This window comes from Sorex fumeus, unplaced genomic scaffold (assembly GCF_029834395.1).
Source record: "Sorex fumeus unplaced genomic scaffold, SorFum_2.1 ptg000063l, whole genome shotgun sequence".
NCBI classification, from domain to species: Eukaryota; Metazoa; Chordata; class Mammalia; order Eulipotyphla; family Soricidae; genus Sorex; species Sorex fumeus.
In genome coordinates, this window is record NW_026606120.1 from 36,779,131 (window position 1) to 36,851,219 (window position 72,089).

General features: G+C 43.5%; 1 protein-coding gene and 1 non-coding gene across 2 annotated transcripts; one reads left to right on the top strand and one right to left on the bottom strand.

Moving 5' to 3' along the window:
- Positions 1–2,249: 2,249 nt before the first annotated feature.
- Positions 2,250–34,407, top strand: MUC13 (mucin 13, cell surface associated). The gene is made up of 10 exons (XM_056126486.1): positions 2,250–2,295; positions 10,392–10,514; positions 14,522–14,644; positions 15,890–15,996; positions 17,698–17,753; positions 21,951–22,065; positions 27,507–27,626; positions 30,396–30,486; positions 31,239–31,326; positions 34,242–34,407. Exons 1-10 carry the CDS (start codon positions 2,250–2,252, stop codon positions 34,405–34,407), a joined length of 1,035 nt encoding a protein of 344 aa, XP_055982461.1.
- Positions 34,408–47,339: 12,932 nt separating this feature from the next.
- Positions 47,340–47,446, bottom strand: LOC130036233 (U6 spliceosomal RNA). The gene has a single exon (XR_008794286.1). It is a non-coding gene; the product is annotated as a U6 spliceosomal RNA (small nuclear RNA).
- Positions 47,447–72,089: the final 24,643 nt, after the last annotated feature.

The window sequence follows — 72,089 nt, forward strand, 5'->3', positions numbered from 1 at the left end:
GCAACTTCCCACAGCCACCGTCGTTTACATTCACTCGTGGCTCTGCTCTCCAGACTCACCACTAAATCTGCTACAAAGTGTGAGCCAAGACACTACAATTAATGAATGTTTTCAAAGCAAACTTTTTTGAATGACATGAAGCACTGTTTCACTTTTCAAATTAATTTATTTTTGGCAACTCTCATGACCTTTTCCTCTCACCTTTTTTTCCTCTATAGATGCAGTTGTTGTGACGACCAAAGTACACACCTTTGGTTGTGGTACTCATTGGGGGCCATCCAGTAGGTCGTGGTGCTTAAATTCTTGGCCACGATGCTTGACAGGGGTCACAATCGTTACTTGTGTTTCTTGAGCACATTCTAGCTGTGTTGGTCACACATGTGCTGGTCGGGGTCAAACTATGACCTTGGTTCTCAAACATCTATTCTGCACTGTGGTTGGCACTCCAAGTGTTGTGCTCACGGAAACCGGGCTGTGGTTTGGTCAGAAATGATGTGCAGTACCAGGATTTTAAACAGAAGAATCGACTGTGTTTCTCTCTCCAGAAATTACTGTGGTGTGCTTTACTCACAGTGTTACTTGATCGATCATCGCGAAGGAACTCTAGAGCACAGCTGCTGGTGTGAAGTCGCTGATGGGCAGTGTTTCCCATAGGCGTTGGCTCCATGGGAAAGGGTCTGCACTGATGTGCAGGGCCTAATAATTGATGAGGGAATGATGTGAAAATAATCATACTGAGAGGCAGATTCACTACTCTGACTCTGAAAGCTTACCCAGAGCAAATTGCATGAAGAAATTGAACTCTAGATGGTCCAGGTGGGGATTGGGGAGTTTTCTAAGGACCATGGCTGTGGGGATGCCTGCAGATCAAAGGAGTTCCACAAAAAGTATGAAACTGATGGATAAGTGTGTCAATAGCAATAGAAGGACTGGGTGATGGGAGATTTGGAAGAACAAACTTAAGCTGGTAATGCTGTGCCAGAGTTTCAGATCTCCAATTGCGAAGAGACCAAGACCACACATGATAATGTAAAAGCAAAGGAACTTTATTACTAGCTCAAGCTAGGGTCCAAGTCTCATCCAACGCAGTGGAGTCTTGACAAGAACCCCGGCTACAAATCACAAGCAGTTTATATAGGGTTCAGAGTTAAGAAGCAATTTGTATGGTGATTTATTTTTAGTATTGTCCCTATTACAATGGTGGCCAGCAATTAGACAATGGTCAGCAACAGTTTCAAAGGAGGGTACAGTGACCCCTCATGACCAGCCAGACCCAAATGCCCAATTCCTTATCTCGGCAAATTACTCAACTGGGAATTTACCAGAAACTGCAAGTCCCACTTTAGGGAAACAGAAACTGAGGCCTATCTGAGAATTAATGAAGCTTGTCATGGCATCAGTTTCGCTCTCACAGTAGGAGGAAAAGTGATGAGAAGGGAAGGAGAAAACTAACATATACAAATGTGTATTGACTTTTTAAACAACGTGTTTAGTTTTTTTTTTCCATTTTTTTATTAGTGAAACACCATGAGGTACAGTTGTAGATTTACAAATTTTTGTGCTTGGGTTTCGGTTATACAATGATCAAATGCCCATCCCTCCACCAGCGCCCATTTTCCACCCCCATGGATAACATCCCTCCCGCACCATCCCCCCCATCCCACCCTGCCTCTGTGGCAGGGCATTCCCTTTTGTTCTCTCTCTCTCTCCTATTGGGTGTTGTGGTCTGCAAAAGAGGCGAGGCATTGAGTGGCAAACATGTTCAGTCCATAGTCTACATTCAACATGCATCTCCCCTCCTGGGAGGATCATCCAGAGACCCTTTATTTGGTGCTCCCTTTTCTATCTGAATTACCCTTTCCCCTAGAATACCCGGCTGGCTTCTAAGCTATGGAGTAATCCTCCTCGTGTTGATCTCAGCTATTCTTGGGTATTAATATCATATTTTGTTACTTTATATCCCCCAGATGAATGCAATCTTTCTATGTCTATCCCTCTCTTTCTGACTCATTTCGTTTACCATGATACTTTCCATGTTGTACCACTTGTATGTAAATTTCATGACTTCATCTCTTCTAAGAACTACATAGTACTCCATTGTGTAGATGTACCAAAGTTTCTTTAATCAGTCATCTTAAACAACGTGTTTTAACATGAATTAAAACCCTGGCTAATATCTGAAAGGTGGTATTGGTTTAATTTTTCAGTCTGGGATGAGATACGGGGTGATAAAACTCATTCCAGGTAAGATGTTGGGTGAGGAGCAAGAGGTGACCAGAGGAGCTGAGGGTAGAGGTGAGGGGTCGAAATGGCCAAAGAACAACCAGGAAGGTGGAGATCAGAGATGTCTTTCAAGTTATTCCCTTTCCTGTACTCTTGGACCACAGGCCTTCTGGAAAGTCAGATTTTCTACCTCTCTCTGCTCTGATGTTTGCTGTGTGGGGTCAGCAGTGTGGGACAGACCCAGACCTGCAGGGCTCCCTCCCATGCAGAGAGCCACGAAAGCTTCCAGACATGATTTCAGAGTTTCTGGAGTGTCTGTCAGAGAGGCCCAGGTTGGCACTGAAGGGGTCTCAGAGCTAGAGCATGGGCTCTCGTGTGCAAGACCCTGGGTTTGACCCTGGCACCAGGTAGGGACATGGGTGGGGATGGAGGGAAGAGAATGCTGCAGTGGGGTCGTCAGCTTGTGGTAACAAAGTGGTGAAACAGGGAAGTTCCACTCAGGCCTCTCAGCACTGTAATGGAGCATGGGAAACTTGAACCCCACGGAGTGAGTGTGGAACGGCTCAGAACACTGGGGCCAAGAGGATCAGTGTCCCCTCAAGCAGCTGCATGTTTGAGACATAAGGACATTACCTCTGTCCACCCTCACCACACATACACCCCCTCCCTTCCTCTGCATATATGGATTGTCCTAAGTCCTCTTAGACTATGAAATAGGAGCATTGTAAAACTGGGCTCCCCTGTCTTATCACTGAGATCTGTGGTATATGACCAGCCATAACTGGTGATTGCCTTGTTTGGTGCAATATCAGTTAATGGCTGGACTTTGTACCAGAGAGAGAGTTAAAACTAAGGAGAGTCGGCAGGGAGAGTCGTTTGCTCCTGGACTGCCAGCAAGAACATCCAGAATGCAGGGCTTCACTCACCTGGTTCTTCTTGCTCTCCTTTTCACAATCTCAGGTAAGGGCCATTTTTCTTTTTGAATCTGTTTCATTTTCCACATTCCTTCCCTTTGTGGCAGTTGCTGTTGTGAAGACCAGGGGTTACATACTTGGCTGTGATGCTCCCGTGGCTTGCTTTTGGGTGCAGTCCTCACAAGGGCTTGCACACTTCGGTTTAGGTGCTCACACACACACTTGGTGGCAGACACCAGCGATCCCACACTTTGCTTTGGTGTTGGGGATCCCCAAAAGCAGAGCGGGGATGGCATTCAGGTATGTGGAGTGATTCTGGGGATCAGTCTTCTCTTGCAGGCAGGTGCTTCACCACTGAGAGATAGCCAGCACCCAAAGGAACACTAAAAAAATACTATAACTTTAGTGTGTTACCTTTGAAATGTGACCTGCTGTTTAATTCCCAATCCTCACTGAACAGAAACAGAAACAGGCATTGGGGCACAAGATAGAAAGGAGGGAAGAAAGGAAGAAAGGTTGGAAGAAAGGAAGAAAAAAGTTGGAAAGAAGGAAGGATGGAGGAAGGAAGGAAGGAAGGAAGGAAGGAAGGGAGGGAGGGAGGGAGGGAGGGAGGGAGGAAGGAAGGAAGGGAGGAAGGAAGGAAGATAGGACGACAGGAAGCAGAAGAAAGAACAGTATTTTGCAGGTGAAACTTCCACTCCAACTCAGCTCAGGTCGCAAGGCATTTCGGTCTCTGATGAAGGAAAATAGAGCCATAGAAAAGGTTCTCTGGAGTCTGAGTTGAGGTTGAGCCAATAGGGGTTCATCTGAGAGTTCCTAAGTCAAACAAGGATTCCCCAGTGTCCAGCGTCCTCCTGGCAGGTACTGGCTGTCTAACCCAACGATGCACAGAAAAGTTCTCCTCTCCCAGTTGGACTTGGACTTAAGAATTCGAGATCCAATAAATCTAGTAGGCATGAAGGGCTTCAGCAATGCACTTTCTCATCTGAGTTAAGAATGGCTTTCTCTGCGTTAAGAGGAAGTTTATAGCTCTACAAGCATTCCTCAGGAAGGAGGAGCGAGCACACATAAGTAACCTAACCTCACAGCTTAAGAGCTTGGAGAAGGACCAAAAAAAGGAGCACAACCCGAACAGGAGAAAGGAAATAATAAAACTCAGAGCAGAGATTAACGAGATGAAAACCCAAAAAACAATCCGAAAGATCAATGAAACCAAGAGCTGGTTCTTCGAGAAAATTAACAAGATTGATAAGCCTCTAGCAAAACTCACAAAGAAAGGGAGAGAGAAAACCCTAATAAACCGAATCAGAAATGAAAAGGGGGTCATTACAACAGAAACTACAGAAATTCAAAGGATCCTCAGGGAGTACTTTGATAAACTGTATGCCACGAAACATCAAAACCTCGAGGAAATGGATAAATTCCTAGACTCCTACAGACTCCCAAGGCTGAACCAAGAAGACCTGGAATACCTGAACAGACCTATCACCATCAAGGAAATTGAAATGGTAATAAAAAGTCTCCCCAAGCACAAAAGTCCTGGTCCGGATGGATTCACTAGTGAATTCTTCCAAATCTTTAAAGAGGACTTACTCCCAATCCTCTTTAAGCTTTTCCACGAAATTGAAATATCAAAAACACTTCCAAACAGTTTCTACGAAGCAAATATCACACTGATACCAAACGCAGACAGAGATACCACAAAGAAAGAGAATTACAGACCGATATCCCTGATGAACACAGATGCAAAGATCCTCAACAAACTTCTAGGAAATAGAATCCAACTACTCATCAAAAAGATCATACACCATGACCAAGTAGGATTCATCCCAGGGATGCAAGGATGGTTCAACATTCGGAAATCAATCAACATAATCCATCATATCAACAAAAGAAAAGATAAAAAGCATATGATCATATCAATAGATGCAGAGAAAGCATTTGACAAGATCCAGCACCCCTTTATGATGAAAACCCTAGCCAAAATGGGTATAGAGGGGACCTTCCTCAACATAATTAAAGCCATCTACCACAAGCCTACAGCAAGCATCATCCTCAACGGGGAAAAAGTGAGAGCCTTCCCCCTAAGGTCAGGGACGAGACAAGGATGCCCACTCTCTCCACTGCTGTTCAGTATAGTACTGGAAGTACTTGCAATAGCGATTAGGCAAGAAAAAGATATTAAGGGCATCCAGATAGGGAAAGAAGAAATTAAGCTCTCACTATTCGCAGATGACATGATACTATACTTAGAGAACCCAATAACCTCCACCAAAAAACTCCTAGAAACAATAGACTCATATAGTAAAGTTGCAGGCTATAAAATCAATACCCAAAAGTCCATGGCATTCCTATATGCAAACAGTGAGAGAGAAGAAAGCAACATGAAAAAAACAATCCCATTCACAATTGTGCCCCAGAAAATCAAGTACCTAGGAATCAGCTTAACTAAGGAAGTAAAGGACCTGTACAAAGAAAACTACAAAACGCTACTTTAGGAAATAAAAGAGGACATGAGGAAATGGAAAGAAATCCCCTGCACATGGGTCGGGAGACTTAACATTGTCAAAATGGCAATACTACCGAAAGCATTGTATAAATTCAATGCAATCCCTATAAGGATACCCACGACATTCTTCAAAGAAATGGAGCAAACACTCCTGAAATTTATATGGAACAATAAGCCCCCACGAATAGCTAAAGCAATTCTTGGGATAAAGAAAATGGGAGGAATCAACCCCCCGAACTTCAAACTGTACTACAAAGCAGTAATAATTAAAACAGCATGGTACTGGAACAAAGGCAGAACTGCAGAACAATGGAACAGGGTTGAATACACTGACATCTCCCCTCAATCATATGATCATCTAATCTTTGATAAAGGTGCAAGTAATGTGAAGTGGAGTAAGGAAAACCTCTTTAACAAATTGTGCTGGCATCACTGGACTGCTACATGCAAAAAAATGGGCTCAGAACTCTGCCTAACACCGTGTACAAAAGTAAGATCAAAATGGATTAAAGACCTCAACATCAGACCAGAAACCATAAGGTACATTGAAGACAAAGTTGGCAAAACCCTCCATGACATTGAAGTTAATGGTATCTTCAAAGATGCCACGCCACTGGCCGAGCAAGTGAAAACTGAGATAGATAAATGGGACTATCTTAAACTAAGAAGCTTCTGCACCTCCAAAGAAACAGTGACCAAAATACAAAGACAGTCTACAGAATGGGAAAGGATATTCGCCGAATACACATCTGACAAGGGATTGATATCCAGGATATACAAAATACTGGTTAAACTCCACAAGAAGAAAACATCCAACCCCATCCAAAAATGGGGCAATGAAATGAACAGAAACTTTCTCAAAGAAGAAATCCGAATGGCAAAAAAGCACATGAGAAAATGCTCTACATCATTAATCATCAGGGAGATGCAGATCAAAACCACAATGAGATACCATCTCACACCTCAGAGACTGGCCCACATTCAAAAGAACAAAAGCAACCCATGCTGGCGCGGATGTGGCGAGAAAGGGACACTCCTTCACTGTTGGTGGGAATGTCGACTGGTTCAGCCCTTCTGGAAAACAGTATGGACGATTCTCAAAAAATTAGAAATTGAGCTCCCATTTGACCCAGCAATACCACTCCTGGGAATATATCCCAGAGAGGCAAAAATGTATAGTCGAAGTGACATCTGCACTTGTTTGTTCATTGCAATAGCCAGAAACTGGAAGAAACCTGAATGCCCAAGAAAGAAACTTTGGTACATCTACACAATGGAGTACTATGTAGCTCTTAGAAACGATGAAGTCATGAAATTTACATACAAGTGGTACAACATGGAAAGTATCATGTTAAGCGAAATGAGTCAGAAAGAGAGGGATAGACATAGAAAGATTGCATTCATCTGGGGGATATAAAGTAACAAAATATGAGATTAATACCCAAGTATAGCTGAGATCAGCACCAGGAGGATTACTCCATAGCTTAGTGGCCAGTTGGGCATTCTAGAGGAAAGGGCAGCTCAGATAGAGAAGGGAACACCAAATAAAGGGTGTTTGGAAGACCCTCCCAGGAGGGAGGGGAGATGCATGTCGAAAGTGGACTATGGACTGAACATGTTTGCCACTCAATGCCTCTTTTGCAGACCACAACACCCAAAAGGAGAGAGAGAACACAGGGGATTGCCCTGCCACAGAGGCAGAGGGGGGGTGGGGGGATAGGGGTGGGGGGGATATTATCCATGGTGGTGGAAAATGGGCACTGGTGGAGGGATGGGTATCTGATCATTGTATAATCAAACCCAAGCACAAAAAATTGTAAATCTACAACTGTACCTCATGGTGTTTCACAAAAAAAAAAAAAAGAATGGCTTTCTGGGGACTGAACAGATAGTATAGTGAGTAAAGCATTTGCCTTACTTGTGAAAAACCTTGGTATCAAATATGCCTCCTGAGCAGGGCTTAGGAATCAGGTGTGGCCCAAAAGTAAACATCTCAAAACAAGAAAGGTTCTCTGGGATGACTGTGGTGGAAAATGTTGTCTCTTAGAGGTGAGAAATAAAGGAAATCCAGACCTAGTTAATGAAAAGAATAAAGTATTGACTGGAGAGATATTAGAGGAGAGAAGCCTGACATGTGGCTGGTCTCCATTTGGTTCAATCCCTGGCATCATATATGGTCTTCTGAGCACCAGTAATGAACACCCTTGATCACAGAGTCCTTGTACTCTGCCAGGTGTGGCCTAAATCACTTCCAACTCTGTGGGTGAAAATAAAGCAAGTAATAAAGAATTTGATGTGAAATAAGAAGACATGAAATTGAATTAATTTTAGAGAAATTGGGATGGTCAGTTGTGGGCATTTGGTTGTCAGAGAAGTGGTTGGAAGTTCCTAGCTGAGGAAGTGGGAAGATTCCCTCCCAGGAGGGCCAATGCTGTGGGCAGCTACCATAAGAAAGAGTCATGGCCGCCACCAAAGGGAGGCTATTCAGGCTAGGGAGAAGGTGGGGCTGGAAAGAGGTGAGGGGAACAGGTATCATGGTCTCAGCCTTTCTCGTTGTGTCTCTGCTAGTGTGGGGAGGGTGTTTTCTGATGCAGAGAGGTCAGGTGAGCAGCAGGGCGAGTCCCCAGCGAGCCAGACAGGGGTTCACATGCGCTGTCACAACTGTGGGGAGTCTCAAAACCTCTGTGTCACTCTGCAGTGAGACCGTCCCTGTGCTGAGTGACAAAGGAGTAAATGGACCAGAGTGTGTGCCTTGAGCAAGGGACATGCCTACCACCCAGCAAGACTGATGTGGGAGACCAGTTTCCCTCTTACCCAGGGTGCTGGAGAGAGGCATCAGGCTCAGTGAGGGGAGGAACAAAAGGAATGAGGTGCTGCATGCATGCCTCTCTTTCCCTGAGGAGCTGTTCTATAAGCAGAGGGAGGAGGAGGAGACTCTTCCACTGTTGGGATCTGGGCTCTGTGTGTTGCCCAGCTCCCGCCAGCAGCCAGGAATCTCCTTCCTGAAGGGCATGAGCAGCCAGCTGTGAAGGGCGTGTTTTGAGTAAGACCCAGTGTGCTGAGTCTTTCTCTGATTCAGCAGAGGTGCTCAGGACAGAGCTGTCGCTCTTCCTAGGGGCAAGAACAGAGCCAGTTTGCCACCACACCATCTGCAGGGGTTCCTGTCCCTGCTCTGTCCCTTATAGCTGCGGGCTACCCTCTGTCCATGGCACCTGCCAATAGGGACGTGCATCCATGTTTGGTGGAAGAGCACACCCACAGGGTCAGCACTATGGTCAGAGGTCTCAAAGTCCAGAATTGGGGATTAGACCAGGTTCTGAAGTGCAGAGGGCCCAGGTGGTACCTGGGCATGAGCAGACACCAGCTGGCCCCATAGTGGGTGAGCACAGGATAGTTACTGTGAAGAGGGGAGGCCAGAAGGCAGTGGACCCTGAGCTGGGACCAGGAAGGTCACTCCAACTACAAAGGGCAAAGTGGTCATTTTTTTAATCTACGCCAGCCCTTTAGCCACTGTCCTGACAGCAAACAGGGAGCAGAAAACAGAAAAGATTTTTTTGTGGAAACCTCCATGATTCTCAAGTGACTTTGTGTTGGAGGACATTTTGGATATGTGTAGACACAAAAGAGGTGGCCACTGTTTTTCCCTTCTCTGTATTTTTATTTTATTATTAAGCTTTTTTTAATAATAGAAATTATTAAATTGTTTTATGTGGGCACTGAGTTGTTACGCAAATAATGAAAATTCCTCATAACAAATTCCAACTATGCAGGTATGTACATACTGAAAACTGGAGAAACAGTAGGTAGGTAGGGCACTCACCTTGCACGCAGCCTCCTGGCTTCTATTTTTTTCTTTTTTAAAAATTTTTATTAGTGAAACACCATGCGGTACAGTTGTATACTTACAAATTTTTGTGCTTGGGTTTCACGCTAGGGGAAAAGGCAGATCAGGTATAGAAGGGAACACCAAATAAAGGGTGTTGGGAGGATCCTCCCATGATGGGAGAAGTATCCTGGCTTCTATTCCCAACACACCTCTTGGTCCCCTGAGCCCCACCAGTATGATCCCTGAATACAAACCCAATTGTAAACCCGAACACCACTGGGTGGGACCCAACCCCCTAGAGGCCCCCAAGCCCCAATATCTAAAATTTAGTGGGTACTTATTACAAAGAGAACAGGAAGTTTAATGTCCACTTAATGAGATATTTTCACTTTAAAAGATTTAAATACGTCTTCATGCCCCCCTTCTCATATCCCTCAATGCTAAAATACTGAAATGGAAATTGGGAAAATTATCCTAAGAAATTAAGATAGTGACAGCGCCCCCTGCTGGCATTCTGTGTCTAGCTGAGGACAGCTCAGAGTAGGGAGCCGACAGTCCTGCAACTGAAGGCCTGTCCTGGGACTCCTGGTGGCACCGCGATACAAATTAACAATTCGGAATACTGTCTGATAACATTTTTCCAGTTTCTGTTCTGTTTTAACCTTTATTATAATTTTGGAGTGTTTTTGGAAGTAGTCATGCATCTTCCTTTTAAATGTAGTCAGAGGTTTTATTCAGAAAGAATGATTGGGTACCAGTTACTATAATAACAATGGCTGCCATTGTGTAGTGACCCTACTGTCTCCTGACACTCAGTACATTTGTCTTCGAGTCTTGGTTCAAAGGTCTTCTGAAAATAGCACTACAATTACAACTACAAAAACTATCATCTCTTCCATAACTACCGCCACAATTACAGGAACTATCAACTCGACTTCCCCAACTACCGCCACAACTATTACCTCCAATACTACCGGAGATTCTACCACCACGAGTGCTGAAGTGTCAAATACTACGGTTTCTGCAAAGCCCACTACCACTGGTAAGAGCTACTTCCACTAGACTATTTTGTGAAAGATGGTATATAAATAAGAATTTTCCTGGGTTAGGGAGGTGGTACTATGAAATCGAGGTTCCCTTGGGTATGTAATGCTCAGATTAAAAAGCCCGAGTCCCAGCAGCAGTAGTGATATCAGAGCCAAGATTCCCTGCAGTTCCATCCTGCTCACCCCTCCCTCCCACTCACCCTTCCACGGTTATTTGTACACCCTGTTTATGAACTCAGGCGTGTGAAAGCTACTTCTATAGCTGTCCTCTCCCTAAGGAAATGTTTTGGGGAGAGGTGGGTTCCGCAGGATTCTCAGAGGCTCAGGGCCCCCTCGCCATTCTCAGACACGGGTCAGTGCAAGGATTGAGGATGGGCTGCTGCCCCTAGGCCCCTCCAGAGGTGCTGTGGCCTCCAAGGCTGCAGCCAACCATCAGTGTCGGGCCTTAGTACCAGGACTCGAACCCACATCAGGCACACACCAGGCACACACCTAACCTGATGTGCCATCTCCTGTTTGTCTTGAAGAGAGTTCGGGAATCAGTTTCTGTGTCTCAGAGCAGGCTGGGTCAAACAGACCTCAGGCCTTCATCCCCACAGGCCTAGCATCTTGCCCTATGGAAATAGCGGGTTCGACGCTGAATTTTTGTCAAACACTTATGAAAAATTGAGATCACAAAGGTGACTGATGACAGTGGGAATTTGTAAAAATTCATGGAACTTTGGCCAGGGGAATAAAAAGTATATCAATGGCAGTTCTCAAATAATCATGGCTTAAAAAGGACCATTACCTAAAGAAAAAGTTATGTTTTTTATGAAACTGAAGATTTTTATTCTTAAAAATGCATATATCTGTAATGCCTTTTTCTTTACTCACTTTCTTTCCCCCCCCCCCACAATACTAGCATATAACAGACCAACAAGGAAAATCCCCTTTAAATATCTGTGAAGAATATAAACAAAATATTTGGGAAGAAGCTGCAAAATTGTTGAAGGAAGCCATCAATAGTTATTTTAAGCAGAAGCTGCTTCCTTCTTTTCCCAAAACTTGGACTAGAACAAATGTCATCTAACTTTATTAGTAAAGGCAAAGCAGTAAATTCTTCAGGTTTGGGACACAAAAAGGTCTCAGTTGCCACAAGTCCATGCTGTCTTAATAACTAGAGAAAGTTATAGTGCACCTGGCTTCATACCAATAAAACGTTATCCACTAAAGCAAAAGATCTGGATAGGGCTCGTGAAACATTTTGCCAATCTCTTACCTAGAATAATCTGTAAACCTAGACTATTAGGGTATAAAAAATCAGTGTCATTTCTAGAAAGGGCGATGGAACTCCAAAGGCAGTAACTTGCCAAGGGCTGGAGAGTGAGAGTGAGTGAAGTGTTTTCCTACACATCTTTTTCCATGCTTGCTTCTTTGAACGGCCTTTATGTTTTTTGAAAGCTCTAAACAATGAGTCATTAAGCACACATAGCCAGAGTCTGTCTGAGACCTGGTCCCCAGCTCTTCCTGTTGGATGGGCTGCTCTGAAGGCCAGACTCAGTCAGCTCTCCTGACTTGAGTTTTTCTAAACCAGAAATTGTCTGAAGTCAGGCAGCCTCTGTGTCGTGTTCTGGCCCAGCAACTAACGACCATGGGGCACAGCCAAAGCACTTGCATCTTGACTTTGGCTTATTCACTTGTCATCAGGTGTGACAGAGCATCATAGGTCCTCAGATCCCTTTCAGGCAAAACACACTGTGCCTTTGTGCCTGGCACCACACAGAACGACATGGTCTTTATTTATTTATTTCTAATTTTTTATTGTTTGGGGGCCACACCCAGTGATACTCAGGGGTTTCTCCTGGCTCTGCACTCAGGAATTAATCCTGGCAGTGCTCAGGCAATCATATGGGATGCCACGGGATCAAATTCGGGTTTGCCTATACTACATATTATCTTTTCAGCCCCAACAAGGCCTTGACTGCCAGCAGGCAGGCATACTTGGAGTTACTTGACTTCTGCAGCCAGAATGGGGCTGGACAAGGTGTATTCCTTGCGATTTTCTTGATCATCTCTCTAGTATAGCCAAGGGATTTTTCAGAAGTCATTTACTTGGACCCTGATTCATACTTGTTAGAGGACAGACACTAATGTATTTTGAAATACCAGCCTGTACCTCCTATGTCCCTTGTAGCTTAGATTTGGGGGGGTAGGTTAAGAGACCCTCCAAGTGGTAATTAGGAGGCTTGTGAGCCCTCCTAGACAATATCAAGTCATCCAGTTCAACAGTCAATGCGAGGGCTCTGGTGCTGCAAAGGCCCTGCAGTACCAGGGATCAAACTAGGGCCAGCTACATGCAAGGCAGGTGCTGTACCCTTTGTACTATCTCTCCAGAACCCATGGCATTTCATGGTTTGATTGGTAATTTCCTTTGAATACTGATTAATATCCCATTGTCTGGAAACATCAGAGTGTGTTGATCTATTCACCTACCGGAGGACATTTAGGTTGCTTCAAGTCTTGGCATTTATGAGTAAAGTTGCTACATATGTTTGCATGCCTTTTTGTATGATAAAACATTTGAGTTTCTTTGGGTAATCATCAAGGAATGCTCTTAATGGACCCAGTGATAAAGCTATGTTTAGTTTTGCAAGAAACACTGAGGTGTTTTCCAGTGTTAGTGCATCATTTTGCAACCCCCAACCCAACACAACAGAGTTCTGCTGTTCTTGCCAGTAGCATTTTATTTTTTTAATTAAAATAGACAAGGCCCAGAATTATGCAGAGAAATGCTCATGCATAGCAAAAGTATGGCAGCTAAAATGTGACCATCCTCAACTTTTGGAAATCAAGCTCCGAAGTTTCCTCCCTGAAAAGCAGTGATCATTCATTCTGGGACACATAACACAGGTTCTTGTGCCTCATGTGGGACATGCCTTCCGCATGTGTCAGAACACATGTCTGTGTCTGGGTGCATTTTCACTCATGAAGTGACCATGTCATGGACATAGTACTGACAAATGGATAGTTTTAAATGATTTCTACTTGTATTTTGATAAGAATGCTAAGATAGCCTTGAAGCTTATCAGACACTTGATCTTAGATCAAAGCTCAAAGTTATTTCACTTGGCAGAAATGAAGAAATGACCATCCTCCATCACCACCCACAGGATTTCTGATTTCATTTCCATTCTCACTTCCTTCAGAGCTTCGGAGACAAGAGGGGTGCTAGGCCACACCTGGTTGGGCAGTTCTGGCCAGAGGTGAGCCAAGCATGGCTCCATGACTGTCCCCAGGAGTCACAGTGTCCACTCAGAAGGCCAGAGAGTCAAGTGCCCTTATTAATCCTCTGAGAATTTCCATGGGTATCACATACACTCACTCCTTCCTGTTCAACTCCTTTCTCCATGGGTATATACAGTATGTCTGCAAAACAGAATGCAACTTCTAGCTCCTTTCAGGAGCATCTTCCCTGTACCTTCCTACAAAACAGCTCATACATCTTGCTCAAAAGGTGGTTCTTCATGTTTTGGTCTCTAAGTGTTTTGGGGGAACCAGCTGAAGTTTAAGAAGACTGCAGCATGCAGGAGGGTCATTGAGGTATAAGAATTCCTGTTAATTTTTTGCAGTCAGAATCTCTCTCTCTCTCGACGTCTTTTCCACTCTCACCCTGAATCTCAGACCCCCTTATGATTATTTCCAGCTCTTCCATGGGCATGCATGCACTGGGGTAGAAGCCAGGAAAGGGCCACAGATTTTGTAAAGAGCTAAAGCACTTGCCTTGGAGGCAGCCACCCCCACTTCAATCCTAGGCACAGCTTAAGGTCCCTTGGGCTCAAGAGTGATCCCTGGGCATCGGGTTTAGCCCACAGTGCCCACTCCACCTCCACAGACACAGAAGGGACATAATGCAGCTAAGAAATATAAAGAGCCCAGTGAGAGTTAGGAAAAGTTGAAACCATATTTCTGGGTATTATTTGTTTTCGATTTGTGGATTTGAGGTCTTTCTACTGTATTTCAGGTCCATATAATATTTGTCTAAAAAGTAACTGTACCGGTGGTTCTTCATGTGTTGGTCTGAATACCACATTCTTCTGCATTTGTCAAGAGGGCTATTACTACAAACAAAGCAAGTGTCTGGAAGGTGAGTATCCATGGTGAGCCTCGCTGGACAGACAGTTCAGGGGTAATGCACTTGCTTTGCACAAGGCCATTTCCCATTCCAGACCTTGCACTGTGTGGGTCCCTGAAAAAGGTTTTCATAGGAAAACCTATGAGCACTGAGCTTGGAGTAGCCCGTGAGCACCACCCATTGCAGGCCCACAAATGGAGGGGCAATCTCTGCAAAGCTGCATCTCATAACGAAGAAGGACTAGAAAACTCCAATAATGACATAACATGTGCCCCAAGGTTTTAGTCAGTTCCGGAGTTGATTCCTTGACACAAAAACAAAAACTAGAGCCAAACACTATTTTTAGCAAAGAGCTCCCAGAGGGTAAAGAGATAGCACACAGCTTAAGGTAATTTCATCTCATGCAGCTGACCCGGGTTCCATCTCGAGCTCCTCGTATGGTTCTCCAAGCACAGCCAGGAGTGATCCCTGAGCATAGAGCCAGGTGTAAGCCCTGACACTACTGGATATAACCAAAAACAAGAACAAAGAACAAAGGTCTGGGGGCCTGTGTTCCTTGCTTTCCCTGTTCCAGACAACATTTCCACGGGGACCAAATGAGAATGACAGATGTCCAAGCCCTGACAAAGTGCAAGGATAACACAAGTACACAGTGTGAGAAACATCCTCCTGTACCACAGCGGGCAATTTTTAGGAATCAAGTAGAGTATTGGTCAGGCATTGGAGCTCTGGCAAAGGCCCCAGCGTGGTCATACCTTTACACTCTGAGTAGATGACCCCAAAGGACTTAACTGGGAGGATATTCACAGTAAACTTTAAAATTTTTTTCCTTTAAAACAATTAAAATTTCAAAGTTCAATGGCACAAAGTGACTACATCAGTGAAAAATACATGCTTCACATAATGTTTGTCTTTCAAATAGATATTTATAAAGAGTGTATAATGATCTGAAAAACTGCATAGTAATTAACTTGAAGACTCATGATATTCGTAATTATGTAAATTATTAATAATTTATATTAAAAGTTTACAATGTTAATAATGTAAACCATGCAAGAAAATCTAGAGATGGAAGAAAAGACCAAAAATTAAAATGTGTATATTTGATTATGGTACTGCGGTAATAGTTTTAGTATTTCCAAACTTCCTATAGTTTCTTCATATCAAGTTTAGAATTTTGAAAAATGATCTATGTTTCAACAAAACAGAAATGATTCTCAACATTAAATAAAAAAAAATATTTTGTTTATATTCCAGGGAGAGTGTTCCCTGGAACACTTACAATTGAACAATTATATACATCTGACTTGGAAGATAAAGGATCCATGACTTATGAAGAGTATCATTATAATATTACTAAATTTGTAAGTATTTTTCAAGCTTCTTCTTCTCGTCTTCTTCCTTCTATCACTGAGATGCAGAGTGTAGAGCTGACATCCCAAGGGCACACCCCCAAACAGTGGTGCCATTGTGCAACATAAGGAAATTCACCCTCACTGGTGGTGGCAAGGCCCTGAGCTCAGTGCTTCCGAGCCCCTCCCAGGGAATACTGGGCCTCCCCATGTTCCTGCACTTTGGAGAGTATCACCCAGCATGGCAAAAGGCCTTCAGGAGTTTGAGCCACCCGTGACTGAGTGGTGTTTCTACATGTTTAGCTTACAGTTAGGCAGGCAGATAAATATAATGATGTTTTAAAATTTCCACTGTTGAAGAGGAAAAAGAATATAAAGTTGTTTCCCTTTTACATTTAAAGTTGACTAAATTTCTACACAAGTCTGGTTTAAAATGAAGTATAGATGAGACTGGAGAGAGGCTGTCACTGTCACTGTCCTCCCATTGCTCATCGATTTGCACAAGCGGGCCCAGTAACATTGTGAGCCTTGTTGTTACTGTGTTTGGCATATCGAATACATCATGGGTAGCTTGCCAGGCTTTGCCGTGCGGGCGAGATATTCTCGGTAGCTTGCCGGGGTCTCTTAGAGGGGCGGAGGAATCGAACTCAGGTTGATCAGGTCGGCCGCGTGCAAGGAAAACGCCCTACCCGCTGTGCTATCGAGCCAGACCAGAGAGATGCTATAGGAGATAAACACTTGCCTTGTATGCAGCTGCTTTCTCCTTGGCCCTGCTTCAATCCCAGTACCACTTCTGACCCCTGAGTTCCACCTGGAGCGACCTCTGTGCACAGAAGCAGAAATGAGCCCTGAGCATCCTTTAGGCCCCAAACCAACAATGTGAACAAATTAAACAAGTGTCTGAATGGGGCACTCCATCTAATTTAACATCGTTTTAAATATAAGTAAGATATTTTTTCTATCACAATCAAAAATGTCAAAATGTACAAAGTTTCATTTAATTTCAATTTATTTTCATATTGTGAAGGTTAAAATGTCTTTGCTTTAATCAGATCCACTCACCATTTGGGGTACTCTTACAGCATTGTGATACTTTTGGGGATGGGTCACAGCTCACCGGACTGGACTGCAGGAGATCTAGATTAGATCCCCAGCATTGCTTATATCCTGAGCACTGTGGAAGCTGTGATCCCAAGACTGAGCTGAGAGTAGCCCCTGTCACTCCACTCCTGCACCACTCAGAACAGACATAGGAAAGAAATAAATTGGTTCTTGAGAAGCAATGAACCTGTCACTGCTGTCTTCTGTCTGTCCTTCCTAGGAACTTCTTAGAAGTCCTATTTCATTGTTCAGAGCAGAGACTCACTGGGCTTGAGAGCACTGTGTATCCTGCAGACCCACTCAGGCAGAGGCAGTGCTGACCCTGCTGGGGACTAGCACTGTGTCCCCTCTTGGGGAAAGAGGAGCACCCGGAAGAAATCATTCTGGGATATGCTGACCCTGAACTTTCTGAACCAGAGGCTCAAAAAGGACATTACCTAGATCCAGCTTAAAAGCAGGAGGCTAGAGCTGAGTCTTCTAGCAGTGGTTGATCAACAGTAACTTGTTGTGACAAATCATTAAGTTTATATACCTAAGCTTTAATGTTAAAACCTACCACAGTATAGGTTTCCACCCCCTTGTAGTTGTTATTAAACCTGTGCTTCTCTACAGTTTAAAGGAGCATTTAATGAATCTGTATATGGACAGACCGTCATTCATAAAGTCAGGTAAGCTGCTGTGGGCTGATGGGTTCTTAGGAGGCTGGGTCACTCCCTTCTTCCCCTGAGCTCCCTGGCAACATCAGGAGGGTCAGCTCCATGGCCTGCCCTAACCAAGGGAGTGGTGGTCAGCCTCACCCACCCCCGCAGTGTTGTTAGACACACTGGCCCAGACTGGAAGTTGGGACAGAAGCTGCGGTCTGTGGTTGGCTGTTCGGCCACAGGCACACACACTGAAGGCATCGCTGGGCCACTTTGGTTTGCCCCTGAAACTGCAAGTCCCACCTGCCAACTCCTGTATTGTGCTTTCATGGGGGACAGGAGGAGAATGAACAGCTCCATTCATCTCTTTGCCCATATTAGAGCTGGAGAGGAGTAGTTAAGAAACAAGAAACCCAATAGCTCACCTGATTTTCACAGGGCCAACTAGGAGCACTTTGTCGAATGCAAACAAGCATGATGCAGTGTAGAAAAAACACATATATCTATATGGAACTATAGATAGAGATATAGAGATTTAGATATTTGTCATGTTGTGGCCACACGTGGTAGTGCAGGGCTTCTCCCAGCTCAATTTCCACAGGTCATTCCCAGTGTTGCTCCAGTAACCAAACCCAGACCTCCTGTATGGAAAGTATATGCTTAGCCTCTTGAGTTACCTTTCAGTCCTGTACTAATATTTAATGATGTCACAGATGCATCAATATTCATAAGAATTGTCAAATCCTTGTGGATAAAATGTATGCCCATATGTTTTTATATATATGTATATATGTATATGTGTGTCTGTATATATCTGTGATATAAATTCAGAGAAGGCTTCATAACAGTGGTGAGTTTTGTGCTAGGTAGTGAGAGACACTTGTTATTGTTAGCCAGGAGAATAACAAGGGACTCAGTATTCACCTGCCAAAGGACCAGCAGGGAGACTGGGAGCCAAATATCAGGGATAGAAGTCCAAGTGAGCAGTAGACAGTGACTTGAGGGCCTGCATTGTTTCTGGTATGAAAGCATAAGTTAGTTGACTACACGGAATTCCCATGGCAGGGTTACTTAGACAATCAAATAGAAACAACGAGCTCTAGTGCCGTCAGCCACATCTGTGCATACATCCTGGGTTTGGGACTACCTTGCTGCTAGACGGGGCAGACTTTTACCCTCTCTGAACCTTTACTACCTCGCCTATGTGACTGGGATGGTGTCATTCACTTTCCTGGCACCCTGGGAGGGTACAGGGGCTGCTATTGAAAGAGGGTTCTGGCACTTAGTTTCAACAGCCCTTAGCTGTGTTTCTCGTGCAGACTGGAGTGTTCTCCAAGTTTAATGGTCAGCACATCTGTGGGTCCCTGGGAAGTGGCCTAAATCTATGGCGTGATTTTTTTTTGTTTTTAACGGAGCCACTAAATGTGAGCAGAGGGTGTTCAAATACGCAAACGTCCTCCTGCAAATTGCTGGGGAGGCTGTTTTCCCCAGCTCAGGGCCCTGGAATAGTCCTTCTGAAGCCTGAGCCAACTGCTCTCTGCTCTCTGAATCCCCAGTTCTTTATAGAACTTATTCACTAGAGCGATAGTACAGGGGGTTGGGCACTTGTATGAAATGAACCCACTCAGGTTCAATCCCAGGCACCACATATGGTTCCCAAAGTGGGGAGAAGATGGGGGAGTGAGGAGGGATTGGGGAGAAAGAGGGAGGGGGAGGGAGAGGGAGAAGAATGGGAGAGGGCGAGGGAGAATGGGTAGAGAGAGGATTTTCTCAACTATTTTTTTTGTACAGAAAAAGAAACTCAGGCTTAGGGATGCTGTGACTTGGAGTTCGATGAAAGCAGATGGTGGCACTCTTGGGGCTAGATTTTAGGTCTCTTCACCCCAAGTGGAGTGCCCTAGTCATTCATGCTCCCCTTTTCTCTGTAGCACCTACATACACAGTTCCTCCATTTTTCCTTCAGCATTTTCTGAATGCATAGCTTTGCTGCCTAAATTAGAACATAGCTACTAGGATCTTTGAATGAGTGACAGAATTTGTTCTTTTTTTTAAATTTTATTGGTGTTTTCAAAAAGCTACCTTTCAACTCAACTGAATTTCTTTATTCCCCCCCCCCCCACCCTTGGTTTTTTGGGTCTTATACAATGATGCTTGAGGATTACTACTGGCTCTGCACTCAGAAATTACTCAGTGCACAGAGGACCATATGGGACCATATGGGGATACAGGGATTGAATATGGGTTGTCTGCATGTCAGGAAAATGTCCTAACCACTGTACTGTCACTGTGACCCCTAGCATTTGTTTCTTAACTTCACTGCAGAATTATTCCATGAATTTTTGGTCGTTTTTCTGTTGATAAAGAAAACCTTGTGCCAAGTGCCCCTTTCTTAATGTTCTGTGGGCGCCACTGCCACCTCCAACCCCTTGCACAAATGACCCGTGCCACGGAATTTTAATTAAAATTTCAAGTTCAGAAGAAGTAGCGCAAGGGTTAAGGTGGTTGTCTAGCCCATGGTCAAGCCAGGTCAAATCCCTGATATTACATATGTTCTCACAAACGCAGCCAGGAGTGAATCTGAGCACAAATGCAGGAGAAAGTCCTGAGCATAGTTGCGTGTGACACACAAGAAAACTGCACTGCACTGTAGCACTGTCCTCCTGTTGTTCATAGATTTGGTCGAGCGGGTACCAGTAACATTTCACAACAAATTGTGATTTTTTTGTTGCTGTTTTTGGCATATTGAAAACGTCACGGGGAGCTTGTCAGGCTTTGCCTTGCAGGCGAGGTACTCTCAGTAGCTTGCTGGGCTCTCTGAGAGGGGCGGAGGAATCAAACCCGGGTCAGCTATGTTGGCCACTTGCAAGGCAAACGCCCGACCCGTTGTGCTATTGCTCCAGCCCCCACAAGAAAACAAACAAAACCCACTAATTTTTTACAAAAAGAATATTTTGTTGAGATGACTGGCCCGAAAAACAAAATTTGATTTAAGTTTTGAATGTCTGGGCTCTTCTGGGTTTTTACAGCTCAGAATCAACATGGCTATAAGTATTCCCTAAGTACTTTGACTGCCTTTTCAGTAATTACTGCAAAGTTAAAATGGAATATAGAAAAGGCAGTTGATCAGGACAAATGTAATGCTAAAAGTTTCAGCCAATCAGCCTTTGTCTTTTTTTAAATCCTTTTAAAAAATTGTCTCACTTTGGTACATCTACACCAGGAATACTATGCAGCTTTTAGGAAAAATGGTAAGGTAAAGGTAAAGGCCCTCCCGTTGTTCGTCGATTTGCTCAAGCGGGCCCAGTAACGTCTCCATTGGAGACTTTTGTTGTTACTGTGTTTGGCATATCGAATACATCACGGGGAGCTTGCCAGGCTCTGCCATGCGGGCGAGATACTCTCGGTAGCTTGCCGGGCTCTCCGAGAGGGGCGGAGGAATCGAACTCGGGTCGGCCATGTTGGCTGCGTGCAAGGCAAACACCCTACCGCTAAGTACAAAGATTCAACAGTTCACAAGAACCCTAATCTTGGTTCCTATAGAACATGATAGCTTACTATGGCAAATGTTACATGTCCTATTTATTTTGTTTTGTTTTGGTTTTGGGGGGGGGGGGTGTTGTTCATTTGATTTTATTGTTTTGTTTTTGAGCCATACCAACGTACTTAGGGCTTACTCTTGATTCTGCTCACAGGAATCACTCCTGGCAGAGCTTAAAGCAGCATATGGGATGGCAGGACTCAATCCTGGGTCAGCCCCATGCAAGGCAAGCCCCTACCCACTGTTATCACTCCAACTTTCATTTGATATGGAGCCACAACCCTGACAGTGCTCAGGGAATCATACCTAGTGCTGGAGATCAAATCCAGGTTGGCCACATGCAGTCATATGCCCTCCCCACTCTACTATCCTCCTACACCACATGCCCTACTTATAGACATTTTAGAGATTATAGCTCCCAGAAAATGACTATTCACAATTTTCATATGTGTTTTCCAACCGGATACTATTTTTGATCATCTTGAATATCAGGTATCTTGCAAATAAAATAGAGATCTTCAGTGTCGTCAAGGGTCATATTATTGTAACTACATAACTGGCCTCAATGATGAAAGGAGGAGAGTACGTCAAGACTAGAGCTGGGAGATTTGGGAGTCTGGGTCAATTTGTAGACCTGTTAGTCTCTCCATTAAGTTAACCAAACGATGACTTTGCTTCACTTTTAGCCTGTCTACTTCAGAAAAATCTAACTCACGTGTTAAAGTAACAGTAGTGAATATTTTAAACAAAGACTTCAATCTAACTGAAGAAGAAGTGACTAAAGCAATTCGGATACAAGCTGTGAGTGCGTACCCAAACACTTTATCATACACTAGTAAGTATGAAGTAATTTTTCTAAGCCTGGCTGTCGTTCTGTAAATTCTCCATCCCATTTGATCAAGAGATAATAAGGAATGCAATTTCCTCCTCCCTTTCCTCTTCCACTGGACTTTCCCCCTTTCCAACCATCCCTCAAGGCATCAAACTGACCAGTTTGTTCCACTGTCTAGGATGATAGTCATGGAAAACAGAGTTTGTACAGGGAATGGTGAAGAAATACAGGCCTGACACCAACCTATAGTTTTCCAGATGAGTTTAGAAAGTTTTACCTAGAATTTTTCTCCATGACTTTATACACAAAGCAGAGAATAGATGTAATGGGGGGTTAAAAGCCACCCTCAAGCTCTAGCTTTCAAACCATCTTTGTATTGCCTCCTCAGAATTCTATGGACCAGAATTTTGAGTGAGAAGAGGCAGGTATTTCTTCTGGTCTAGTTTTTTGACTTGTCTTTATTGGGCTCACTTTTAAGCCTCTTCCCTAGAGTACTGCGTAAGCCGACTGGGGCTGACTAAACCCAAGAGGGCACAATTGGATGGTTTATCTGCTCCACACTATCCTGCATGCTCTAGCATGCTAGTCCAAGAGGGTTTCCCAAGCAGCAAGAGGGGGATTTTTGAATCACACATGTTTCTCAGGTCTGTTCATGCCATGTCTAACATTGATTCTGATGGTCCAAGCAATTCACGTGCTCAGGAACAGAGTGGCAGGACCCTGGTGATGGGCCTGGGTAGGAAGGTATGAATGCATGGACATTGTGATTGCAATTCACTCCCTCACACTGAGGAGACCTGCTACATCTCTTCCATGACCTGGCAGGGTCAACCTCAGAGGAGCTTAATGCAGCTGGTTCCCAGGACTAGCAGCCAAATCCCGAGGCTGCTGCTGAGGGCAATATATTGGACTTTTCAATGGTATTTAACCATGGGTTTTTTTTTTTACTTTTTTTTAAAAAAAAAATTTAACTTTGGGGCCACACCCAGCGGTGCTCAGGGCGTACTATGAATTCTGTGCTCAGGCATCACTCCTAACAGTGTACAGAGGCCCTTATGTGGTATCAGGAATATAACCTGATAAGCCTTGTGCTGAGCAAGTGCTCCACCACCATACCATCTCCCTGAGCCCCTCATTCCCTTCTTATAACCCTGTTCTTTCAATGCCTCACACTCATTATCCTAATTTCTTCTTACGTCCTCATGCTTCTTACTTCCTCTATTTGTAATCTTAAATTTTCACTTTGAAATATATGTTCACTCCTTACTTTGTAAAAAATATTTCTCTTTTTGAAAGTAAAGACAAATTCTATTCATTCATAATTTCCCAGCATGTTTTATACTCAAGAGTTCATAGAAGTTCTTGGTGTTCGCTGAAGACCTGAAATAAAGCATTCTGGATCAGTTATTTAAATTCTTTCAGAGAAGTTGGAGGCTTCTCTATACCACACTGCCTCTTTTTGTGTGTGTGTTTTGTCTATCCATCAGCTTTACATTCTCTTTCTCTTTTTATCTCAGTCTCTCTGTCAAACACACACATTTTCCATTTTACCCTTCATTCTTTCTTATTTTAAGTGTTTGTGACAAGTCTCAGGTTATTTGACACTCTAGACTGTGACATTTTAAATATACTTTCTTTTGGGAGGTTTTACCATACCATGTTTATCTGATGCATATTTTTCCATATTTTGTTTGTCTTTTATCTGAAGAATACTTCTGCAAATCATCCTGTTTCTTAAGCTCCATGACCGTCTCTCTCACCTTTATCACTATTTCATAGCTTATAGAGATCATTTGTAGTTGCATAGTTTACCATTCATTTTAGTAATGCCTCACCTATTTGAACTGTTTTCATCTTCTGGTCTCTTGTCATAGAACTGTATCTTTTTTTTCTTTACCCAAGGCCTGCTCTCGTGCTCTCTGGGAACGACTGGGTTCTTGACTTCCAAAATGCCTATCACTTCTATCTGCTGTTCATTGTCTCTTGAGGATCAGAATCTGGTCCAGAATAAAAAGGTTGTTTATTCACAATATCTATGCCTGGAAAAGAAAATTGTTGCCGTACAACCTCACACAATCTTGTTTTGGCTAGATGAGACTTGTTAAGTATGAGGAAATGAAGGTGCCCCATTTGCATGGGAACTCACCTCTCAGAATGGTCAGCAGCTGAAAGTACCAAAAGCCTTCTTCAGATGGAGCTGGGGTATCCTGCATAAATCTCCATGTGGGCTCTCCTTAGTGATGACCTGAAAATTAGGTGCTGTCATGTTTGAAATCATTTGACCTCATTCTGAAATCTAATCTTTTTTTTTAAATTTTTATTAGTGAAACACCATGAGGTACAGTTGTAGACTTACAAGTTTTTGTGCTTGGGTTTCAATTATGCAATGATCAAGTACCCATCCCTCCACCAGTGCTCACTCTCCACCACCACTGATTCCAGAATCCCTCCCACCCCCATCCCCCCATCCCATCCTGCCTCTGTGGCAGGGCATTCCCTTTTGTTCTCTCTCCCTTTGGGGTGCTGTGGTTTACAAAAGAGGCGTTGAGTGGCAATCATGTTACTTCTATAGTCTACTTTCAGCATGCATCTCCCATCCTGGGAGAATCCTCCCAACACCCTTTATTTGGCTCTCCCTTCTCTATCTGAGCTGCCTTTTCCCCTAGTGTGTGCGGCTGGCCTCCAAGCCATGGATTAAACCTCCTGGTACTTGTCTCTGCTCTTATTGGTACTACATGGAAAGTATCATGCTAAGTGAAATCGAATCTTTGACACTTTCTCTCAGCATCTCTCCACTCTTATGCCAATGTGGCTCCACGGACACATTAACAAATATCAGATGACAGTTACATTGGCCACAAGAGCAAGAGCTGACCTTCAGACTAAGAGAAAAATGTCTTCTGCAGTGATCCTGCTTCTATTCCCAAGTCATATTATCTCTTCTGTGTAAAAAGTCCTACTTTGGACAAACTGGCAGGCTACCGAATGTAGCCTGCCCACATGGCAGAGTCTGGCAAACTCCCCGTGGCGTACCCAATATGCCAAATACCAGTAACAATGATGGTTCTCATTCTCCTAAAGAGCCTTGAATATAATCTCAGGGCTAGGATGAAAGAGACATTACTGGGGCCTGCTCGAGGCAATCGACGATTAACAGGATGATTTGTGATTTGTGTAAAAAGTCAGAATTTATTTCAGTGTGTGTATGTAAGTCTTTCATGGGAGTAATTTCTGAATGGAAGGTGATGAAAGAAAGGATGTGCACATCTATTCTACCTGCTCCATTCCTCACATCTGCCCCCACTTTGTTCTCAGATTCATATTTTACTCCTAAAGCCTTCCAACCTATGTTTAAACTAATATTCTTGGAGGCAGGAGTGAGCAAGTGACAGAGCTCAGGGCTTACTCCTGACTCTATGCTCAGGGATCACTCGTTGGGGTGTTCAGGAAATCATACGTGGTGCTCTGCGTAGAATTGGGCTTGGCTCTGTGCAAGGTAAAAGCCTACAAACCTGGACTATTTCTCTACCCTGAAAACTAATATTCCTTTCCTGGACCATGTGACATCTCATACTGTACACCACTGATGTACCAAGAGTAGCACACCACATTTAATGGGATGTAAAGTAGAAGGCAACCAATCTCAGGGAGAAAATATATAGAAATATAAATAGATATACACACATGCATACACACATATTAGCAGGCAAAGGTTCAATTTTTAACAACGTGTTGGTAATCTCTTATACAAGGGCCTAATATCTCCAGGGTGAAACACAATAATCTTCACGCACTTTCCCCTGAGGAAACATTTTTGGGTCACTTTTAGTAGATTATTCATAATAAGCGACACAGAATAAATTATTTATGTCCTGCCTTGGATTATTTTTGTGGGTTGGGGTGGAAATATTTTAAATATGATGATGGGAAGGTATAATTGTGATGGGATTGATGTTGGAATATTAAATGTAATAAATTATTGTGAACAACTTTATAAAAATAAAACAAAATTTTTAAAAAAGTATACTTAAAACACCTAATATTTTTTTATTATATTTATTTTTTAATAGTGAGGCACCATGAGGTACAGTTGTAGACTTACACATTTTTGTGCTTGGGTTTCGATTATACAATGATCAAACACCCATCCCTCTACCAATGCGAATTTCCCACCATGGGGATCCCAGCATCCCCTCACCCCCCAGCCCCCATCCCACCCTGCCTCTGTGCCAGGGCATTTCCCTCTCTCTCATTTTGAGTGCCATGGTCTGCAAAAGAGGCATTGAGTGGCAATCAAAAAAAACCTAATATCTTTACAGATGTCTTGCATGGGTCTGAGCAATAATACAGCAAGAAGGGTGTTTCTCTTGTATGACTCAGACCTGGGTTTGATCCCCAGCACTCCATATGGTCCCCTGAGCACCACCAGAAGTAATCCCTCAGTGCTGATATAGGAGTAACCCCTGAGCATCACTGAGTGCAGTCCAAAAACCAAAAAATAAAATTTAAATTAGAATTTCTTACATGTCCATGCCCTGACTCAAAATCTACCAAAGGATCCTTGGGCTTTTAGTACAAAAGTCATTGGTTTCAGTTTTGCATTCAAACTCTGCTACACCTGTGAGTGGATGAATGATTGGGCTATTGAGGCTTTCCTGGTGTGGATTTATTTTTATATTAGCTCATACAATTCTTACAACAATCACGCAAAACAAGAATTATTAATCCCATTTTATAGTTGAAGGGAACTTTGACCTCCAATAGTGAAATGATTGAACCAAGAACCCACAACCAACCAATGGCAGTGTCACCAATTCTCCATTTTCTCCCACCTCTTTACTGCCCAATTCCACCTCTTCCCAGCTCTATAAAACTCCACTGTTACTTGACAAGAATTCTCTGCTTCGCTTCATGATTTGTTCATTCTTCATAGGTATATTTTGCCTCTCTTTTGGATATTCAGGTCTTCTCTGTCTTTTATGATTTAACCAAGACCAGTTTCCTCTATGATGCTGTCAATAGTTACTTAAGCCCCTGGGTTCCCACGTTACTTACTGTCGAAATTGTGGGACGCTCAAAATAACTTTCTATGGATTAAAATGGGTAACTCTACAGAGATGGTGCTCAAACATTTTATAGCTACTATGTCTCTTGTGGAACCCAGCACACAGCTAGGTGTAAAATCTCAAATTTGAACATTATTGTACCTCACTGGATTCAAGTACTTCAAATTGAATTTTATAAGTAAAAGCATGAAAGAGAGGACTGAGAATTGCATTCCAGAATCCTGGACTTCCATTTGTTAAATGTTAAAATTAAAGAATTTTAAGATAATGGAGTAGGGTGCTTTCACAGGTGGCTATATCCACAGTGTCCTTCTAAATCCATTTTAAATATTTGTGCCTTTTAGGTGAAAATCTGTGTGATTATTATAACTGTGTACGGAATAAAAACAACTGTGCTGACGGTTCGCAATGTGTTTGCAAATCAGGAATGTACAGGCCTACCCCACAAGCCTCTCATTGTGTTCGTAAGTGTTCTACTGCCTCCCCAAATGTTCTTTACAACTTCATTATTTCTCCGTTCACAATTGCAACATGCAAACTTGGCTCAAGAGTCCACATACATACCAGAGTCTGAACAATCTGAATATTAACTTTGCACATTCAGACCAAGTAGGGGTCAGGGCTGAGAGGAGGGCAACCCATTGTATTTGGGGGGAGCAGATGGCTGAGCCCATGCACATGTCTGTGTAACCAAGGTAAAGAAATTTCAAGCTGGGATTTTGCACATGGTGTTGCAGAGGTTGTTTGTGAGTTACCCAGACATCTCTGTGTTTTCAAAGCTATTCCGTGTCCTCAAAACTGCACCTCAAAATACAATAAGCATTGCCAGTGGGATGAAACTTTGGCGCGTTCTAAATGTGTGTGCCTGCCAGACTACATGGATGCTGGAAAGGGGATCTGTCAAAAGTAAGAGACTCTAACTACTTTTCTTTAAATCCTTCCTAACTAAAGCCAGGCCAAAATGATATAGCTTGCAGAGAATGTTTGGGTTTAAAATCAGGACATTGGCACCAGGCATAAGTGGAGCAATATATACATGGAAAAATCTGGATCATGCTGAGTCACATGAGTCAGAGGGAAAGAGTCAGACACAGAATTATTGTCTCATATGTGTCATTTTCTCATAAAGAATAACAAATGCCCAAAGACAATGAAAACAAAGGATGTGAGAAATGATCTTTAATGAAAAATGTCACTTTTTGGTGGGTGGGGAGTTGGAGGGTGGGAGAAGACAGGGAAGGGCAATGAATATAGTGGAGGCAAGTATTCAACTGGGAAGACAAAGTGGTGCTGAAAGGTAGTGAAGCCTTATGTGCAGACCCTATTAGTAACAGTACTGTAAAACACAAAGCAGAATCTTTCTTTAAGTGCCTCTTGTGGAGGCAGACTGGTGGGTGGGATGCAGGGGTGGTGGGGAAGACATTGGTCTAGGGAAATGGACACTGGTGAAGATATTGGGTTGAAATATTGTATGCCTAAAATACAATAATGAACAACTTCATAATTTCACAGTGACTAAATTTTAAAAAGCAGAGCAGTTTAGACATCATCATCAATATATCATCATCAGTGTTTTCTTGGACCTTCTCTATGTGCTTGGAAGCGCTTAGATCATGCTTCTTACACACTGCCAGTAATGTACTATTCCCCCATTGGGAGCCCACATACCACAGGCTCCTGGCTTCAGCTTCACCTGAATGGTTGAATCTTCCTGGACCTCAGGGGCCAGAGGATTCCACCTGAATACTCAGGAGCAAATGCGGCCTCATGGATTTGTGTAGTGGTATCCCTCCACCTTCCATGGAGGATGATTACCAGGGAGAAGGAAGCAGAAGGATGGAAGGATGAGGCAGAAATAGGGAGAAGGGGGAAGTGGGATATGGAAGGAGGCAATGAAGCAGAAGTGGGACTCCCATGCCCATCTCAGAGGCTCTTGACCTTGACCGTGGTGCCCAATTCCTTACTCTGTTTCAGGTGTGGATTTGGCTACAGAGGAGTGAACTGTCAAGACAGTGAGTATGAATCTCTGTCTTTATCGAATCTTTGAGAAACAGACATTGGCTACATTTATAAATGAGTCATGTCCGGGAGTTCTAGTTCACTCCCAAAAGTAAGAAAAGATTGACACCTTGTCTTCGGGGTCAGGCCACCCTTGTCCCCTTCAGGTAACGGGAAGCAGAGCTACTGCTACAGGAATGAGCTGATCTCAGTGCTGATGTTGGCAAGTGCCACTGGTGTGTTCCTTATAAACAAAAGTGTCCTGACATGCTATTCATTTCCTCTGGTATAGATTAGTGATCAATTCTCTGCCTTAGACAGAACAATATCCAGTGGATCCCAAAAATGATTGAGAGAGCAGTGCCAGAACCACACATTTAAAGAATCCATCTGCCTTTATCTTCAATTCTTTCATATTTTCAGATGTGGCATTACAAATGCTCTTGCTTCATTCCTTCTCAGACCCACACACAAGACCTGGAAAATTCTGTTTTTATATTTTGGGTTAATAGGTTTTACATTTTGCATACTTAAGAAAAAAACACCAATCCAGCATGAAGGAAACATTACAGTTTGCTTCCAAGACAACCACAATGCAAATGATGATAAATATTTGTTTGTGGTCGTAGATGGGGAAGGTGCTTGCCTTGCACACAGCTACCAATGTTCAGTTCCTGCCACCAAGAATGTTCTCTTAAGCTCCACCAAGAATGATCCCTGAGTACAGAGCCAGAATTATGTCTTGAGCACATCCTGATGAAACCTCTCTCTACCCCTAAAATAGTAGAAAAAAAGAACTTTGACTTAATTTGTTACAAAGTTGAATTTGGTTGGTTTTCTGGGGCACAGAATAGGGACCTCCCACTCCACATTTTCTTGAGGCACTATGTAGTTCAGGGGATCCAGCCCAGGGCTCCTGCATGCAAAGCTCAGGCCCTTTGAGTGCACTCTTAGGCCCAAGGCTGTATTTGTTAAATCTTTCTGGCTTCTGTGTTGTTAATGTTCATGCCTAAACAATGAGAGATTTGGGACCAGGGAGACATCTTTATGGACTATTGTGCTTTATTTGCATGCAGGCACACAAGGTTTGATCCCCAGTTCTGAAATGTCTCCATGAACATTTGAGGAGTAGCCCCTAATACTAACCTTTAGCACCAGTAGTTGTGAGCTCCCTCCCCCCCCCGCCAAAAAAGAGAGCAAGCTTTGGACTGCGTGACCTTTGGAGTCTTTGCCAGACTCAACAGCCTGAAGAATCCAGGCTGCAGGTGACAGAGAGTGGTAATCAGCGAAAGAGACAAGAGTCTGGACTAGCACGGTCTAATAGAAGTATAATTCAAGCTTCCTGCTTAATTTTAAAGTTTTTAAAATTGTAAGTGAAATGTAGAAAGTTGAGAGAAAAAGTGAGATTTATTTTAATAGCATTATATTTCATCCAGTGCATCTGCATTATGACCAGGAACATACAATCCACGCAAGAGATACTGATGGCTCTCACACACTCTCACACTCTGAGTTTGCCATCCCCTGGGCATGTTGCACTCACACTCTGTCTCTAGCCATTTCAGTAACACAAGTTGGATCAGATGCAGAACAGGATGAGTGCTAATACACTCTTCATGCCCACACTTTAAGGGCCATTTCATGGCCTGTTAGTGCCTAGGCACCCAAAATTGACTTCCTCGACTTAAGAGGTCAGGAATGAAGGGGAGGGAGGAACTAGGCACCCAAAATTGACTTCCTCGACTTAAGAGGTCAGGAATGAAGGGGAGGGAGGAAGTTAGGTGCATATGTGGACGTGGACGTGGAGTGAGATCCCATCCACACATGAGGTCCAAGAAAGTCCTCTCCTTCTCTCCTTCCTAGTTCTGATCTTTTCTCTGCAAGTCTACCTCTTCTGCTTGATTTCTGAAGATGCAATTGGGTGGGGGTCAACCCTGATCAGAGGATAGGCTGCTTAGCTCTTCCAGTCCTGGCACTCTTTGAAACTTAAGCCAGAACCCTAGGAATGAAGGTACCTGGGTGGTGGACAGGGCTGCCGGCTGCTGGTAGCCAATCCTACCTTCCCTTCTCCCTTACAGATTTTCAGCTGATCCTCACTATCGTGGGAAGCATTGCAGGCATCTGCATTCTCGGCTTGATGATTGCAATGATCTTCATGGGGGTGAGGTAAGAAAGAACCTGCCCCTTCCGGGGTACAGTGCCCGACATCACACTCTATCGTATCCAAACACCCACAGCACCAACCTCACATCTCTTGGGCAAGATATGGAGCAGAGATAGACTTCTCTGATCCCGTTGTGTCACCTTGAGTTCCCTCTGATTCTATCAGCTCGATGTAGTCGTTTAAGAAAATATAAAAAATACGGCTATATAGTACAGCAGGTAAGGTGCTTGTTTTGTACACAGCCAACCAAATTCATCCTCAGGATCACATAGGGTCTTCTGATTCCATCCAGGATGATACTTGAGCACAGAACCAGAGGTAAATCTTGAGCTTCACTGGGTGTGGCTTCCAAACCAAATGTATATAATATTGTTGTATAATCGTAATATATTTATATAAATAATCCTATATTTATATATTTAAGTGTATCATATAATAGAGAAATATTTTTAAAAAATGAAAATTTACAAACACTACTACCCCAAAGCAACTAAACATTTCATTCGTTTAAACTTCCAGATTGCTTTTCTTTAAAATGACATTTATGGGGCCTGAGCAATCAAAAAACATGTGGGACACTTGGTTTTTATGCAGACAACCCAAGCTTTATTCCCACACCCTCTGAGACTCACCAGTAGAGACCCTTGAGCACACAACCAGTAGAAGCCCCTGAGCACCATCGGGGTGGCCAATGGTGCCAAAACAAAACAAAAAATGAATCAGATAAAATAGAAATCCATCATGTACATAATTTTGGATGCTTTGCAGTGGAAAAATAATGTGTGGAGGTTCATTTTTCTTATTTCTCTAATGTAGCTTAGCAACCATTTCCTGGACTATTAAAAACTCTGTTCCCAGCCTTTAATTCCTTTGGTGTTGTCTTGTATCACTCCTCTGTCAGAACCCCCTGTAAAGGGCCAAACACCAGCCTCTGAGGAGTCCCTGGGGTCTGCACTGAAGCATTTCTTCACGGCCGTTTCTCACCTTGGTGCTCTGAGAACTGGAGAAGGAGCCTTCACTTATCCCATAAATATTTAGACATGCAAAGTTCCCTCCATTTCAGTTATACCAAGTGAGGCTGCACTTGATAAAAATGAGTTATTAAAGAATTAACATTTAGCTCACACTTTCTATATTGGCAAGATGGATAACTTTTCACTCATGCAAATAAATAAATAGATTTTAGGTTCTTAAAATATTTTGCTTCTTCTATGCTTTTCTAATTTATTCTACTTTGATAATAACTCATTCTCTGTGTCTGATTATAAGAATGCGAACTGGGAAATAGAAGTGTGTCTATCCCCTTCCTGGGAGGGGCTCAGAACACTCCATGTCTGACCAGGCTGCCTTGCTCTCATTAGAGGACTGGCTGGCTCTCCTGTCCCCCATGCTGAACTCACAGTGCACAGAGCATCACAGGAGACGCAGTAGCACCAGGAGTCCCATCCAGGAAGACTCTCATCACCTCCCTCTTGAGGCACGCTGGCTCTCAGCCCAGGGCACACTGAGAAAGAGCATTTCCTGCCAAGGAGGCCTCGCCCAGTCTCACTATGCAGGAGTATGGTCACAGGGCAGGAATTCAGGGGAGGTTCTACCTTCATGACACTCTCCTGGGGACTAGGGGCCATGATCAGAGTTCACAGGGTAGGGGGTGGAGACAGTTTTGGTGATAGAGCTCATGCTTTTCATGGGTCAAGTCCTTTGTTTGGTTTGTGGTTACTCATGGTGCCAGAGTGCTGCTGGATGTGGATCTGGTGGCCCCCAATTGTTATGGATTAATTGGGGTTCAGATGCCTCTTCACCACCAAGGTCTTGCACTTGACTTTAAGAGCAAGCTCAGTGGTCTAAGCTCATGCACTGTGTGCAGGAGGCCCAGTTGTAATCCCCTGAGCTATGAGTAGCCCCTGAGTAATGTGGTTCAAAATTCAAAAAATAATATTTATGCCTGGAGAAATCACTTAAAGTTCTGGAGAATACCCTCTGAATTGAGGCCTGGATTTCATCCCAAACACTGCTTGATCCACAGAACACCCTCAGGAGCAGTCCCTGAGTATCTTTGGGTGCATCCCAGCTGCCTCTGCAAACAATTTGCAGTAGAAAACTGGAAATGCATAGTTCTCCTTTCATACCTGGAGCTCATTTTATTCACAAAGGTGCTCTTTAAACACTGAATTGGGTTAAATACAAACTTGTCCCATCAATTACCCTTTCTCTTTGGCATCTATTATTGTTTCCATAAATAGTTTAAAAGTTCCATAAATGGTTCATTTTTCTTAAAAATAGCTCCATAAACAGCTGCTTGTTTCCACAAATACTTCAAAATAAAAAAAAAACACTGGCACCACAGAGACAGTACAAGACTTAAGCTTGTCTGGATACAGCAGACCCTGGTTTGATTTTGGGCAATGCATATGGTCCTCAGAGTAACACCAGGAGTGATTCTCTGAGCACAGAGTCAGGAGTAACTCCTCAGCACAGCTGGGTATACCCAAAAAAACCAAAAAGAAATAAAATACTGAATTTATTCGCAAAACTGTGATGGGGCTGGGACATTAGACACTGGTGTACATCAGCATTGGCCATGGTGGTGGTGCTCGTCAGGGCTTACAGGAGAGTGTCCTCAAACTCAGGGTCTACACCAAAGAGAGTCATGAATAGGGTAACAGACCTTTGATGGCTCTGAAATGTAAACAGCTGCGGAAGCCAGGTGACAAGAGGCCAGGGACCTTTGTGTGATTGTTTTCTCCTGGTCACTCACTTGGCAATTTCTGATGCTCTCAAAAATGTCTCATGGTAAGTCCCTTGTCAATTTCTAATGCTCTCAAAATTTTCAAGCCCTGTTGAATGGATTAGGAGAGTTAGCTGTGAGGGTCTGTCGGCCATTGTCTGAGCCTAATTCCTTTGACTAACTTTACAGGTCAAGAAGCAGACAGGAAAACACTGACCAACAGAAGATGGTTGAGTACGACTCTCAGGATATGGCAATGCAGCACACAGGGTTCTCCGGGCCATACACAGAGGGAAGCCGCTTCCCGAAGGCCCAAACCACCCCCTCCAGCCAGCCACACAATCCCTACAAGTGAGCTTCCCCCACCCCGAATAATAAGTGAGTCTGGGCTCCCTGTCTGTCCTGATAGAAGCATCACCCCCTGTCCCTAACACTGGCAGTGGCCAGAGTCATCACTTAATCTCTCTACTTTTGTCTCCCCCCTCTGTGAGAAAAGAAGATCCATTAAGAGCCAGGAGATGGCACAGTCTTCAGGGCCCTGCTAGACCTGGGTTTGAGCCTCGGCACCATGTGCGGGGGGGCATCCTGGCTGCAGCCCTGGAAGCCTCCAAGCACTAACACTGACCCCAGCCACATTGGTCTAGTATGAGCGGGAGTGTCCCCTCAGCCCCTGAGCGCACATGGCCCCACATTTTTTTTCTTGTTTTTTAATAATGGAAGCACTGAGTGACAAAGACACTCATGAGTTTCAGGTGTATATTGTTGTAACACAGATGCCTTCACAGTGTCCCCAGTTCCCCCTGCCCTACAGCCTGCCTCTGGGGCAGGCACTTTCTCCTCCCCCATTGCTCTACTGTTCCTTCCCTACTTATCTCTCCACACCTGCCCAGTGCCACACTTCCTAGTGAAGATCAGTTCTCCCACTCTTCATTTCTATCGTCATCCTGCATTTGATATTCCCTCGTGAGTCTTCTTTATATACCATATACGAGAGAGATCATTCTGAATATATTCCTCTCCCTCTGACGTAACACAATATGATACTCCCCAGGGCCATTGATATTGCAGCAAAGTACATGCCTTTATGATTTTTTAAGACTGAATAGTATTCTACGTACTGTATGTATATGTACTATATGTATGTATATATATATATATATATATATATATATATATGTATGTACTATGGTTTATTTAGCCAGGAGAGCCCGGCAAGCTACCGAGAGTATTCGATATGCCAGACACAGTAACAACAAAGTCTCCAATGGAGATGTTACTGGGCCCGCTCGAGCAAATCGATGATCAACGGGAGGGCCTTTACTTACTTACTTACATTCAAGGGCATTTTGTTCTTTCTGCATTTTGGCTATTTTATATAATGCTGAAATGAACACAAGAGTGAAGGGTTTTTTTTTCTGATTTCTGCTATTGAACCCTTGGGTGTATTTTCGGGAGTAGAGCTGCTGGGTCATATGGGAACTCAACCCCTAGTTTTTGAAGGAATGTCCATAATGTCGTTCAAAAGCTGGATCCATGGACATTCCCACCAGCAGTGAATAAGGGTTCATTTTCCTCCACATCCTTGCCAACACTGGTTGTTGTGTTCATTTTGATGAGTTCCAGTCTCTGTGGTATGAGGTGATATCTCATTATTCTATAGGGTTGGATTTGTTTGAGGTTTTATCAATGTATATATCTTGGATTATTAGCCTTTAGTTGGAAGAGTGCTGGGCAAATAACTTCTTCCAGTCTGTTGCTGTTTTTGTATTCTGATCGCTATTTTCATTGAGATACAGAAGCTTCTTAATTTAATGTAGTCCCATTTGACAATCTTTACTTCTACTTGTTTGGTCAGTGGCACTTCATACTTAAAGATGGATATAGCTTCAATGTCACAGAGAGCTTTGCCTAAAATTTCCTCTATATGAATTATGAATTCAGGTCTGATATCTAGGTCTTTCATCTGTTTTTATATGACTTTGTGCAGAGCATTAGAAAGAGGTCTGAGCTTGTTTTATTGCATGTGGCTGTCCAGTTATCCCAGCACCATTTGTTAAAGAGGATCCACTTTATATTTTTTGCTCCTATTTCAAAGATTAGCTGACCATTTACCTAAGGATCTGTCTCTGGTTCCCTATCCTATTCCACTGATCTGTCCTAATTCCGCCTAATTCCAGTAGCATGCTGTTTTAATTACAACCACGTTACAACCAGTTCGATTTGGGGAAAGTGATACCTCCCATATTCTTTTTCCAGTGGATTACTTTAGCTATCTGGGGGGTGGGAGGGAGTTTATTGTTCCACATAAATTTCTGGAGTATTTGATCTTTTTCTTTGAAAAAAAGTCCTGATTTCCTTATAGGGACTGCATTGAATCTGTATAGTGCTCTGGGGAATATTGTCATTTTGATGACATTAATCCTCTCAATCCATGAGTAGCACATATGTCTCCATTTTCTTGTATTCTCTTTTATTTCTTGATTAGTGTTCTATAAGTCTTTAACTTCTTAATTTGAGCCCATTCTTAGCACTTGATTTTTGATGTGCAATTGTGAATATGATTGTTTTATAATATCTTTTATTTCATTATTTATAAGGGAAAGCAAAAGATTTGGAGGGGTTGTATAGATTCTTTTATTTTTTTTAATTTTTTTCCTTAAATTTTTATTAGTGAAACAACATGAGGTACAGTTGTAGACTTACAAATATTTGTTCTTGGGTTTCAGTTATACAATGATCGAATACCCATCCCTCCACCAGTGACCATTCTCCAACACCACCAGTCCCAGTATCCCTCCCACCCTCCTTCCCCCCATCCCACCCTACCACTGTGGCAGGGCATTCCCTTTTGTTATCTCTCTCCTTTTGAGTGCTGTGGTTTGCAAAATAGATATTGAGTGGAAATCTTGTTTGGACTATAGTCTATTCTCATCACACATTTCCCATCCTGAGAGGACCCTCCCAACACCCTTTATTGGTGCTCCCTTCTCTATCTGAGCTGCCTTTTCCCATAGCATGTGCGGCTGTCCTCAAAGCCATGGAGTAATCCTCCTGGTACTTATCTCAGCTATTCTTGGGTGTCAGTCTCCTATTTTATTACTTTATGTTCCCCAGATGAATGCAATCTTTCTACGTCTATCCCCCTCTTTCTGACTCATTTCACTTAGCATGATACCTTCCATGTAGTACCACTTGTATGTAAATATCATGACTTCATCCTTTCTGACAGCTACATAGTATTCCATTGTGTAGATGTACCAAAGCTACTTTAACCAGTCAGCTGTGCTTGGGCACTCAGGTTTTTTCCAGATTCTAGCTATTGTAAACAGTGCTGCAATAAACAGACAACTGAAGATGTCACTTCGACTATACTTTTTTGCCTCTCTGGGGAATATTCCTAGGAGTGGAATTGCTGGGTCAAATGGGAGCTCAATTTCTAGTTTTTAGAGAATTGTCCATACTGTTTTCCAGAAGGGCTGAACCAGTCAGCATTCCCACCAGCAGTGAAGGAGGGTCCTTTTCTCGCCACATCCGCGCCAGCACCGGTTGCTTTTGTTCTTTGGGAAAGCAATAGATTTTTGATTATTAATTTTATAGGGTGCCACTTTACTGCACAAATCTATTGTTTTCAGGAGCTTTTTTGATAGAGTCTTTAGGGTTTTCTAAATATACTATCATGTCATACATAAGTAGGGAGAGTTTGGCTTCTTCCTTTCCTATGTTGATGCCTTGGTATCTTTTATTTACCCAACTAGTATGGCAAAAACTTCCAATAAATACTATATTGAATAGAAGTGGTGAAAGGGAGCACCTTGTCTTTTTTTATGATTAAAAATTTATTTGGCATACAAATATTGGTAAGCTGGAATGATAGCACAGCAGGTAGGGTGTTTTGCTTGCAGGCGGCTGACCCGGGGAACCCAGGTTTGATTCTTCTGCCCCTCTCGGAGATCCCAGCAAGCTACCGAGAGTATGGCGCCTGCCGGCAAAGCCTGGCAAGTTGCCGGTGACATATTCAATATGCCAAAAACAGCAACAAGTCTCACAATGGAGACATTACTGGTGCCTGCTCTAGCAAATCAAACTATAACAATCTCGAAACTATCTGGCTCTTTGCAGAAATCCAAAATCATTAAATGACATTATATGATTCTCATACCAGCTAAATACCAACAAGTATTTCACATGTCTTTTCAGCAATTCTTATTGTTGGGGGGGAAATTATAAACAAAAATGGAGCATCTTTTGTCTAAATAATGAATGTAATCAATGTAGAGAAGAGTTAAGTAGAAATCATCTGCCTCACAGGCATTGGGAGGGGTGGGAGGGAGGTATATTGGGGTTCTTGGTGGTGAAAAATGAGTACTGGTGAAGGGAAAGGTGTTTGATCATTGTATGACTGAGACAAAACTGAAAGCTTAGTAACTTTACCCACAGTGATTCAATAAATAAATATAAGAAGAGAAAAAAATAAAATTATGAAAAAAAGCAAGGTGGAGTTCATGCCCAATTAAATCATCAAATCAGTGGCTGAATAAATAGCAGTACTCCTACATGAAAAAATACAAAAAAAAAAGCTTTCATGTTTGAGTTTCAGTCATACAATGATTGAATACCCATCCCTCCACCAGTGCACATTCTCCACCACCAATGTACCCAGTATCCCCCACCCATCCCAACCATCCACCTTCCTATATGGCAGACAATTTCTCCCATACTTTCTCTCTACTTTTGGGTATTATGGTTTTCATATAGTACGAGAGGCTATCACATTTGGTCCTTTATCTACTTTCAGTACACATCTCCCATCCCAAACGATCCCTCCAACCATCATTGACTAAATGATCCCTTCACTATTCCACCTGCCTTTCCCCCAGCTCATGAGGCAGGCTTCCAAATATGGAGAAATGTTCCAGGCCCTTGTCTCTATTGTCCGTGGGTGTCAGTCTCATATTATTTTACTTTATATTTCACATATGAGTGCAGTTCTTCTACGTCCGTCCCTCTCTTTCTGACTCATTTCACTTAGCATGATGCTCTCCATGACCAGCCACTTAGAAGCAAGTTTCATGACTTCATCTTTCCTAACAACTGCATAGTATTCCATTGTGTAGATGTACCAAAGTTTCTTTAACCAGTCATTTGTTCTCAGGCACTCATGTTGTTGCCAGATTCTGGCTATTGTGAATAGTGCTGCAATGAACATACAAGTGCAGATGTTATTTCTACTGTGCATTTTTGCACCCTCTGGATATATTCCCAGAAGTGCTATTGCACAGTCATATGGAAGCTCAATTTCTAGATTTTTAAGGAATGCCAATATTGTGTTCCAAAAAGCCTGGAATGGTCTGCATTCCCACCAGCAAGGAATGAGAGTCCCTTTCCCCTCACATCTGTGCCAGCACTAGTTGATCTTGTTCTTTTTGATGTATGCCAGTCTCAGTGGTGTGAGATTATATCTCATTGTTGTTTTGACTTCCATCTCCCTGATATCCTGGGTATTAACCACTTATCAGATGGGTAAATATTCTTTCCGATTCCGTGGGCTCTCTCCGTATTTTGGTCACTGTTTCTTTTGAGGAGCAGAAGCTTTTTAGTTTAATATAGTCCCATTTGTTTATGTTTGTTTCCACTTGCTTGTTCAGTGGTGTTTCATCCTTAACAATGCTTTTAGCTTCAATATAATGGAGGGTTCTGCCTACATTTTCCTTCATGTACCTATGGGTTCAGTTATGATATTGAAGTCTTTAATTCAATTTGATCTGATTATTGTCAGCACTGAGTTTTAATCCACTTGATTTTTCAAGTGATGATAGAGTGGGGTTGAAACCTCCCAGTATTGCTGTGTTTTAATAAGTCTTCCTTCAAGTCTATTAACAATAGTTTTATGTATTTTGCTGGTACTGGAATTAGTTGCATATATTTTTAGGAGTGTGAGTTCTTCCTGGTGTAAATATCTCTTGATCATTAAGAAATGGCCTTCTCTGTCTCTAGAACTTTTTAATCCTGATGTTAGTGTTGTCTGATAACAGTATGTCTACACCAGCCTTTCGGGGGGATTGTTTGCTTAAAATAATGTCTTTGAACATTTGACTTTGAGTCTGTTTGCCCTTACTCCTCACCTGTGTTTCTTATATACAGCAGGATGTTAGATTAATTTTCTAACTCATCCTGCCACTCTGTGTCTCTCACTTCGTGCATTTATGTCATTAACATTGAGGGTCGTGGAGTTTTCTGCCATCTTTCTGTACAAGTTTAGTGTGTTCATTAGATTCATCTTGTCTTAGAGTAGCCCTTTTAGTTCTTCTTGAAGAGATGGTTTCAACTCTATAACGTTCATGAGCTGTTGTTTTTCTACAACGTTGAGAATTGTTCCTCAAGTCTGAATGAGAGTCTGAGTCAAGTATTCTTAGTGAGATGTTCATTTGCTGAGTTTTTTTAAAAATTATATCTCACTATTATGAGGTATATTTAAAATGTTAAAATCCTTCAATTCTGGAGATTCTCTTAGGATAAATCTGTTGAAACTGTTATTAATGCTTTTTTGTATATAATTTCTTTCTTTGATTTGTGACTTTCAGTATTCTCTCTATATTGTGGTTACTATGATTAGGATGTGTCTTGGGTTGTTTTTATTTGGAGTTATTTTAGCTGGCATCTTTTGGGCCTCCTGGATCAGGGAGCTTGTCTTCTCCAGCTCTGGGAACTTCTCAGCAATGATAGTTTTGACAGTTGCTCCTTCCTGTCCCTCCAGGAGACCAATGATTATTATGTTGTTCTTCTCAAATTCATCCCAGAGTTCTATTATTTGTTGTTTATTTAATTTGAATTTTTATTCCATCTTTTGCTGTTCTTTGAAAGTTTTCTGCATTTCATCTTGGAATTCACTCATTTTTGCCTTCAGCTACAGTTACACTTGCTAATAAGGCCTTCCGGTGAGGTTTGATATTACTTACCAAATTCTGTCATTTGCTTGTACTTTTCTCATTTCTGCTCTCATACTCGCTTGTGTTTTATTGGATATCCACTCCATCATTGCTCCTTTGAGTTCCTTAAACATCCTCAACATTTCCTCTCGGAAGTCTTTATCAGATAGGTCGTGTAAAATCTTATCACGCCGAAGGTTGTGTGTTCACGGGCTCACTGGATGACACTGTCTCACCGCCTGCGTTCGGTGCTCTTGAGCCGCTGTGTGTGGCCTGGATGGGAACGGCTGTTGGCCAAGGGCAGACGGAAGAAGAAACGAGGGCCAGGCCGGTCTATATCAATAGTAGTTTATTCCAATTCTCTTCACTCCTGTCTTTCTCTGCCTCCTTCTCTCCTGGGCCCCAATCTTGGAACCTCTCTCCTTCTGGCTCTGACTCTGGATCTCTGGAGCCCGAGCTCTCTTGCTTCTGACTCCCTTTCCGAGCTTACGTCTTAGTTTATATAGCAGTCACATAAAGCGGTGACATAAAGGTGGGTTGAATACTGACGAATCAACAAAGAGAGGTAAGACCACTCCTCCAGGAGATTAACTCAAGGATAAAATCTCATCTACAGAGATTACTTCAGATTACTAGGAGATCTGCCCAAGGGTGGGATCCCAACTAGGGTGTGTTCTTCCCTCAGTTAGTAATCTACTTAAATAGTTGTAATAAATCTACTTCTAATATTTCTAGCAATGTCATTCTGTATGAGCACAGTAAGAGATATAAATTTAGTTTGGTTCTTCGCCAGGTTAATCTTCCTAGCTCCAGCAGGGTCCTAGTCTCGTTGTTACTTACTTTTGGATCATGACAGCATTTGTCCATGATCATGCCCTCAACTTATAGCTGAGTATTGTGGCTCTTTGGCCTGGCCCATTTCGATGCCAGGGTAGCTCACTGCTTGCCCTGGGTCCATTCAGTCCCTCATCGGGACCCTGCTTTTGGGGTGCTTGGAACTAAGGGCAACTGAGTCAAGAAATCAGATGCCCAGGAGTAAATATTATTTGAAGTCAATCAACTCCCAAGTTACAAAGCATAATATTAACTGTCTTCCTGTGTCCACACAGAAAGGACTTTGCTTACAATACAAGTTCAGTGTCCTTAGAATGGTGTGACCTGACAAACCTTAACTACCTGAGGAAGGACAAAAGAGTGTTATCCTACAAGGTCGTTTAACTGGTTATTATTTGTTGAGTCTTAGGGCTGCCATCTTTGGTCACTAAGTGTAGTGGAATCCTGTTCTGTTTTCTCACTGTGCATTTTGTACCCTTGAGATGACTTCTGTATGCTGTTGTATGGCTGGGTGTCCAGAGTTAGAATGTGGGTGTGTCCTCTCAGTGAGATATGATGAAGTGAAGAATTGCTCCAGACTGGCCTGGGAAAAGGAAGCATTTATGAGTGCAGTATTCAGGCTGTGAATTCCTGCGTTTGGTGCAGGCATTCAAGGATCCTTGTGGGACTAGTTTCTGTGCTTTGGGGACTACTGGCTGACCTGGGAATAGGCATCGTTCTGAGTGCAGCTTCTTAGCTGTCATTTTCTTGTTTTTGTTTGAGTGCTACCTCAGGCTGTGCTCAGGGCTAACTCTTTCTTCTACACCAAGGATCGCTTCTGGTGTATTAAGGGGACCATAAGTGGTGCCAGGGATTGAATCTGAGTTGGCTGCTTTCAAAGCAAGCAATCTACCCACTGTACTATCTGCTGGCCCTTATCCTTCCCCCTACACACACACACAAACACCCACTGCACACACACCATTTTTAAAATTAAAAAATACTGAGAGAGTTTAGGGATAGTACAGGAGAAAATGTGTTTCTCCTTGCATGTGGCTACCCTAATTCGATTCCTGACACCACACGTGGGCCCCAGAACACCTCCAGGGATCACTCATTAGCACAGAGTGAGTAATAGCCCCTGAGCAGTGTGGGGTATGGCTCAAATCCTACCCTCTAAGTATAATAATAGTAAGGAGATACACTTGGGGTCCCTTTGAGTAGCGAGTCTCTCTGGCGATGGCTCCAGGGCTGTCCTGGAGGTGATGGGTTCTCAGCACGTTCGGCCCCAGAGACCTGTCAAGGTTCTCAGAGATCTGGTTCTGTCCTTCCCAGCCAGCTCCTGTGGAGCAAATCTCCTCTCTCCCCACCCAAGCCCCAGAGCTGAAAGCAGTCCCACCCACTGATCGCTGGAGCACTAAGGTTGGATCACTCTTGGGCACTCATACAGAGGCTGGGTGTGACCCTGCAGTGCCCCAGGGGTAAGCCTGAAGTGGGCAGTCGGCAGGGGAGATACCAGGAGGACTGAGATGAAGGGAAGATGTGGAATAGAGCAGGGGCAATAGCGAGAAGAAGGGAGACTCATTTTTAAGGGAAAACATGTCCTGAAAGAAAGAACGGGGCAAAGAGGAGAGAGTGGAAGAGTGGGCCCCTGCGAGCAGGGAAAGGGACAGAAGGAAGGGGGCACAGGGTGCTGGGAGGGGCCCGGACTGACAGTGCCTAGGTCACTTCCATGGACCTCCCCGGGGAGCTTGTACTCTTAATGGTCTTAGTGCACCTGGAACATTCTAAGCAAATCTGTCATTTTTATCATGAAACCCTCCTCTTTAATTCACAGAAATCAAAGTGTTGAGCATGCGAGTAGAGGGGCCACAGGAATCCAGGGATTCAGGGAGGGTGACACACAGAGTTCCCAATCCCAAACACTTGCGCACACACATTCACATACATGTGCACACAGTGCACACTCATGCAAGCATGTACACATATGCACACATATGAACGCTCATGCAGATTCATGCACACACTCATGCACACAATAGCCAGAAGGGCTGCTCTGCTGGCCTTTTCTCCAACTCCTCTCAGATCCTCTTTACCCAGGCCAAGAGCTTGCCTCATGGCATCCAGCACCTCCAGGAGGAACCCCCAGCACCGTGCCCTGGTAAACCGCTGGGCATCACTAAGTGTGATCCAAAATCCACTGAGTGTGACCCAAAAACCAGTGATAAAGAGAGAGTCTTCGGTGTTGGAATAAACCTGGGACCTAGAGCCCAGATCTAAGCACAAGGCCTTGCCCTTTCCTGAAATGAGCCGTGAACCATGAACATGTTATTTACCTTTTCCTGGTTAGTTTCCCTCTATGAAATGGATGTGACAAATCCCACTCGCAGGATAAATATCAGAGATATAGATAAAACCTGCAAATTGACTGGTTCTTATGTGAATAATCACATTCAAACAGTGTTAATCAGAAAATACTAATTTGTGAATATAAATGTGTGTTTGGTATTTGATCTGTTTCTAATATCCCTCTCTTCTCCATCCCATCTAGATGGTGAAATTAAAGTGGCACCACCCTTGCTCTGCACCCAGGTGTGAGTTTCTATTTCGAGTTGTTGAAGTGAGCAGCAATGAGGGTCCGACCTTTGGTTTCCTTACCTGCCCAACATCCAGCCTCTCTGAATGAAGATGTCGATGTTTGCAATGCTAAGAACATTGCTAAGATGTTCGATTGCTAAGTACCCATGAAATTATAAGCACAAATTATACTTACAATAGATTTTTCCCAATAAATACAGCAGTTAGATTTCTTTTTTTCCTGATGCATGAAAATTGCTGTTTCCAATCTAGAGAATCACTCTTCTAAGATTGTTCATTGTTGGAGAATATTGCTTTGAGCAGATTTATCTCAAACAAACACATCACCAACATCTGCAAGATTCTTACGTAACAGCCGTGGGGTTCCCCAGGAGGGAAGGAGATTCTTTGTGTCTTTTAAGATTCTCATGACATATTTGGCTCAGTACAAATGCTGATTTTGTGTCTCAAACATTGGAGATTGGGCCACAGTTACATGTTCAGGACCAGAACATTCGGTGTCACACAACCAAGACAGGAAAGACATCTCATTCAGCTTGTGCTTTGTGTATCTGGGCCCTGGGCAGAGTGATGGGAAAGCCAAGGCCTGAGCAGAAACTGTCCTTTGTGGTGCAGGGACAGGGAGAAAGAGCCAAGCAGGAGTCAAGGAGGAAAGCTGGGTGGAAGGACGAGAGAGAGAGAAGCTACCAGCCCCACCTGTCGCTCAGTCTCTTTCCTCATGGGCAGGTGGGCCCTGATCCAGGCCATCCCCAAGACTGAGTCCCTGGGGAAAGGTGTGAAGACAAGACTCCCAGGTGTGTGACTGATGAGACCCTTGGAAATTTCAGACACTCATGGACTGAGCTGGAGCATTGGGCCCAGATGTCCAGCCTCCTGCTTAGGTTTTGGGGAACTTCCCTGAAGCAGAGGCCTCTCCTGGGCACACAGGCTTCCTTGTGGCCCCCTCACATGCCTCCACCTAGATGGGGTAGAAGGCCAGCACCACCATTCTTGGGGAGAAAGGTCTCCAGTGTATACAGGTTTCTGTCTGTTTGTGTTTGATTTTGGGTCCTGACTCTATTGAAAATGGTTAAATAAAGTGTCCTTGATCCCGTGGTGTCTCTTGCTTTTTTCTGGACTTCCATGCACACAGAGGTCACATTTCACTGTCCAACAGCCCCCACTGAATGTGGCCCCAAAGGAACTGAAAGCTGGATTCAAAACAAAAACTACAGCAACTGCCACTGAATACAACCTGCAAACTTCCAGGCCAGAACTCTTTGTTACAATGTAGAAAAGGTTTCCTTAGCTGTCCTTTCCCCAAAAGCCCACACTATCAGCTTGATAAATCCTTTGTTTAGGTTTAGGCAGATGCAATGAAATGTGCCTCAGAGGACCTTTGAGCCAAAGGGAGGTAAAGGTCCACCCTGGCACCCACCAGACTTCAAAATCTGCCCTTTCTAAAAAAGACAATTTTTCTTTTTTCTATTTAAGCTGTTTTATGTCCATCGGACCTGAGGCAATCACATTCTAGACAGTGGTCCTGTGGTTTTGGTTTCTTTTCTACTTTTGTTTTCATTTTTACATTTTTTATTATTAGTGTATCACTGTGAGGTACTGCTACATACTTACAAACTTTAGTGTTTTTCTTTCAGTAATGCAATGATTCGTTACACATCCCTCCACCAGTGCCCATTCTCCAACACCAATGATCTCAGTATCCCTCTGATCCCCCCAACCCTCCCTCTCCCGACCCCACCTCTGTGGCAGGGCATTCTCTTTTGTTTTCTCTCTCCTTTTGGATATTATGGTTTGCAATAGAGGTATTGAGTGGCCATCGTGTTCGGTCTATAGTCTATTTTCGGCAGCTCCCAACCCGAGCGGGTCCTCCTAGATCCCTTGGCTTCGTGTTCCCTTCTCTATCTGAGCTGCCTTTACCTCCAGCATGCGAGGCTGGCTTCCAAGACATAGGGCAAACCTACTGGTCCTTATCTCTACCATTCTTGGGAGTTAGTCTCCTATCCTTTTACTTTATATTCCACAGATGAGTGCAATCTTTCTATGTCTGTCCCTCTCTTTCTGACTCATTTCACTTAACATGGTACTTTCCATGTTGATCCACTTTTATGCAAACTTCATGATTTCATCTTTTCTAACAGCTATATAGTATTTCATTTTGTATATGTAACAGTCTTTAACCAGTCTTCTGTTCTTGGGCACTTGGGTTTTTTCCAGATTTTGACTATGTAAACAATTCAACAATGAACATACAAATGCAGATGCAATTTCTACTATACTTTTTTGCTTCTCTGGGATATATTCCCAGAAGTGGTATTGCTGGGTCATTTGGGAGCTCAATTCCTAATTTTTTTTTTGCTTTTTGCGTGACACCCAGCGATGATCAGGGGTTCCTCCTGCCTCTGAATTCAGGACATACTTCTGGCAGTGCTTGGGGTATCATATAGGATGTTGGGAATCAAACCCAGCTAGATTGCATGCAAGGCAAACGCCCTACCTGTTGTGCTATTGCTACAGCCTCTCAATTTCTAATTTTATTGAAAAGCGTCATCCTGTTTTCCAAAAGGGCTGAACGAATAAGCATTCCCACCAGCAGTGAAAGAGTCCCTTTCTCCCCACATCCACGCCAAACACAGGTTGCTTTTGTTCTTTTGGATGTGGGCCAGCCTCTGTGATGTGAGATGCTATCTCATTGTTTTGATCTGAGTCTCCCTGATGATTAGTGATGTAGAGCATTTTCTCATGTACCTCTTAGCCATTCCGATTTCTTTGAGAAATTTTCTGTTCATTTCATCGCCCCATTTTCTGATAGGGTTGGATGTTTTCTTGTTGTGGAATTCGACCAGTACCTTGTATATCCTTGATTTCAGCCCTTTATCAGATGGATATTGGGAAAATATCCTTTCCCATTCTGTAGATTGTCTTTATATTCTGGTCACTTTATTTCTTTTTTTTAAATATGGAAAGCTTCACGAATTTGCGTGTCATCCTTGTGCAGGGGCCATGCTAATCTTCTCTGTATCGTTCCAATTTTAGTATATGTGCTGGCGAAGCAACCACTCACTGTTTCTTTAGAGGTACAGAATCTTCTAATTTTAAGAGAGTCCCATTTATTTATCTCTGTTTCCACTTGCCTAGTCAGTGGAGTGTCATATTTGAAGATACCTGTAGCTCCAATACCATGGAGGGTATTGCCAACTTTGTCTTCCATAATGTACCTTATGGATTCTGGTCTGGTTTGAGTTCATTAATCTATTTTTATCTGACTTTTGTACATGGTATTAGGTAGAGGTACGAGCTTTTGCTTTTGCATGTAGCTGTCCAGTTTTGCAAGCACCATTTGTTGAAGAGGCTTTTCTTGCTCCACTTCACATTTCATGCTCCCTTATCAAAGATTTGATGGTCCTATATTTGAGGGTATGTGTAAGGATATTCCAACCCTGTTCCATTGATCTGTTCCTCTGTCTTTGTTCCAGTACAATGCTGTTTTAATTATTGCTGCTTTGTAGTAGAGTTTGAGGTTGGGGAAGGTAATGCCCCCCATATTTTTTCCCCAGAATTGCTTTAGTTATTCGTGGGGTTTTGTTGTTCATATGAATTTCAGGACTGTTTGGTCCACTTACTTGAAGTACGGATATCCTTTCAGGGATTGCATTAAATCTGTATACTGCTTTGGGGAGTATTGCCATTTTGACAATGTTAATTCTCCCAGTCCATGAGCAGAGAATGTGTTTCCATTTCCTTATGTCCTCTTTTATTTATTGAAGTAATGTTTTGTAGTTTTCTCTGTACAGGTTCTTCACCTCCTTAGTTAAGCTAATTCCAAGGTACTTGATTTTCTGAGGCATGATTGTGAACGGGAGTGCTTATTTCCAATTACTTTCTCTTTCTCATTATCATGTATTGGAAATCCATGGACCTTTGGGTGTTGATTTTATAGCCTGCAACTTTACTATACAAGTCTATTGTTTCTAGGAGTTTCTTGGTAGAGGCTTTGGGGTTCTCTAAATAAAGTATCATATCATCTGCGAATAGTGAGAGCTTGATTTCTTTCTTTCCTATCTGGATGCCCTTAATATCTTTTTCTTGCCTAATCGCTATTGCAAATACTTACAGTACTTGAATACTTAAAGTTGTTGAATTTCCAGGTGTTTGATTTGGCTCTCTGTGTCTGTGCATGATTAACTTCTATCTTCAGTGCTTTAGGGTCTGAGAAGATAGTTGATACAATTTCTATCTTCCTGATTCTGTTGAAGTGTGCTTTGTGGCGCCGCACGTGATCTACTTTGGAAAATGTTCTGTGTGCACTGGGAAAGAATGTGTATTCTCTTTTATGGGGATGCAAAGCTCTGTATAGACCTATTCGCCCTCTCTCTCTTCTATTTCTTCCTTCAGGGCCAGTGTTTCCTTGCTGAGTTTTAATGTTGTTGATCTATCCAGAGGTGATAAGGCAGTGTTAAAGTCTGCAACTACTATTCTGTTGCTATCCAGGATCTCCTTAAAATCTGTTAGAAGTTGTTTTAAGTATTTAGCTGGTCCCTCATTAGGTGCATATACGTTTAGGAGTGTAAATTCTTCCTGGTGTGCATATCCTTTGATTAGAAAAAAATGACCCTTGCTGTCCGTTCTTATCTTTTTCATTTTTGGGGGGGGGGGCTATTTGGGTGACACCTGGAGATTCACAGGAGTTACTCCTGGCTCTGCACTCAGTAATTACCCCTGGTGGTTCTCTGGGGACCATAAGGGATGCTGGGAATCGAACCTGGGTTGGCCGTGTGCAAGGCAAACACCCTACCCGTTGTGCTATTGCTCCGGCCCCCTTATATTTTTTCATCCTGAAATCTATATTCTCGCATACTAACATGGCCACCCCAGCATTTTTGATGGAGTTATATGCTTGAAGGATTGTTTTACATTCTTTGACTTTGAATTTTCATTTGCTCTGATCATTCAGGTGTATTTCTTTTAGGCAGCAGAATGTTGGGTTCATTTTCCGAATCCATTTTGCCACTCTATGTCTCTTGATTGGTGCATTTAGACCATTGACGTTGAGAGAGATTAGTGTCACGGGGTTTTGTGCCATCTTTCTATACGTGTTTGTGGTGCTTGTAAGGTTTTTTCTTGTCTTAAGGGAGCCCTTTTAGTCCCTCCTTTAAGCTTGGTTTTGAGTCTATGAAGTTCCCAAGCTGTTGTTTATCCATGAAATTGTGTATGGTTCCTTTTGGTTTGAGTGAGAGCTTAGGCAGATAGAGTATTCTTGGTGAGACATTCATTCCATTGACTTTTTTCACTATATCCCACCATTGTCTTTGGACTTGGAGGGTTTCCTCTGATAGGTCTGCTGTAAATCTAAGGGGTGCTCCTTTGTATGTGATTTCCTTTTTTCAACCTTGCTGCTTACAATATTCATGGCATCCATCATTCTGACTATGATATGTCTTGGAGTCTTTCTATTAGGGTCTCTTCTAGCTGACACCCTTTGTGCTCGTAGGATCTGGATGTCTGCATTCTCCCGCTCTGGGAACTTTTCAGCAATGATTTCTTTAACGGCAGCTTTTTCACTAGGGTTGCCTCTCTGTCCTATGGGTACTCCGATGATTCTAATGTTATTCCTCTTGGAATCATCCCCTAGGTCTCTAATTCTCCCTACAGCTATGTTGAGGTCTCTTTCCATTGTTTGTTGTTGCCTGTGAGCTTTCTGCAGCTCATCTTCAAGCTCACTGATTCTGTCTTCAGCTGTAGCCATTCTATTATTAAGGGCACCCACTGTGTTTTTTATTTCATTTGCCGAATCTTTTATTCGTGACACTTCTGAATGTAGCTTTCCTATTTTTCCCCGTATTTTCTTTGCTGACTGCTCCACTGTTTCTTTAAGTTTGTTGAACATTCTCAGCATTTCATCTCTAAATTCTGTATTGGAGAGACCATGTTTTTGGGTAACTTCTGTTGAGGCTTCTGTACTCTTTTCTCCATCCTCTATTCTCGGTGGGGATTTGCGCTGTTTCTTCATGTTGCCATGGTTGTAAAGAGGTGGGACTTCCCAGTTCACTAGCACTGTTCACTCTTACTGAGAGAGGGTATTTTGGGTGAGCTGGTTCGATGGTGTTCTCCTTTTGCCACTCTAGAGTAGGTCCTTCCTCTCAGGTATTTCTCTTTGATTTAAGTGAGGCCTCTAATGAAGGTTTGGAGAATGTGTTCTTTTACACTCAGCTTGCACAGCTTCTTGTGCTCATCGGTATTTTGGTGTAGTAGGAATAGACTTGTGTTCACCATTATTTTGGTGCAATTAGAATAGGCTAGTGGCCTATTGGCCTTTTGTGTTTGAAATAGCCAGAATTCTCTATCGAGTTAGGTAATGGGGATTGAGATGTGGGTCCAGTGTGCTGGGAGAGGGAAAATAACTGAGCAGTCACAGCCCCAGAGACCACGTCCCCTTCAGCGGTGGCCATGTCCACTACAGCGGATGCCATACCCCTCTTGTCCCCCAGGAAAGGGGGCTCGGGGGTCAGTCAGGGAACCTGGCACACCTGGATGAAAAAGGAGGAAATGCTGGTGTCTGTGGTGGTGGCCTGGGCAGGGGATAATGCTGGTGGGACACTGGGACAGGACGGGGTCTGTGGCCAAGCTGGCACCCAGGCTTGGGGGGCTTGGGGCACACCTGGATGAAGATGGAGGGAGTGCTGGGGTCTGTGGCATTGGCTCGGGGCAGGGGGTCCTGCTGTCGGGACGCTGGGGCGGGATTGGATGTGGGCCTGTGTTGAGAAAGATTTTCTCCACCATCTTTGTGTCTCAATTGACTGGCCCTTGTTGACTGGCCTTCGAGCCTCAGCGCAACCAAACCTCTCCGTTATTCCGTGAACCAGAGAAAACTGGACTGATTGGCACCTGCCATCCTTGAGCTGCAGGTGACACGTGGTGGCTGTTTAGCCGGGGGCAGACATTTCTATCTACTTCCCCCTCCCCCTGCATGGGTTCCCACCCTGTGCCCTCCCAGTGGCGCTGCCGCTATTGGAAATGGACAGGTTTACCCTGACCCCTGGACGAGTCTGGGTTGCTCCAAGACACTCAGCAGAGCTACCCCGTGGCTGAGTGAAGAGTGGCACTGGGCACCAGGAATGCGGCTGGATCAAGTCCACCAGGTCGGTGAGAAGGGGAGCTGTTCCATATAGACAGGGACCCTGAGGGTGCGAGGACACAGACTGTTTGTACAAGACCCACGGACAGGCAGAGAGGGCAGAGCCCTGGCCATGGGAGAAGCGGGACCCCTGGCCCCTGCCTACACCTAGTAGGGGTCTGTTGGGTCATGGTTTCTGTCTCTGCCGCTGAAAGCAGCCTCAGGGCTATTTCCCAATACACTGTGCCCTCAGGAGGCTGGTGAATGGAATAAAACATTCTTAGGAACTCCCATACAGGGGCTGGAGAGAAAGTTCAGTGGGCTGGGAATATGCAGCATACATGCTTTGAACTGGGAAGCCTTGTTTGATCCCCAGCATGGCTGACGCAGACCACTGAGCACTGAGTTAGAAGTAACCTCTGAGCACTGCCAAGTGTGGCAGATGCATATCCACCAGATATGCAGTCAATAGCTGCGGAATTCATAATTAATAGCAGCAGAATTAATGCAAGCAGGACAAAATTGCCTCCCACTGTAACATGTTATCACAGCATCCTTAAAAACATCATTGGGAGGGAATGATCCCTCAGATGTGGATGAGGGAATCAACTCTGGTTTCCTTGCTGAAGCTCTTGGGGCTTCTCACCCCCCCGCCCCCCCGCCATAGACCGAAGCCCACAGAGTCCAACAGACTCCCCTGACTCCCCCACCCCCACCCCCCGCCGCCGCCAGTGTCTCCTGCTTTACTCAGCGCTGACTCTCAGGCCAGCCCGATGCCCCCGCAGGACATCTCCTCATAGTCTTCTTCCTTGCCCAGGCCACTCCCTCCCCCAGCTGTCCGCTGACCTTGTCCACGTGCAGATGAGCTATGGCGGTCATCACAGTCCTGAGAGGAGGCTGTGTAGGCTGCTGCTTCCTGTGAGCATGAGCTAGTGAGGGCTGGCAGGAAGTCACTGTGAGACAGGAGTGTCCAAAAGGCACTCCCAGCTCAGCCTTGCTCCTTCGTTATCTTGGTTATCACATGGTCCCGTTGCTGCAGGGGATGGATTATTCATGTGCTCATGGGTTCCTGGTTATTGTGTGAAAGATTTGCAGGTCAAACTCAGGGCCTTAAGAGGTGGAGTTTATTTCAGCAGGTGGGACCCAGACCCCCACAGTGTCCAGGCCCCTCCTTTAAACTGTGTACAATGTCCCTTGTCCTGCCCTCCACACCAGCTTCCTGAGTATCATGTCCTGTCCCTGCACCCCTGCCCACCTCCAGTGCCCAGTCAGTCCTACACCATTCTCTTTCCAGTGCACACATTCCTGCTGTGAGTGGGGCTGTGACCCAGCCAGCCCTGTCCCCTTGCTGGGCCTCTCTGGGGCTGCGTGACCCCATCAGCAGCTTTCCTTGTCTCTGGGCACAGCCATGTGCTAGGTGAGACCCGAACTCTCCTCGGTCTGACCAGTCATTCGTGAAGGGCCAGAGAGCACTGTCCGCCAGGGGCTTCCCTTTGTCTCCTCCTGTCTCTCCTCACAGTCGTCCCAGCCCATAGCTGACTCTGCCCTTACCATCACAGCTGTAAGGCTAGACAGAATCTCAGATGCAACCTGTGCAAAGGCCCAGCAGCCCGCGGCACACCCAGCGCACTGAAGCTGTGCTCTTCCTTTGGGTGGGGTGGGGGGGAGAAGGGGGAAGGGGAGGTGGTTGGTGGCCCCTCAGCGACCCCTCAGCGACCTAGAGCAGGGCTTCTTCTCGGAACATGGGGCTCTCTCGGCAAGGGTGATTTTAAATTGATGTTTGATCATTGCATGACCCTGACACTGTTGTCCGAATCTTCTGGAACCTCCCCCACACTTAATGATGCAGCCCCAGGGGGACCCACGCAGTCTGAGGCTGGGGCTCAGAGCATCAGAGCGGCACCCAAGCCTGCAGCTGATGGAAGGTCTGGCCTGCCTAGCTCCGGAGCCCCTGATTAGTGTCAGTAGTGGCACAGTGGCTGCAGGGGTGGCGCCTCCGCAGAGGGGGCGGGGGCAGGGGGCGCAGCTGTTAATGGCCTCTGGCCTAAGGGGCAAGCCCATACAGCTCATCTCAGGCCAGCAGGAGACTCCCGGCCAGAGGGACTGCAGCCCGTGCAGTGCAGGGTTTGCCTCCAAGATGGGTTCAGCCGCTCCTCCCGGGTTCTCTGGCATCATGGCCGAGGGCCGAGCTCCTGGGCAGAGCTTTTGCAAGCTAACAGGCCTTGTTTGGGGCTGGAAAGACCGTGTGGGGCTGGGCATTGCTGTGCACCTGTGCGAACTAGAGCTCAGTCCTGCTCCATGGACGGACCCTGGTCCCACCTGGAGCAATCCCGGAGCAGAGAGCCAGGAGTAAGCCCAAGCAAACGAAAAGTAAACTATTGCGCTTTTTTTTCTAAGCTTACCCCCACAGTGCTTCAGACACAGGGCTTCACACACTGTGTCTGAAGCTGCCCCCTTGTCCCATTACAACACTCCCTCTGCTTCTGCTGCTTTGCAGAGAGGGAGGCATACCTGGTGTGCTCTAGGCTTACTCCTGGCTCTGCTCAGGGATCGTTCCTGGTAGTGTTTGGGGCCCATACGTGGTGCAGGGGCCTGAAGCTAGGTTGCCGGGAGCCAGGCGCAACACTTCAACCTCTGTTCTCCTGTCCCTAAACTTTATGTCTTGTTACTGTTTCTTTCCGTCTCTTGTTCTATTTGGGGGCCACCCCTAGCAGTGCTCTTTGGGCTACTCCCAGCTGGTGTTAGGCGTGAGGTCCATCATCCTGACGGTGCTTAAGGAATCATGGGTGCTGGGAATTGAATCCAGAGCCTCTGCCTACAAAGTATTAGCTCCAGCCAGTTGAGTTATCTCGTCAGCCTCTAGACAGTCACTTTTTAATACGTCAATTCTTCTCTTTTTAAAAAAAAATCACACTGCAGCCCTGTAAAAGCTTTATTAGACCTTTATGACGGTGTACATTTATTGTATTTTATTTTTATTTATTGTATTTTATTTTGTTAGTCTTTAATGATTATATTTCTCTTTGGGAATGTCCCATTAATTTCTCTATACAAGAGGTACTGATTCTTTCTTTATATTTTTCTATTATGATTTTTAAATTGTATTAAAGTGCTGTGATTTGCAGTTATTCATAATTAGTTTTAGACATACAGAATTCTCATACTTATCCCGTCAGTGTCAACTTCCCACCATTGAAGTGCCTCCCAATGTCCCAGGTTCCATTGCATGCCCACCCCATCCCCTGTCCCCCCATTCTGCCCTCTTAACAGGCACCTTTTGGTTGATAAAGTTTGAGCATCATAATTTCAGTGTTGTTGATTCTGTGGTTCTGTCCCATTATTCCTTATCACTCCAATGTACCTGAACCCCCTTGACCCCAATCTTCGTTGCTTCTCATCTATTGCTTCCCCCCCTCCTTCAGTCTATTCCTTTCCTTCTCCTTCCCATACCCTGGGGTCAGGGGCGATCTGGGCAACTTCCTTTAAAACACTGCATTCCCTTATCCAGTTACTCTAAAACCACATGTAAGTGACATAATCCTGTGTTTATCCTTCTTCTGTCATACTTGATTTAAACTGATGTCTTCCAGTTCCATCCACATTTCCTTGAATTCATATCAGCTGTCTTACAACTATGTAGTATCCTGTTGTGTACGTACCCCTATCTTCATGATCCACTTACCATTGGACCTCTAGGTTGATTTAAAATCTTAACTGTTGTACTGAGTACTGCAATGAATAATGACATGCATACATCCTTTTGGATGAATGCTTTTGGTTCTGGGATAGATACCTAAAAGTGGAACTGCTGGGTCATATGGGAGCTAAATTTAGAGTCAACTGAGAACCCTCCATACTGTTTTCCATAGGGGTTGAACCAGACAATATTCCCATTAGAAGAGGATGAGAGTTTCTTTTTCACCATGTACCTGTCAAGAGATTATTCCTAGTGTTTCTGATATGTGCTACTCTCACTGGTGTTAGATATATTTCTGTCATCTTGATTTGTATTTCCCTAAGAATAAATGATGAACATTTTTTCATGTGCCTGTTGGTCTTCTATTGGTCTTCTTCGGATAAGTGTTTCATCCTTTCCTCTCCCCATTTTTGATGGAGTTTTTGGAAATATTTTGGTTGATATTTATGAGAATATAGTCTGAATATCAACCCTTTATCTGATATGTTGAGTCCAAATGTTTTCTACCACTTAATATGCTGCCTTTCACTTTTAGCCCTTGTCTCTTTTGTCATACAGAAACTTTTTAGTTTTAGTTGTAGTCCCATTAAGGCCTTTGCCAATGAGAGTGTATGTTTGGAGACTCTTTTGAGGTCAAGGCCTTGGAGAATTCTGCCTGTTTTTCTCACCAAGAGATTCCCTCCATCCCCACTGTCTTTGTTTCCTTGGTCTCTTCATTTTTCTCTACGCCCCGTGAAATGTCAATACAACTCAGCACCTGCTTGTTGAAATATTTTCATTATTCTTATTGGATCATTAGAGATTCTGTTATTACCTTATATGGCTTTATATAATTTCCTAAGTATCAAATTAATGTTACATACAAATCTGATACAATCAACATTTTTACTTAATGGTGATATTCCAAAATAAAAGGGATAGGTCTACTTTCTTTTTGGGGAAAGATGTGGTCAGGCCACACTCTGGGGGAGCTCAAGGGCTTCTCCTGGCCTTGTGTTCAAGGGTCACACCTGCTGGTGCTGGGAACCAAACTGGACTTGTCCCAGAGTGCCTTCACCCCTGTGCTTTCTCTCCTGCCCTAGGAAAAGTCCATTTTATTTGAACAATTCTTTGATCAAGATATTTTTGTTCAAGATATTTTTGAAAACCACACGTGGGAGATTTCTGGCTTATACGTGCCTGCAGTTGGACTGAGCTATTGGGGAAAATGAGTTTGGGGAGAGCTCTGGGGCACAGTGTGGGGTCTCCTACCCAAACCTACAGAGTGCAAGAACAAATATCCTATGTCAGTGAACTCACATCTTAAAGCAAAGAACATTCTGGATCATGGAAACAAGTCAGTCAACTAATAGTACAGTTCCCATTAGAAGTTCCCAGCACTGGGGCCGGAGTGATAGTACAGCAGTAGGGAGGGTGTTTGTCTCGAATGAGGCTGACCCAAGTTCTATCCCCAGCATCCCACATGGTCCCCAGAGCACTACCAGGAGTAATTCCTGAGTGCAGAACCAGGAACAACCGCTGAGCATCGCTGGGTGTGATACAAAAAGAGAAAAGAAAAAAGAAGTTTCCAGCACTCCCGAAGGATTGCTAGCATTTCCTTAGAGAAGAGAGCGAATGTTCACAGTATCCTCTAATCAGTGTGTAACCATCATCCTATAATATAGTATCTGTCCTGGTAAATTAATCTTTGTATTTTACGCTTCAAGTCTCAAATTTAAGAAAAAAACAAAACAAAACCTTTGCATATAAATATGAAGACATTCAGACTGTGAACTTCCACCTGAACCATTAGGATCCATAGACACCTATGCTTGCTCCTGAGTGCTCCTGCTGAGACACCCTTTATCTCTGAGTGGTGCTTAGGGCACCATCATAATTTGCTTATTTACTGAAATATGTGTTTGTTTTCAATTGTGGGGTCATACATGGCAGTGTTCTGAGCTTACTCCTTACTCTGTGCTCAGCAGTTGTCCATGCAGAGCTCAGGGCACCATGTGTGGTGCTGGGATCAAATGTAGTGCACGGTCATCTATGTGCAAGCAAGCGTCTTCCCTGAGGCCCTACCTATATTTATCAGGGCTCTCAAGGTCACCTGTTTACCTGCATCGATCTATTACAATGCAGAGGAGCATGGAGGACCCTGGGGAGAGATAGTTATGGGTCAGGCCAGGCCTTCACACAGACATCTCACTGCCATCACGTGGCTTAGAACCCAGCCGCACAATCACAACAACAGCAAAAGGGATGGTTAAGGAACCAGCAGAGCTACAGGGACCCTCGCATGAGCTCTGGGGACAGCTGACCCACTTGATCCTCCCCCTCCTCCTGGCCACATTTCCTCAGCCTTCAAACTCCGCACAAGCATCGTTTTTCGGTCCCTCAGCTGGCACTTAGCGTTCCCCTAATAAAAGTTCTCGCAGAAAGGAGTAATACCACCTAGACTCAGTGCGCACACCCAGGGAGCTTCAAGGGGGACCCAGAAAGTTGGGTCCTGAGTCAGGAACTCAAGCCGCGACTCTCTGAGGGAGCAAGGACCAAAGCCTCTGGGACATGAAGGAAAACATTCATCAAATGACATGAAGGAAAACAAGCATTAGTTGTGGAAGGTTGAGCTGGTGGGGAAGGATGAGTCCAAGTTTACCAGTAAGCTCTCTGAACAGAACTTCAGAGTAGAAATCCTTAAGGTGTTTAAGAAGCTCAAAGAAACAATGGAATGGACTGCCAATAAAACACAAGAGTATATGATAAATAAAATTCAAAGAAGAAATTTATGAACTGATATCCAAAAACACAATCTAAAACATCAATTGTGTCATCACAAAATAAGTAAGAAGCATGGACTCTCTCCCACAACGTGCATTCAATGGCCATGAATCACTTCACACCCCAGCCTACAGCCGCCAGCAGCAACAGATGCATGAAGAAGGGAACAGGAGTCAGACTGGAAGGTGATCAGTTGTAGTTTATTCCAATCTCATCTCCCTCTGCCTCCTTTGAGTCTCACCCACTCCTATATTCCTCCTCTATTCAGCCTTAGTTATATGTCCAAATCACTGGGGCAGCAATTACACATAGGTGTGGTTATGCAGTCAACACATGTAAATTCCTTCCTCAGGGGAAGCTTCTTCTAGGAAGAACTCTAATCCAGCAAGATGACCCTCTAAAGGCGTTATACCATCTAGGGGTGTGTTTCTCCTTTCCTTAGTCCAACAACCATTTAAACATTCATCTTAATTCTACTTCTTAATAATATTAATCATTTTATATGGACACAGTAGGAGATAAATCAAGCTTATAGAGTGGCTCTCCTGGGGACACCTCGCTATAGATCCCAGGCCACAGTGCTCAGATCAGATAAGCCTTCCTAACCCTAAGCAGGGTCCTTGTGCAGTTGTCTCTCTTTGGATTATGACAGAATTTGTCCATGACCATGCTCTTATAGTTAAGTATTATAGCACTTGGCCTGGCCATTTTCCATGTCAGGGTATGTCACAGCTTGCCCTGGGTCAATCCAGTCCCTTTGTCGGGACCCTGCATTTGGGGTGCTAGGAACTAAGGGCAACTGAGACATAAGTCAAGAAAATATGAGAGATTCCCAGGGGTAAATATTATTCGGAGTCAACTAACTCCAAGTTACAAAATCACAGCATTAACCATCTTCCTGTGCTATACAAAAAGGACATTGCTCTAAAATAAACTATGCAAAGGGCATAAGGGAAAGAGAAAAGCAATATTTCATTTACAAATACAAAGATATTTCTGAGGAATTGGACTTTACAAGTCACAGGAACTGCTTAGGGGAAATAAGTGATTAACTGGTTGTGGGAGAGGGCATAAAGAAGTGAAAGATAAACACAGAGGAATGGGAATGCCTCGGGAGCACTGTGATGAGCACTGTGATGGGTATAACCCAATAAAACTAAGCTCCCTGAAGCAAGGGAGAAAGGACAAGTCAATGTTTTCTACAGTCAATGAAACCAAGAACTGGTTCTTTGGAAAAATAGGCAAGACTGATAAGCCACTAGCAAGATTTGAGAGATAAAGAGAGAGAGAGAGCCTATATTTGGTTTCTTAACTAAATTAAAAATAAAAGAGGGAACAATCACAACAGAGACCATAGCAATTCAAAGGATCATCAGAGGTTACTTTGAGAATATTTATGCTACAAATTGAGAGAACCTAGAAGAAATGGGTGATTTCCTGGATTCCTATTACCTCTCAAAGCTGAAACGAAAAGATACAGAAATCCTGAACAGATCACTTTTTTAGAAATTAAAATGATAATCAAATCTCCACAAAAACAGAAAATCAGGCCCCAAGAGTACGTCTGTTGTCAGATGTGCAAGAGCAAGCCTTCCCTGGAGGGCGAGCACTTCTCCTGGAACCTCTGTGAGGCTCAGAAGTTCAAGTGCAAACAGAGTTACCTGGTATAAATTGCAGTTTGAGGTTAGTTCTAAACCATGTGTTTTAGAGAATCTGGGATCATTATCCTGACCTGACTTTTGCCCTCATTGGCCAGACATGGGTCACTCTGTCCACATGGGGGCAGGGCTTCCCCTTCCACCCTGCCCCAAAGTGTCAAATGAACCTTAAAACTTACTTCTGTGGTGGCTAGACACACGGTGGGTCATGGCAGAAAGAGGCAATTTTGTCTTGGGGGATGTTTTATTCTATTGATATTTTGGTATTTTTTCTTTTTAAAACATTTTTGAAAATTGAGGTTCTGTGATTTAAAATATTAATGATGTTTTCCCATTGATTTGTAATTATTTAAATTGTTTGTTGCTGTTTGTTTGGAGGGCACACCCAAGTGTGAGCAGGGCTTACTTCTGAATGACTCTGTGCTCAGCGATTACTCCTGGCAGTTTTAGGGAACCATGAGGCCTGCTGGGAATTGCACCCAAGTCCACCATATGCCATGTAAACTCCATACATGCTGTACTATTTCTCCAGAATATTTGTGTGTGTGTGTGTGTGTGTGTTACGGGTGTTTCTTGACTATACTTAGGTACTAAGGACTTTCTCTTGACTCTGCTCAGGGATCACTTCTAGTGGACTTTAGGGACCATATGTAGTGTCAGAGATCAAAAGGGGCTACAGCATGAAAGGCAAATGCCTTAAGTCTTACTATCTCTCCAGCCCTGAGACAGTATTTCATTTTAGTTGTCCTCCTCTTCATTATTCTTATGATGACTGTATTACAGCAATGTCATGTTGACATTTGACATGTCATGATGACATTTGGTTGTGGTGCTTACAGGGGCTATTTATTTATTTATTTATTTACTTTTCTCTAAGTTTTCAGGGTACCTTTAAGTATCCCACCCTCATGGCAGAGCCTGGCAAGCTATCCGTGGTCTATGCCAAATAGACCAAATTGATATGCCAAATCCAGTAATAAATGGATCTCATTCTCCTAACCCTGAATATGGCAGAGTCGAGAAGGATATGGAAGGAAAGGCTGATAAAATACCAAGACAAAAATAGGCTGCCCAAACGAAGAAAAACAAAAATGATTGTCTGTACTTTTAATGCTCGTACGCTGGCATCTGCTACATCCATTGAAGCCTTATGGTACAAGCGCGAAAGATCAGGTACGACATCATTGGTCTGACCGAAACGAGAAGACATCAATCACATCATGCCGTTTTCGACACTGGAGAAGAACTGTTCCTTGGAACATGTGATAAAAGAGGCGTCGGTGGTGTCGGTATCCTTGTCAACACAAACTTAGCCACTAGCATTGATTCATTTGAATGCCTAACAACCCGAATCGGACGATTACACTTGAATAGATGTGGCTCACTACCGGCAGTTTCTATCTTTGTTGTCTATGCACCAACATCCAGTTATGGTGAAAGAGAAACTGAGAAGTTCTACATGGAGCTGGAGAAGTTCTATAAAGAAGATCACACCTTCTACAAGATCATTGTCAGTGATTTTAATGCCAAGATAGGACCAAGAAGATCAGTCGATGAACTCCACATCGGGACCCATGGCCTAGAATGGAACAAACAGGGTGACAGACTGTCTGAGTTCATCATGTCAACCAAAACCTTCCATGGTAACTCACAGTTCCAAAAGGCTGAATCTAAACGTTGGACATGGGAGTCTCCCGATAGAGGGTTCCACAATGAAATAGACCACATCATATTCAATCGGCGGTTTTGCCTAACCGATGTAGCTGTTGTCCCAAAATTCCAAACGGGATCAGACCACCGTCTTCTTCGTGCAAAATTCGACCTCACAGAACGAGGAGAAAAGAATGCAAGGTTTAAGAAGAGGACTCCCAGAACGACCACCAACTGGGAGCTCTTTTGGCTCTGTTGCGGCAACATGGGAAGATGCCGTCATTGACAACATTGATGAGGAATACGATCGAATGATTCAGCACCTCCATGATTGTGCGAGGAATGCCAAGAGAGAGATAACCACAAAAAACCGCCTTTCTTCGAATACTCGCCAACGTGGCTTGGCACATGCGTCAGGCAACCACAAGCGAACATCCAAACTGGCAAAACAGTGCAGAGAAGCCATCAAGGATGACGTCAAAAACAGGAGAGCAGCAGTACTGGTAGATGCGGCAGAAGCTGGGAAAAGCATTCGTAATGCCCGCCTGTCCTTCACCAACTACAAAACCAAGATGACTGCCCTCCGACATCATGATGGATCGATCACATCTTCCAGAAGGGCAATGGAGAAGATTATTCATGACTTCTACTCAGATCTCTTTAATGGCCACGTCCACTTGCCCACATACCACATACCACATGATGGATATGTCGTTCCCAATATTCTCCCTTCCGAAATCCAACATGCCATCTCGTCGGTAAAGAAACAAAGAGCACCTGGCCCAGACAAGATCAGACCTGAACACCTGAAGAACTTACCATCAGTACTCATCAATACATTGGCTCGGCTCTTCACACGCTACCTGTCTGAATGCAAGGTTCCATCCCAATGGAAAACCAGCAGGACTGTACTACTATACAAGAAGGGAGACATCTACGACATTGGCAACTATTGCCCAATCTGCCTATTGTCTGTCGTCTACAAACTGTTCACTCGAGTCATCCTGATTAGGGTTAGCAGAACACTAGATGAAGGACAACTAGGTGAACAAGCCGGATTCCGAAAAAGATTCAGTACCATCGAACACATCCACACGATTACTAAGCTCATTGAGGTTTCTCGGGAGTTCAAGATGCCGCTCTGTCTAACGTTCATTGATTTAAAGAAGGCCTTTGATTCTGTTGAGACGGAAGCAGTCATGGAAGCCCTAGCCAATCAGGGCGTACAAACTCAATACATCAGGATCCTTCGTGAGCTCTATTGCGGATTCACTCCCAAGATCTCACCATTCTACAAAGAAGTAATCATCCATATCAAGAGAGGGGTTCGGCAGGGTGATACCATTTCACCAAAACTCTTCAGTGCCACCCTCGAGAACATCATGCGATGACTGGAATGGGAAAGCATGGGAGTGAAGATAGATGGTCGGCAACTACACCACCTCTGCTTTGCTGATGACATCGTTCTAATAACACCAAACATCAGCCAAGCGGCACAAATGCTGAACGACTTTGACCGTGAATGTGGAAAGGTCGGTCTACAGCTGAATCTTACGAAGACAATGTTTATGAGAAACAGCCTTTTTCCTGACGCTCCATTCTCCCTCAACGGAACCACCATCTCCGAATGCAACAGTTATATATACCTAGGTCGAGAAATCAACATGATGAATGACCTGGCACCTGAGTGGCGCAGGAGGAAGAGAGCGGCTTGGAATGCCTTCAAGAACGTTGAAGAAATAACTAAAAGGACAAAGAACCTCCATCTACGAGCACATCTCTTTGATTCCACTGTTCTTCCTGCATTAACATATGCCTCAGAGACCTGGACCCTACGAAAACGGGATGAGAACGCTATTCGGGTCTCTCAAAGAGGAATCGAAAGAGCTATGCTTGGAATATCACGATTCACTCAAATGAGAGATAGAATCCGGAGTTCTGATCTTCGTCAACGCTCAAGAATCAGGGACGCTGTCTCATTTGCCAAGACATCAAAAATCAGATGGGCTGGACACGTAATGAGGTTTACAGACAACTGCTGGACTAGGGCCATTACTGATTGGATTCCATGGGACATCAAAAGATCACGTGGACGCCCACCTACAAGATGGTGGAGACTTCTTCGTCAAGACCCTAAATGATCGGTTTGAGGCTCTGCATGTTCCTAGAACGAACAGATACCATTGGGCTACGCTAGCACGCAACCGGGATGAATGGAGATGTTACTGGCACCCGCTCGAGTAAATTGATGAATAAGGGGGATTAAGTGATTAAGTGATTAAGTGAATTTGATTGGTCTTTATTTAGTTGATTTGATGGTTATTCTGTATAACCATAGAGGTGGATGGTCTTTTAAATCCTCAGGGTGTTTTGGTTTTGAAAATGACATGACATGATGGAAGGAGCCCACAAGCCTGCTTGTGGCATGCAGAAGTGCTACCAAAGAAAACAGCTTAGTGCTTGTCAGGTTTGTACCAGGAGATGAAGCTTTCACTGTGTTGAACAAGTACTAAGTACAGAGGAGGTTGTTTGATACTTAGTGTCACTGAAATCTTCTTATCCAGTGATTGAGGTGGCGGGTGGGGGGAGGGGGAACTTAGTTCTCAAAGCCTAACTAATGCTGACTGTAGGGAAGAGGAGAGAACAACTGACCACTCATAGAAGCAACATGCATAATCTTGACTGTGAAAGGGATGCTTGAAGGTTAGACAGAAGCAACCCAGTCTCACACGGGTGTTGTCAGGGGACCTGGGGCTGTGACACACCATGCACCACACACACACACCATGGCAGAAGCCCAGCACCACCTGTGCTCTCCTCTTCCCGGGGACAGCTGGCACGGGTTCCAGCCTTCTTGCTAGGACTCAGTGCTGGCTCAGGACAGGTAGAAGGAGCACCTCACACCAGGTACCTACAATCCTCTTGTGACCCAGCTTTCAGGCACCAAAAGCTATCAATGTCTTAACTGTCATATGGAGAAGCTGATCAATGGGAGTTGTGGGGTCCCAAGTCATGGACGGGACCCCCACTGTCAGGTCCCTAAGCAGGAAATTAGCACCTATCAAGGCCATTTCTACACTTGAAGGCCTATTGTTGCAGCTGTTTGGAAATTCCTGTTCCAAAGAGAGAGAGAATACATGGGTTAAGGCACGTAGCTTAATGAGACCAGGCCTAGTTTAATAACTGGCATTGAATATGCACCCCGCAAGCCAGCCCTGCCAGGCGTAAGCCCTCAGTTGAGTGTGGCCCATTCAATCCCACCCCTGTGCAAAAAAAGGATAAAGAAAAAAGAAAAAGAAATTCCTTTTCTCTAATAATTTGTGAGATATATTCTAAGTGAACCACTTGACTGAAAAGGGTGCTTCGGTGTTGGACAAGAAACCCTTCTTTTAAAATATACTATTTTTAATTTTATTTTGTTCTGGTGAGTTCTAGACATTCTTTGAAACATGGAAAGACTTGAAATTTGATCATCCCCAAGCACTTTCCAAATAAGAGGAAAGAAAGTGCATGCTGTTCCGCCCCACTCCTTTCTAATGACCTGTCTCCATCACTTCCTCAGACAATTATCTAAAATCTACCCCCAAAATTTTTAAGTGTTGAGGGGCTGAAGAGATAATACAGTGGGTAAGGCATTTTCTTTGCATGCAACCAACCAGTCTTGATTCCCTGTAGGTTCTCCTTCTGCACACTTGGCTTGAGCATATTTTTAAGGAAACTTGTTAACAAACTTCATAAGGTTCTCTATTCTCAGCAAAAGGGATCTAGGGTTAAGGGTGGAGTCAGCCAAATGGTGGGGACTTTTGTGGCCAAGACGAAGACACAAATTGAGTGAAAGTTCCCCAAACATACACCAACTTCAGAGAAAGAACTGGCCAAGACAGGGCTGGGGCCCTGAGGAGTGTGTTGAGGTGTTTGTGAAACAGAAGACAGGAAAAAGAAGAAAAGGAAACAAAATAAGGAAAAGAAGGGTACCCTTATCATAGGTGTAATGTAAAGGGACAGAGATATGCAAAGGGCAAGGGAGAGTGGGGGTAGAGGGAAACAGGGAGCTGCACATTAGCAACAATTTTAAGTTCCCAAAGAGGCCTAGAGAGAACTCATAGGCAAAATACCTGCCTTGGAGTTGTGCGATGGTAAGTTTAGTCCCCAACATCCCTCCCACACACATGCACTGTGCATTATCTGATGACACTACAAATTGGGATCCCTGGACCCACAGCAAAAGAAGACAGATAAGAGATGAGATTTTAAAAAGTATGTAAAAGAGGTGAAGAGAAAAAGAGGGCTAACACAATGAGATACCATCTCACACCTCAGAGACTGGCCCACATTCAAAAGAACAAAAGCAACCGATGCTGGCGTGGATGTGGCGAGAAAGGGACACTCCTTCACTGTTGGTGGGAATGTCCACTGGTTCAGCCCTTCTGGAAAACAGTATGGACGATTCTCAAAAAATTAGAAATTGAGCTCCCATTTGACCCAGCAATACCACTCCTGGGAATATATCCCAGAGAGACAAAAATGTATAGTCGAAGTGACATCTGCACTTGTTTGTTCATTGCAGCACTCTTTACAATAGCCAGAAACTGGAAGAAACCTGAATGCCCAAGAACAGATGACTGGTTAAAGAAACTTTGGTACATCTACACAATGGAGTACTATGTAGCTCTTAGAAAAGATGAAGTCATGAACTTTACATACAAGTGGTACAATATGGAAAGTATCATGCTAAGCGAAATGAGTCAGAAAGAGAGGGATAGACAAAGAAAGATTGCATTCATCTGGGGGATATAAAGTAACAAAGTATGAGATTAATACCCAAGAATAGCTGAGATCAGCACCAGGAGGATTACTCCATAACTTAGAGGCCAGCCAGGTATCCTAGAGGAAAGGGCAGTTCAGATAGAGAAGGGAGCACCAAATAAAGTATGTTTGGAGGATCCTCCCAGGAGGGGAGATGCATGTCGAAAGTAGACTATGGACTGAACATGTTTGCCACTCAATGCCTCTTTTGCAGACCACAACACCCAAAAGGAGAGAGAGAACACAGGGGATTGCCCTGCCACAGAGACAGGGGGGATGGGGGGATGGGGGTGGGAGGGATATTATCCATGGTGGTGGAAAATGGGCACTGGTGGAGGGATGGGTATCTGATAATTGTATAATTGAAACCAAAGCACAAAAAATTGTAAATCTACAACTTTAAAAAAATAAAATAAAATAAAATAAAATAAAGGGAAAAAAATTAAATTAAAAAAAAAAGAAATCGATGAACAACGGGAGGACAGTGCAGTGCAGATCTCTCTTTGGATTTTCCTCCTACTCATATTTTTTCTGCCCTTATTTCAGAGAGAATTCTTAGGGTTGATGTTTTGAATATTTCATGAAGGAATTTAGAAAGCTCTAATGTACTTGGGAATTCTCCTAAACTTTTGTTTTTATTCATCAGTGTTAGTGAATTCCTCTGTTTCTCTTTTTTTCCCTTTTTTTTAAATAATGAAACACCATGAGTTACAGTTGTAGACTTACAAACTTTTGTGCTTGGGTTTCAGTTATACAATAATCGACTACCCATCCCTCCACCAGTGCCCATTTTCTACCACCAATGATCCCAGTAACCCTCTCACCCCCACACCCCAACCCCCCACCCCACCTCTGTGGCAGAGCATTCTTTTTCGCTCACTCTTTCCTTCAAAGTCTTGTAGTTTGCAATAGAGGTATTGAGTGGCCATCGTGTTCAGTCTATAGTCTACTTTCAGCACGCATTTCGCATCCCCAGCAAGACATCAAAACATACTTTACTTGGTGTTCCCTTCTCTATCTGAGCTGCCTTTTCCCCCAGAACGTGCTGCCAGCTTCCAAGCTGTGAGCAGACCTCCTGGTATTTATCTCAACTATTCTTGGGTGTTCGACTCCCATTCTGTTACTTTATATTCCCCAGATGAGTGCAGTCTTTTTATGTCTGTCCCTCTCTTTCTGGTTCATTTCACTTAGCATGATACTTTCCATGTAGAACCACATGTATGTAAATTTTATGACTTCATCTTTTCTAACTTGTGTAGATATACCAAAGATTCTTTAACCAGTCATCTGTTCTCGAGCACTCGGATTTTCCAAATTTCTTGTTTCTTTTTAGTGCTTGGTTCTGTGTGAAGGTAGGGGTGAGGGTCCATATCTGTGCAGGTCTGGACAGAAATGTGGGATTCACATTTCCTAATCCTAGCCAGAGACAGTGGTAGAATTTTTTCTGTATCTGGATCACTAGAAATTTGCAGTCTTGAGTTTCCCACAGCAACTAAAACACCAAGGTCTAGCAAACAAACCTGGGCTGTGACTCAGGGCCCAAGGTTCTGGTGCTCTATCGAATTCTGCAGACCTTGTAGTGATGAGGCTTTCATAGTCATTAGTACCCAATAGCAACTGTAGTGCATAGCCCTCTGGCATAACTAAAAGAGTATATACATATGCTAATGCCTGGCAACCCCTGTAGTGCCAGGATCAAGTTATATCCTGTGGTACAACTTTTCAGGTGTTAGGTAAGGCCTGTAGCACCAAGTTAAATACAACTGGGTTGTAGCCAACTCTTCAGAATCAAGAGTGTGTGTGACCCCTCCCTCCAATTATTGCAACTTCAATAGAGAAAAAGTATGATAAGGATTAAATGGAAATTTTTCTTCCTGTATCTTTTCCATTAATAATTGTCTTATATTGATATATTGTTGTAGTGATGCGAATGTTAGAAACATAAGCAGGTAGCTAAGTAAGTAAGCAGAGAGGCAGCCAGAGGTGGGAGCTCTAAGTGGCCCTTTCTGGGAGCTATGCAAAAATAATCAGCCTTAAATCATAAAGTTGACCAGAACAGAAGGTCCCAAACTAGCCTTCTACCTAAGGGGGAAGGGAAGCAGGGAAACTAACACAATTAGTAGATTAATAATTAATAAATGTCTCTATGGAGCCCCAAACAGAATTTTTCCAGCAAAATAATTCTGTGCAACAAGGGCCCCCTCTTTGCCCCATGCTGTGTTGTCTTGCCTCAACATCCCTCAGTGTGTTGTCATGCAGCAGTCAAATGAGAAAATCCACTCTTGTGCTTTTCTCCTCTAGGTCTCATAACTCGTTATGTTGCTAGAAAAAGTCCTATAAAAAGTGTTCTCGTACTCAGGGGCAAAGTTTCGGTGATTGCCTGGTTGGATTTGTCTTGACATTAAATAATTTAATCTTCGTGCTTTCTCACCTAAAGATGCGTTTGGTGTGAGGGATTTAGTAAATTCTGTTACAACAAAGGAAAGATGTGTGTGTGTGTGTTTGTGTGTATGGGTGTGTGGAAGAATAAAATAACCTTATCCCCCCCCCCCCTTCCTCTCTGCTTGTTGCCATGATTGCTGTGATGCCCAGGGACAAAAACATGTTTTGATATACCCCATAATCAAAGCCCTGTTATTCCACCCAGGACTCCAAAGGCAGTGCTCTGGAATTGTACATGAGATTGGGGAGCACATCTGGAGATTAAACTTAAAGCTTCATACCTGCAGTGCAGGTTCTTGACTACTGATCCCCAACCCACAAGACCCTAAAATTAACTTTTCAAATGAAGTTTATATCACCACCTTCAATAACTTACTAGTTTTCTTGGCCAAAAATAGAAAGTCACCAAAATAAATATGACAATGAAATTAACCCCAATATTGATATACAGATAGCTTTGATTACCAAATGTGCTGTGTTTAAAGCTTGCTCTCAAGTTCTTATAAAGGGAAATATGCAAGTACCATGGAAGTAGAAGTAAAGGAAATTTTCTTTAAGATCTAATTAGAATATTGATATATATTTGAAAACACAACTACTATCCTTGTCCAGATGAACCAGTGATACCTAGTGCTATGTCCATGGGCCTACTAAATTATCTTCTGTGCAATGAACTTCATGGTTCTCATATCACTTTGGTATCACAACATCTGGTATCACGCTAAAAAAGTCTTCCAGGTCCTGGAATGGCAATGTACCCACTTTGCTTGGGTCACAAGTACCTCCCTGGTTACTTCGTGTTTGTTACTTGCAATCCCAGTTTCACTTATTTTTAGGATCCCCAGCATCACAACCAAGTGTGCATGAGCTTCCTGACTGAAAAGTGTGTGACCCCTGGTGAGCTGTGTGGCCCATGCAGTGAAGAGTGTGAACCTCCCACTGAGTCTACATCAAAACGTGCACCACACCACAACTGGATTGTGAAGCCCGGGCTGTGCCTCACCATGTGTACAAACCCCGGCATTGGAAACAACAGCAGCACAGAGATGGTGGCTGGAGAGTGAGAAAATTGTTGATTCTGTTTCAAGGCTCAAACCTGAAGACCTGACTTCTGGTAAGGTTCAGGATCATGCTGTGCTGCTGGTCCTGGAAAATACACTTTCAGATTCCCTTGAAGCCTCCTCCCTCCCTGTGGGAATAATGGGCTGGAGAAAGTTTTGTACAAAACAGGAGCAACCACAAACCAAATAGGGCAAACCTGTTTCCTGTTTTACCAGAAATTTTTTTCTCAAAGAGTGACAGATAAGATCCTCCCTAAGAACTTAGAACCACTAACTTCCTTCACAAGGAAAGCTGAACTACAGTTTGTGGTCACCAAGACAGCCCTCTGCTCTCAACCTTCCCATCAACCCTCTCTTCAAGGAGGATGAGAAAGTAGGAGAGAAGTTAACCATTTCCTGGGGAAAGACCCTCTTTGCAATCTGTTATATGAGTATAAATTCAACTGGACTTAAGACCATACGCTTTCCATGATAAGAAATATCTGTGTAGAGCTGATTAAATTCCAGGGAGGTGAGTGGGTGAGCAGTCGTGGAGTGTGTTGAGCTAAACTTGCCAAGTCAAATTCACCATGTTTAAAGACCAGTTGTTCTGGAACACATCCTCAGTAACAAAAAGCCCATGTGTGGGCATTGATCCACCCTCTCAGCAGGGCCTCATTTTTCTGTGAGAAGGGAAATTTGCAAGAAGAAAGCTCAACCATAGTGCTGCCTCCAAGAAGTTCCTCATTATTTGGGGCTCAGGGAAAGTAACTCAGAGGTAAAGCACCAGCCTTCATGTGTGAGGCCCTGCGTTTGATTGCTGGTATCCTGTGAAATATCAACAACCCAAGTCACTGATTTGTTTATGTTTCCATCTGGAGTTTATCTTTAGAATGATACTTACCTAAAACTAGATTATAAATTAAAACATTTTCTTACTCCCAAGATATCAACACAATAAGCACCTTTATCATCCATACCCCAGTTTTGTCCCTCTGTGATATAGCTACACTTTCACAAAAACCAGTTACCATGTTCTTGATTGTTTAAAGTTTCTGTGTTTAGAATATACATAATAGTGCCACAAGTATATTTTACACATAATCTCCCCTTCATTTGGTAAAGTTTCAGATGTTACTTCCTCACTCAGTAGATCAGAATTTTTTTCCCCAGGAGGCCACACACACCCATTTTGACAATGTTAATTCTCTTGATCCATGAGCAGGGGATATCTTTCCATTTTCTCATGTCCTCTTTTATTTCCTGAAGTAGCATTTTGTAGTTTTCTTTGTACAGGTCCTTTACTTCCTTAGTTGAGCTGATTCCTAGGTATGTGATTTTCTGGGGCACAATTGTGAACGGGATTGTTTATTTTATGTCACTCTCTTCTCTCACTATTTGTGTATAGGAAAGCCATGGACTTTTGGGTATTGATTTTATAGCCTTAAACTTTACAAGTCTATTGTTTTTAGGAGTTTCTTGGTAGAGGTTTTAGGGTTCTCTAAGTATAGTATCATATCATCTGTGAATAGTGAGAGCTTGATTTCTTCCTTTCCTATCTGGATGCCCTTAATATCTTTTTTTGCCTAATTGCTATTGTAAGTACCTCCAGTTCTATATTGAACAGCAGTGGAGAGAGTGGCTATCCTTGTCTCATCCCTGTTCTTAGAGGGAAGGCTCTCACTTTTTCCCCATAGAGGATGATACTTGCTGTAGGCTTGTGGTAGATGGCTTTAACTGTATTGAGGAAAGTCCCCTCTATCCCCATTTTGGCGAGTGTTTTCATCATAAATGGGTGCTGGATCTTGTCAAATGCTTTCTCTTCATCTATTGATATGATCATATGGTTCTTATCTTTTCTTTTGGTGATATGATGTATTATGTTGATAGAAACACTAATCAAAAGTCTTCCCCAAAACAAAAGCCCAGATCCAGAGGGATTTACTAGTCAATTTTTCCAAACATTTATAGGGGACCTATTGTCAGTTCTTCTCAAGTTTTTCCAGGACATTGAAGAAACAGAAACTCTCCCAAACAGTTTCTATGAAGCCCATATCTCTCTAATACCAATAGGAAATAAAGACACCACAAGAAAAGAAAACTACAGGCTGATATCCCTGATGAACACAGATGCGAAGATTCTCAACAAAATACTAGCAAATAGAATTTAACAACTCATCAAAAAAGATCATACACCATGACCAAGTGGGATTCATGCCGGGGTGAAAGGATGGTCTAACAAATTTCCTTGATGCTAATAGGTCTATTTAGGTACTCTAGATCTTCTTGATTCAGCCTTGGGAGATTATATGAATCCAAGAATTTATCCATTTCTTCTAGGTTCTCTTGTTTTGTAGCATACAGACTTTCAAAGTAGTTTCTGATTATCTTTTGAATTTCTTTGGTTTCTGTTTTGATATCCCCTTTTCATTTCTGATTCGGTTAATTAGGATTCTCTCTCTTTCTTTGTGAGTCTTTCTAATGGTTTATCTATCTTATTTATTTTCTCAAAGAACCAGCTCTTGGTTTCATT

Bases quoted from the DNA above. Each gene is read 5' to 3' on its own strand.
- MUC13 (XM_056126486.1), top strand. From the start codon at position 2,250: ATGTTGGGTGAGGAGCAAGAGGTGACCAGAGGAGCTGAGGGTAGAG. The intron at 2,296-10,391 runs GTGAGGGGTCGA...CCACAATTACAG, and splicing joins CAGAGGAGCTGAGGGTAGAG to GAACTATCAACTCGACTTCC. The intron at 27,627-30,395 runs GTAAGTGTTCTA...AGTCTTTGCCAG, and splicing joins ACAAGCCTCTCATTGTGTTC to ACTCAACAGCCTGAAGAATC.